This window comes from Mauremys mutica, chromosome 5 (genome assembly GCF_020497125.1).
Source record: "Mauremys mutica isolate MM-2020 ecotype Southern chromosome 5, ASM2049712v1, whole genome shotgun sequence".
NCBI lineage: Eukaryota > Metazoa > Chordata > Testudines > Geoemydidae > Mauremys > Mauremys mutica.
In genome coordinates, this window is record NC_059076.1 from 14,333,344 (window position 1) to 14,396,570 (window position 63,227).

At 46.2% G+C, this 63,227-nt stretch overlaps 2 protein-coding genes and 1 long non-coding RNA gene across 4 annotated transcripts; all 3 read right to left on the reverse strand.

Annotated features, from left to right (window-relative positions):
• Positions 1-4,219: 4,219 nt before the first annotated feature.
• Positions 4,220-14,120, reverse strand: AREG (amphiregulin). Its single transcript, XM_045017231.1, has 6 exons — positions 13,988-14,120; positions 13,136-13,321; positions 10,044-10,230; positions 9,420-9,578; positions 6,950-7,049; positions 4,220-5,344 (listed from the first exon to the last, which is right to left on the reverse strand). The coding sequence occupies exons 1-5, from the start codon at positions 14,028-14,030 to the stop codon at positions 6,962-6,964; spliced, it is 663 nt and encodes a 220-aa protein (XP_044873166.1). The 5' UTR covers positions 14,031-14,120; the 3' UTR covers positions 4,220-5,344; positions 6,950-6,961.
• A 15,924-nt stretch (positions 14,121-30,044) lies between these two features.
• LOC123371400 lies at positions 30,045-45,627 on the reverse strand. Of its 2 annotated transcripts, none has more exons than XR_006579789.1 (3): positions 45,148-45,627; positions 43,674-43,871; positions 30,045-30,103 (listed from the first exon to the last, which is right to left on the reverse strand). It is a non-coding gene; the product is annotated as an uncharacterized LOC123371400 (long non-coding RNA). The 2 variants fall into 2 exon arrangements; XR_006579788.1 differs by having other exon boundaries at positions 43,674-43,909.
• A 2,658-nt stretch (positions 45,628-48,285) lies between these two features.
• On the reverse strand, positions 48,286-60,421 carry EREG (epiregulin). The gene is made up of 5 exons (XM_045019648.1): positions 60,258-60,421; positions 52,082-52,168; positions 51,381-51,504; positions 50,396-50,542; positions 48,286-48,809 (listed from the first exon to the last, which is right to left on the reverse strand). The coding sequence occupies exons 1-5, from the start codon at positions 60,307-60,309 to the stop codon at positions 48,722-48,724; spliced, it is 498 nt and encodes a 165-aa protein (XP_044875583.1). The 5' UTR covers positions 60,310-60,421; the 3' UTR covers positions 48,286-48,721.
• Positions 60,422-63,227: the final 2,806 nt, after the last annotated feature.

A 63,227-nucleotide genomic window follows, 5' to 3' on the forward strand; every position in this document is an offset into this window, starting at 1 on the left:
CCATTTTATTTATTGAGTTGACGTTAAAGGACGTGTTTTGGCAAGTATGGAACACATTCCAAGGGTCTTCACCGAGGCCACCACTCCATGTAACCAGAAGAAATCAGTTTCACAGCACAGTAGGTGACGGAGCTGAGCAAGCGTAGATACTGATGCTGAGGCAACTGGTTCAGAGGCTATGAAATCTGGGGAGCAAAGCGCTCAGCTCCCATTTTAGGCCTCAAACTCAATCTGAGCTGTATTGAAAAGGTTACCACGAAGTGGCTCACGCTGAGGACTGCTGGGTGTTTAGTTCTATTTGAAAACCTATCCCTTAGTTATAGGGCCCTACCACATTCACAGCCATGAAAAAGACGTCCTAGACCACAAAATCTGGCCTTTTATGTGCTTTTACCCTACGCTATACTGATTTCACAGGGGAGACCCGCGTTTCTCAAACTGGGGGTCCTGAACCAAAAGGGAGTTGTAGGGAGATTGCAAGGTTATTTTGGGGAGGGGGGATTGCAGTGTTGCCACCCTTACTTCCGTGCTTCCTTCAGAGCTGGGTGTCTGGCCACTAACCTCCACTCTCCAGCCACTCAGCTCTGAAGGCAGCACCCTGCCAGCAGCAGCACAGAATTAAGGTTGGCAATCCCATACCAGGCCATCCTTACTTCTGCGCTGTTGCTGGCGGTGGCTCTGTCTTCAGAGCTGGGCTCCCAGCCAGCAGCCACCGCTCTCCAGCTGCCCAGCTCTACAGGCAGCATCGCCACCAGCAGCAGCACAGAAGTAAGGGTAGCAGTACCATGACCCCCTACGATAACCTTGCAACCTCCCCACAACTGCTTTTTGGGTCAGGACCCCTACAATTACACCACTGTGAAATTTCAGATTTAAATAGCTGAAATCATGAAATTTATCATTTTAAAAAATCCTATGACCAGGAAGTTGACCAAAGTAGACTGTGAATTTGGTAGGGCCGTACTTATTTATGGGCCAAAATGGAACCAGAGCTCCTTAGGAAACCTGGCCACCCCTGCTTACAGATATTCTGCTGGTCATGGCAATCTACAGCCAGCACTTGTGGATGTCCACATCAAGGCACCTTAAAAGGAAGCTGATTTTCTGGAAATGCTGTATATCCTCCTGGGAAAATCAGACTTCTTCACGGTGACTCAGACTGGGCCTCCAGCATCACTAGTCATTTTAGCAAGTCCTGGCCATATGCTTTTGGGAGCTATGTTCAAGTCACCCTACTTGTTCATGAACTAGGAAGGTACTAACTCCTGCCTGTGAGAAGGTATGATAAATGATTTGAGGAGGTATCTTGCATGAGTAATAGGTGCTGAACAAGTTCACATGGTGCAGGAATACCCTGTGATAGTCAGTTCTCAGGCAGCTTGATTACACAAATTTCCCTTGCACTGCCCTTCATTCTCAACACGGAGAGAAGGAAACCCTTACCACTGTGTTGAAAATTGTTTGACCACAGCCGTCATTAGAAAAATCAGTTCCAGCCTCTACTGAAAATTGAGCAAGTGGGCAAACACCCACCTTCCTTCTGCTTTCTCCCATGCTTGGAAGTCATTCCCCATAAACATCCACTTCAAGAGCTACCTTCCACCCTCTCTTCCGCTGCAATGTCTACAAAAAACCATGAGTTGCTGCACATGACCAGCCTACCTGTCATGCTAGGCTTTGTCTCATACTCCTCTGTCTACAGCCAACTGTTGACTTTTGTTTTACACTTACATGGTCCCTGCCTCAAGGGGCTTGCAATCTTTTTGTTGTGTTTGTACAGCCCCTAGCACATGGGGTCCTTGGTTGTGACTAGGGCTCCTAGGCTTACAGGAATAAAAATAATAACTGATGGGACTTATTCAGCAGGTAGGCAGTAGTCATATGAATGACAGTTTGTGAGGGGAAAGGGTCATGGCACTTTGAGTCTGAACTGCATATTGTTGCCACAACTATTGAAGCAAAATGGAGACGGCTCACATAAAGCCTGAGACAGGCCAGCCACCTTTTGTGCCAGCTTTAGTAGCAAGTAACAGCAGAAAATCCACTTGAGGGGGTAGAAAAAAAATGCTGTTTACACAGAGGCCGGTTCCATGCTGCAGTCTTAACCATAAAATGTTGCAATACATGTCAGGCAGAGGCTGTCTCCTTGATGCTCAATCCAATTTCACACTCAACTAGGACAGAAGGATTGAGGTACAGAGTGTTTCCTGGTAATAAGTTTCAGATAAGATAATTAGGGCCTCAAGATTATGTGAAGAAAATAGGAATTTGTTTTATGCTCATATGGTAAAGGCCACTCGGGCAATGCTAGGGCGTAACATCAAACAGCCCTCCCAAGGGACATACTAGACAATACTTACAGAATCGCTGTCCCAGCCCCCTAAAGCGATGTTGTTTGTAATGGAAGTGGTTAGTAACATCCAGCCATTAACTTAGAAAAGTCAAGAGATAAGGTTGTACTCGTCCATTCAGCATGACCTTTCCCAGAAAGGTCTCTTATCCCTGCCCTTGGTGTCACCCGACAAGCAACTACACTTCTGTTTGTCATCTCTGAAATCTTGTCAAAGCCGAAAGAAATAAGGCAGACGCAGGTAACCATATACGGTGAAAGAGGTGGAGGACACAGGCAGACTAGAACTGGCAAGATACATTTCCAAGTCAAAGGCTAGTTGTGGCTTTAAGGCAACATGCTGACAGACTAATAACCCTCAAACATTCTGTTTTTCCTGTTCTACCTACCATTTCAAGACTATGATGAGCCACAGTAGAGTGTGCCACTCAACTCATTAAAGAGCTGCAGGATATTAAAGACTAAATAGTATTCGTCTCTCTACTTTTATTATGCATAGCTTTCCTCCCATTCCCTACTGTCGGGCTGATTGTCTGTACAACGCAAGGTTAGACCTCCTTCTCCTACATAACAGGAGGCATTAGGTGCAACTCCACCATTCATTAATGCAAGGCTTGGAAGATTAGTTCCTTTTACAGTAGTTACTGAACAAAGTGTTCCTACTTTACCAAATCAGGGTCTTCCTTTTCCAGGTTTGATTAGAGCAGTGTGTGGGCGAGGCTACAAACCTTTGGAGATCTGTGCTTGTATAACTAGTTTACTCTTAAAGTTCTTTAGATCATTGGTTTGCAACCTTGCCCATAGAATCTAGAGATCCACAACAGAAAACTGAGAACTTACCCTTCTCATTAAGTCATTGTGAACAGGGAGAGGGACTGTAAACACACATTCTTCTCAACCCCTAGCCGAGGGATCAAGTTTCGGGTCACCACTTTTCTTTTATCTCAACACCTGGGATCAGAATAAACTAGACTATTTACGTAAAAAGAAGTTTAATTATAAAATAAATAAGTTTCCTTTATGTTGTGCACATACCTTAAATATTAAATACAGTAATAAATATTTACAATAGTATAAAACTCTGTACTTACATACTTACAGAAATTAAACTTAATTTAGCAGTTTTGCTTAACCATCAGAAAAGATTTTTTCTATTAAGCCTTTGAAATAAATTATAAACATACTTGACTCCTGAAAAGAATGCAATACTTCACGCACAAGATTTGGTTTGAATCTGTTAGGGAAATTTCTCAAATGAGATCATAAGGACACAAGTCAGCAAAAGGAGATTAAGACAAAGTACTTTAGAAGATTCTGTGCATTTCAAGGGGGAAAAAAAATCACAATAATGTTGATTGTTGATATTCAGCAAGCAGTAGCATCTGACTCTAGCTCTTCTCCAGAAGAGGGGTTCTCCATTACTGAGACTAGAAAACATTTTATATCTTTTATTACTTCAGGTTTAGTTGGAAGTGCCAAGATCTGGAAGCCCAGGGAGGAAGCTCTGGACAATGAGATCATAGACAGAAACGACTAATAAATTAACTGGCAGAGGTTCTGTAACAAGACCCAAGAAATGGGTTTGATTCCACATTTTTTGGAAGTTCAGAGTGCTCATGTTTTCTTTAATGAGTATCTTAGCTGGGGCAACAGGACCTAGTTCTTGATCTTATGAACTTAAATTAGAAAAGGTTTTCGTTGTCTCCAGGCTTTTCCTTCTAGTACATTGGACAATCTACAAGGAGTAATGGTCTGAAGTTGCAGTGGGGAAGTTTAGGTTGGATATTAGGAAAAAAATTTTCACTAGGAGGGTGGTGAAGCACTGGAATAGGTTACCTAGGGAGGTGGTGGAATCTCCTTCCTTAGAGGTTTTTAAGGTCAGGCTTAAAGCCCTGGCTGGGGTGATTTAGTAGGAGATTGGTCCTGCTTTGAGTAGGGGATTGGACTGGATGACCTCCTGAGGTCCCTTCCAACCCCAATATTCTATTATTCTAATTGAAACTCCAAAGCAATCACTCAGTCCAGCAAACGTGTGCATAAAACTTTACCCATATGAATAGTCCCATTAAAGTCAATGGAATTACTCATGCTTAAGTGTTCGCAGGATCAGGGCCCAGGTTTGTTACAAAAGGAATCTTCAGTGAGATATCATGAGTGGAGTTTGGGGAAGAACCTGTGGCAGGGCTTGTCTGCACTAGTATGTCATGTGCAAACTGGACTACGTGGACCCTGCTGGCACTACAAGTTTCCCTGTGCACATTGATGCTTTATACAGGATTATGTCAATCTGCACTAGGGAACCTGTAGCATACACCAGCAAGGTCACCACAGACCAGTTAGTCTAGTGCAGACTAGAACTCCACCCTCTCCGGTGCAGACAAGCCTTCAGATTCCTGGCCTGCTGCTAATAAAGCAGATACAGCACATAGGATCACAGGGGTGGGAGAAGAAAGCTCGCCCCCACACCTGTAGTGCACCTCCAGTCAGGAAGGTCTGGGGAACAAGCTTAATCAAATCTTGTCCCACTTCCTTTTGTGTAACGATGAGGCAGAGAGGGGCAACAAGCCCTCTGTTTTCCTTAAAGCCATGATCTCCCTTAAATGGAGACTTTCAACAACAAGCCTGACTGCAGGACATTTGCAGCAAACAGCAAGAGTCAAAAGGAATGTTATCCAGGTAGCAGCAGAAAGATGGCAGTCTTCCATCAACGACTGGATGGGGCCCACTGGCAGCAGTTCCCATGTAGCTCCTGACAGTGGTGCTTTTAACCCTGTAGTTGCAACATCCTCCACGTTGGGCAGCTGGGATGTGTTGGCAGCAGCCCAGCCCAGCCAGCTTCTCAGCATCAAATTGTTCTTCAGAGGCCTCCTTACAGGATCCAAGTTGATTGAGTGGGGCCTCTGGGTAACAGCTCCAACACTGGCCATCTCCTACATGTGTCTTCCTGAAGGAGTTCTTTGCCGAAGCTGCAGACTGTTGTTTCAGCTTCATGTTCTGCAAGAGACAGACTAAATCATACCATCTGAAGGGCAATGCAAGTTATGACCCAATTTGAAAGTCAAGCCACAGCAGACTGAACATTTAGCCTTTGCTGTCAGTCTACATGCTGAATTATTTTGGGTTTCTTACTGCCTTTCTATAAGCAGTTACCAAAGAAGCTTTAAGGCCTGAATACTTATTTTCTTCAAAAGGCAGTAAGCATCATCAACAGGTCCAGGCATGGATCTAAAGCTATGGGACCAGATCCTCAGCCAGTGTAAACTGCATATATCCACCAGCTACAGTTTATACTGTAACATACAACACAACAGTTCAAGATGGGGCCCCATGGCTTGTACTGAGATTGTTCTTTCCAGTTATTTCTTGGCTAACTGTAGAAGCCCCTTACAGTCAGGTAAGTACCTAGGTATGCCAGGTCTAAGATTAGACCTAGTCCTTTAGCCAAGAGGGCGGAAGCGATTGCTTTTTTTTAAAATGCAGTAAGCGATCTGGATTTTGCATAAGTAGGTGAGATAAAGCTAGATTTTAAAAGGGATTCTAGGGAAGGCCCGGAACACAAAGCAGAACTGGATGGCTCAGAGAACTGACAGGATACCAAGTCACGTCGAGGTCACTAGTTCATATCTAGATGCAGCTAGGACATGACAAGGCTTTAGCCAAGGTGTGACATGCGAGAGAATGTGTTTTACAGCACTCAGTTAGGCCATGGGCTGCCTTCTCTTCTTACCACCCCACCCCATGCAAATACATGCTAGTGGTTTCAGTTCTCCAACAGGACGGCAGAGCACATCACGGCAGGCTGGCACTGCTGCAGGCTCTCAAGTGGACAATGTCTGTATTGACTAACGAGACATTTCCTTTTGGCGTGTTTAAATACGGCTCCTGCAGTCTGAGGAGGGGACAAGATGCTAGGAAGCTTGTGCTGCTCTTGTACTGAGGAATTTTGGTCTCCAATGCCTGTTCTATGGAGTGAAGTGCTGACTTATTTAGATGCTACCCAGTCTCCCTCGGGAACAGAATGAATAGAAAAGCCCATGACAGGGAAAGAGTGCTTGGCACCCTCCCCCCAGGCAGTCCATGCACTGTTTCTTCTTCTGTCATGACTCAGTAGTAGTCTATGGCCTCAGAGGGAGCATGCACTTCAAAGTGCTAGAGAGCTCATGGGGAGGGAGGGAGGCTCTGTACTGCTCCCATATGGCCAATGGCTCCCTTTTGAGGCTTTGCCTCAGCTCGCGCCCCTCTTATGAGCCAGGGGAGGGCAGACACAGAAGGGAGCGTTGATGCTGTTAAAGCAGCAGGAATTTCTGCACCGCTCTACATTTGTCGAGGTTTGAAGGAGACAAGAGGCTACTAGGGCTTTCACCTGTGACCAGGCATTTCAAGGTCTTCCCATCCTGTGCCTCCACACAAGACAGGCAACAGGTTCTGCAAGTACCTACAAGGTTATTACCCACACCAGGAGTTTGGGATTGTGTTTCCAACAGCTGTGCACAGAGCAAGAGTCTAAACCTCCCAGTTATGCAGAATTAAGAAGCATGCGAGTGTTGTGGATGGTGCAAGCTTGGAATACCATCGAACGCACACAATGTCATTCTGTACCTGCGCTCTCCTTTACACGCCAACATGGCCATTTCCAGTCTCTTGTCTGAGCTTTTTTCTTTCCTCCTTTTCTTCACATCGAGGATACGTTTTCCTGACCCTGTGGAGTCACAAAGCATTAGGGTTTAGAGCTCATCCAGAGTGAGTATGTTCGTCCCCCATCCCTAAAGCGTATCCTCCAATAGTCAGTCTGGAGCGCCAAGCAACCAGCTTGTGGAAAGCAGGAGTGCTGCTTGTGTTTGCTAAGCATTCTCCAGCTCTGAGCATACACTGCGGTAACCCTTGCACAGCTCCAGGGATGGATCCAGCAAAAGGGAATTCCAGTTCTAGAACACTGGACATTTCCAGGGGACTTTTCATCCATGTGCTTAACCCCTTCTTGTAAAGCGTCACAAGAAAGGGTTAACACATGGATGAAAAAGTATCACAATCCTCATTTTGAGGAGTTTTACTATTGATTTCAATGGGAACAGGCCACAGCTGAGTGCTTTTGATAAATTCTATCCTAACGAACTTGTCCAAGCTCATACAACAGTTCTGGAATAGAAGCAAGAATTCACCCCCACCCCCAACCGCCTGCTTTAACTGTCTTATTACTGTTAAGACTTTGATGACTTCTTGCCCAAGCTGTAGGTCAGCAGGAGAATGTTTTAGAGTTTTTGCAAAACTGAGGCTTGTGCCTAAAGTTCAAGTTTGTGGAAGGTCCTAGTTGGATAAGAAATTTAATTCTATTTTATCAGACACTAATATATAATCCCCATTTTAATCAGACTGTGCTTCACAAATGTGAACTAGTTACTCTTCACAGTACCCCTGAGTATGAAAGTACCCCATCTGTAGTGTGGTGAATACTTACGGCCAGTTGTGTCTGCATCAGCATTTCTTAAAATGAGATTTAAGTATGAAGCAACAGCCAGACAAAAGTGCACACCTTTGTTTCCTGAATTGCAGGCCTGGGTACAGCATGTACCTGATTCAGTTATTATAGTGTAGTCTGTCTAGTCTAATTTTAGATCCTGTCTTTTGGGTTGGCTTTACATTATCCCAGGCTGCAGTGCAGTATGATTTATTGCGTAGCCAGCTTAAGTTCCACAGGGGCATTATACGCTAGTTCATGACACATCATATAGCCGCACGCCCCAACTGACCTGAACGTTTTAAGAAGTGGGACACAAGCACAAACCAGAGTGCCATCAATGCATGTCACATGTTACCCGCTACCACGCAGTGCTTGTAAGTGGCTAATTGTGCAGAGGGTGGTAAGAACAATTTTCAAGTGGTTTATTGCTGATCGAGGTCCAGATTTTGGCTACATTCAATGCCTTCAGCCTTTATCTGGGAATGGTGTTTCCCTACATTTTAGGGGAATAGAGGAAGGGACAGAGATCTGATTGGCACATGCCCACACGAGGAATGCTTCACTGAAGACTGGGCTCTAGTTCAGTGTAACAATGGAATTACTTCATTTGTGGTCACCCAGTCGCATGAGTAACATCACTGAGATAAGAATCAAGGCAATATACTAGAGCACAAGTTCACTGTGCTTTCTGGGCACCTAGCCTTGAACACATGAACTTGTGTACAAAGCATGGGGGAAGTCAACAGTTCCTATTTACTTTTTTCTTTGCATGTGCCTATGCAAGATAATAATTTATATCACCATCTGAACCAAGATGCTGGTAAAGTCAGCAAGATTTTGGGTTGGCAATTACTCCATGTCCCTCATGTTCAGTTTTCCAAGGGGCAGCTACTTATGCAACTTAGTTTTGACTCTTGATTAGAATGACCCTTGTTCTCTCCTGTTGTGTCCAATATATTGAGGTTTGGTCACATGCCAAGGTAGAGTTTTGCCTGAGTTACTTGCAAATCCACCTCTTGTCCACAGAGATGACACTAAGCATATATATTACTGTTTTTCTGTCCGGGATTAGGGACCTAGATGGCCTACTCCTATGAAGTTAAGAGTACGTTTAGAGGTCTATACATTCATACTCCACCCTCCACTTCCCACCTTCCCCACGGACATCAATGGGATCTCCGTGTTCTGGTAGAGGACATTATCTGCTTATAATGGACACTGTTCAACTAAACACGTTAGCACTAGCATTTCTCACCACTAGTTTCCATTTCCATGTCCTCCAATGCCATTTCTGCTCCCAGTTACAGCAAAGACTAGGAAAAGCTATACAACAGAACCAGACTCCCCGTGCTCAGTGCACACACCCCCCCCCCCCCCATCACCTTTTTGGTCACCTTACAAACGCATCTCCACTGATTGATCAGTTTACTCTTTTTTAAATCCACATTGGACTGTAAACTCCTCAAGGCAGGAACTAGTCTTATTTTATGCATGTGAAGGGCCAAGCACACGGAACTCGCTTTGCAGCAGTGTAACCCCAGACTATTTTTCTGTAGCGCAAGCTACTCTTTAATTAAGCTAGACAGACAGACTGGGAAGTGCTATACTTACTGCATTATAACAAGGATGACAATTGCAATGAAGCTGATGCTGGACAGCAGAACAGCTACCACCACCAATATCGTTGTGGAATAGTTGCCAATATCGTTTCTCTTTTGAGTCTTCATGAACTGTTCACCACAGCGTTCACCAAAATAATCCTGACGACATCTGAAAATAACCCACATTAATATCAGCATTAGCTCCAGGAGCACTGGGTGGCCTGTTTGAAGCCAAGCCAACGTGCACATTCAGGTGACATTTCAGTCAACTGACTGTGGGATCCAGGTGCTACTGTGAGAGAATCTGCAGGAAATGCAGTCATCGTTCTAGCCCAAGGTTTGCCAGCATTTAAACAAGTTGAGATCAGTTTGGATGTGCTGTTTCAGGAAGGCACACCTTTTCATTCCTCCGGCTTTCAATTTTATGACCAACTGATGAGTTCAGTGGCTCATTATGCAGCTTATGAATTCCACCATCGTTTAATTTACATGGCAGAAAGTTTCTCATGCGTGACAATCCAAGAGGTTGAACCAAGTTGATTTCCCTCTGACTAAGCCATTATTCGCAATGAGTATCTTGCCATAGATTCAGACACACTCTTATAATCTATACAACATCTGAGCATTAACTTACTTGCATGTTACTTCTTTGAGTTCTTCTAGGTATTTGCATTCACCATGAATGCAAAAATTTTTGTACTCTGCTTCACACGGTGTCCCTTTCTTCTTATTCTTCTTTCCTTTGTTTTTCTTTCTTTTTGTTTTGTCAGGATTCTTTTCCCGATCTGTTTTTGTTTGCTTGGGTTTAATCACAGGTTCAACTGGGAAAGAGAGATAAGTCATGTTCGGTTCAGAATTTGTAACAGCTAATTCCTTCCAACATGGAATTATACCTTAGGCCTTAACCCGACAGCAAAAAGGTGAGGAAGTGAGTCTTGGAAAAAAAAAAAGCAAGCATTTGTATGCAAATATTTATAGATAGGCATTCTGTGGCCAAGATTCTCTCTTGGCCTCAAACATGACCCCTATGGCAGGATGATGCATTGTTTCACGTAGTTTTTAATTCAGCTAACATTACGGTATACTCACAGAGTTATGTTTACAGGGGCACATTTAAGCCAAGATGTCCAATTGGGTCAATTCTTCTATTCACAATAATTGCAAGAGAAACAGGATGTGGCTCACTATGAGCAAAGTTCAGCAACCACTGACTTAGACCCACCCCATCGCCTCAGTGAGCGGAGGTAGCTCTTGTCAACCAGGTGCCAGCATGCACCTGTAAAGGCAGAATCTGGCCTCACCTTAGAGTGAAGATCTCTCTGCTGGCTATGTAGGGTGTACACTGATAGAAAATGTGTGTGCAATATGATAGCTTGTGTGTAACTACTCCTACATCAAAGCTCTTCTCATTTTATACTGGAAAGGAAATTCATACCAGAGTTGAATTCAGGTCTACTACTTCTGCTGTTACTGTCATCCCAGATTAGATACATTACATAATTGAGGCTGCAAGTGATTTTTTTTACTTAAACTGCTAGCCTAGGCAATTATACTGCCTTTCTTTACATTGCAAAAGACAGACGGTAGCATCCTTAAATACTGAGGACAGGCTACTTCTCTTTAGCTAGAAAATATAGTACTAGTAGCCTCTAGAGTTTAGATAATATACACATGAATGCACAGCAAGGAGAATCTATTTATAGATTTAGTCCTTTTCACAAAATATATGGTTAACTACAGTTAACCAAACTAAAGCCTTAGTTGCTTTACAGATGGTGCAGGCAGTAGATCACATATTCTAGGATAATATTTTACTCTCTCTCATGGTATGATGCAACTCACGCACCAATTTGATAAGCCATAGATTGTGAGTCATTTGCATCATGACCTTACAGTTCTCATAAAGGCTAATTCAACTCCCTGGTTATCATAAAACCAGAGTAGTCTAATTGACTGGGGAAAAGCCTCCAAAGGTAGCCTTGAGCATTTTAAGTTCTTAAGTACATTTGTCATATTTTGGTTACTCAAAGCAAGAGACCATCTTCAGCTAGTAGACGTTTGACTGTGAAGGGATATTAGTTATACCAGCAGGCAAACCAAAAAGTACTGGCCCTGTTGTCAGGTTTTTCCCTAGAAAAATAAAGCCATGAATCGTCACTATGGACAGGACAAGGGCATTAGCTGTTCAGTTAACTTTGGCAGATCAAGACAATCTACTTTGACAGCAGGTCCTTCTTTCATCCCTTACAGGACTCAACCTGTCAGTTGGGGTTTAAAAGGAAAAGGCTGTTGTCCTTGTGGTTTTATTAATACAAACAATAGTTTGCAAGTTGTATATCCTTAGAAAGCTGCCTAGGCATCTTAGGGCATGGGGTGGGAAGCAGTCTGCTGCTGAATTTAAATTTATGGGGCTTTAAATCAGTCCAGTGCAAAAAGTCCATGGCCCGTCAACAAAACAGCAGCCTCTTGTTAACAGCCCAGTTTCAAGTGCAACTATTTTATCTAGCCCATGAGCCCCTGAACCAATACATTTCAGGCCCAACTTATGTTGACAGATTCATTTTCTCATGGAAGCCTAGAGCATTCGACACAACAGATCAGATGGGCCCAGACCAAACCCACGTTGCACAAGGAGTAAGTTCTACTTAGAATGTTGTAGCTCAGGCCTGTCTAAGAGCCGGATCCTTTGAGCTATCACTGGAGTCACGGGCATCTTTCCACTGACTAATGGCAACCAGGTCATGCCCCATAGCACACTGGAGCTTGCAGACTATTGGATGTTAAATACAAGGACAACCTTACAGATCTGACCTCGAGTCCTGTAAGTAGCCCTCTGAGATTTTCCATTGCCATTCCCTATGAAACCTCCCTAACATAAGGACACAGGCCAAACAGGACTATTAGTCACCATTTAAGATACACTAGGGCTTTCCTGGATAGCCGGCATACAAGATAGTTATGTGCAACTTGGAAGCTTCAGCTAAGCAGAAAATAACTTAAAATTCACATTAGCAAACATTTTAAAAGCTTTGGTGTAGACAAGCTGTATTTAGGGTTCACCTCAACCAGCTAACATACAAGCTTGCCCCACCTATACTAAGGCTTTAAGAACATGTTGGTCAAGACAAGTAGGTACTATTTAAAACCCCACTTTTTATCCTAGTCTAGACATACTCCAATCATTGCACAATAAACTGGTGCTTGCTAGTCACCCCTACAGCTACTTCCCAGCAGAGAACCTACATTGATTTTATTGCAAGTCAAAAAATTCTAAGCCAGATTTTTGCAAGTACTCCACACCAATTAGCACCTAGTGAGAAAAGGAAGTGCAGGGCACATATGAAAAGTCCATCCACTTCATGGGTCTGACTTTAAAGTAACTACACTGGCAGAGGATACTGGCTACAAAGTTTTAAATTTTGGGGGAATGCTAAAATGCTTCAACATCCTGCATACCACTGGTTGCCAATATATTTAGCAAACCGAGCACTGTAATATTAGGATGCACGAATCAACGAAAGGCACGTTCAAGGGTCGTTAAAACAGTCATCTTTAGACCAAGAAGATTATTCTTGTATGTAGCCGTTGGTAGCCAAGCACTGGGCAAGCTCAACCAAAGAAATGGCTCCATCTTTTAAGTGACCTGTGCCCATGTGATACATTATCCTGGTCAAACATGATTGGGATCCTTGAAGTGATGCTTCTGCGTGTTTTCCCGCAACTCACCTTTAATCGAATCATCTACAATGTACATAGGCACTGCTGGGTCGTCCTCCTCCTCGTCGTCTTCAATATCTTCATAGTCAGTTCCTGAGGGCATGGTGCTCCCATCCACGCTGTGGTCCAGTGTCTGCGGCACATTTTCCTCCTGCTCTGTCGCATTTAGTCCCAATCCAGCAGCAGGGTGGCACCCTACAGAACAGAATGAAGATGTGTTAAAGTGAATCAGGTTCTCAAATCAAACCTGGCAAAAGTGTTTACCTTGGAGCACACATTAAGCAGCTACTGAACACAGCCCATCATTCACAGGTGAGTCACTAAAGAAGCAGCGCTGAGCGTTTCAAATGCAAGTTCACTTATGCCAGCCCAAGGATTTCAAAAACCAAAGACGGCATTTTAGTTTTTCTTCTTAGCTAGGACAGACCTAAAACCCAGGGAGACAGCAGGGGGCCATTCTACCCCACAAGACAGAGCAGGGGTGGATTTAAATCAGTTTCCCATAGAAGCCTCCAAATTGCTAAAGAATTTCTGCCTCCATCTGGCCACCAAGGGAGCCCTGGACAGCCCAACACAGGGGGCCACGGTAAGGGTTAGGAGAGGAGCAAAACCTACTCAGGGAGCTGGGCTGAAACAAACCGGGGTTTCTAAACCGGATTAGGGGCTCTTTTTCGGACGGGTCGCACACGGAAGGCCAGGGGTTAGGAGACCTGCCCGCGGCTCAGTCCTAGCGCCCTGCAGCGGGGAGCCACGAGCCTCCCTCCCCCGCGGGGCCGGCGGAACGCCCCGCGGCAGGACCGGACCGGCTCCGGGCTCCCCGCGCCGCGCCCCGGGAGCGCCCCCCGCGCCCCGCTCACTCACCAGAGAGCCAGGCCAGCGCCGAGAGCAGCAGCAGGGCTCGCATCGGAGACGGCGGCGTGCTGGCCTCCCGGCCGGCTTCACTGCGGGGCGGGGTCCCTGTGCGCGCTCAGCTCCCGGCCCCAGCTGCCCGCACTCCATGGGGAGCCGCCCGCGGCCGCCGCTTTATATAGGCGGCTGGGGGGAGCCGGCTGGGCAGGACCGCGGGCCTGCGTCAGCCGGGTGGAGCGGGGCGGGAGGCGGGGCGGGAGCCGCCCCTGGGTGCGCAGGGAGGAATGCGTGGCCCGGAGCAAAGGGGGACCCGCTGGCGGGGGCGAGCCCGGGCAAGCCAGTGAAAATCGGGCAGGACTTCCCCTGACACGTGCCCGGCCTGCAGCGCCTTGCACCCACCCCGGCCGGCGTGCAGGCGCAAGGCAGGCTGCCTGGCAGTGTTTGTCCCCCCAGGGGGGCTCCCGGGACAATAATCTGATCGCACAGGCCTGCCCCCCTTCTGCTGACTGGCCTGGGTTAGTAGGGTGAACAGACAGCAAGTGTGAAAAATCGGGACTGGGGTGGGGGGGTCATAGGAGCCTATATAAGACAAAGACCCCAAAATCGGGACTGTCCCTATAAAAAGGCTGGCCTCCTGCCAGTTATACCTGGTCCAAAAAAGGCAAATGTCAAAATCTTTGCTAAATGCTTCCCCCCCCCCCGCCCCCACACATCTCTTTTTCTCAAAAAGATCCAAAAAGTGTTTGCTGCTTTTCAGACAGCTTATGGGGAGAGCAACAGCTGGAGTGCCAATAAGATTTCCCTGCCTGTCTGCATCTGTTCTAACTGTAGTACAGCCTGACTGATTTCTGAGAACAGCCAGTGGGTGCGTAAGGAAAGTGGGTGTTACTAGCACCTGTTGCCTGGAAAGGCTGGCTTGCTGTAGCCCTCTGCTGGCTCGCCCCATATACCCAGAGACCAGCCTTACAAAACCTTATGCACAAACTTCACTTGGATGTCAGTGGCACTGCCTGGCTGTGTACAGTTAAGCTGGTGCGTAAGGGTTTGCAGGATCGGGACCTAAGATTGTAGGGGATTTAGTGCAGGGACGGGTTTTTCATTACATGCAGGCTTGGCAGGATTCGCATTCCCCAGTGCATGAGCGTTCCATTCTGCCTCTCTATCATTTACCCCGGGGGGCGCTATTTAGCAGTGTGCTGCCGGGTAGCACCAGGAGGCATTCTGCCTTGGGGGACCAATGCTTCTGGGGGCTCCAGGCGGTGCAGCCCTGATGACACCCCCACCCCGCCCCCTTGTGGCTGGCTGGCATGGATGGAGCCGTGATACCATCCCTTCCCTGCCCCCTTGGGGCTTCCTGAAGGTGTTTGGAGGAGAGGACAACCTAAACACCCCATTGCAGTTCTGCCTGACCCATGAGCCTGGCAAGACTCCTGCCACCTGGCTTTGTGATTAAGACAGCAATGCTACATCCCAGTCATTGACTAGAAACCAGACTGAAACCCATATCACACAGGCCCCGATTCAGCAAAGGACTTCACCACTTGCTTACTGTTAAGCCTGTGCTGACGTCCTGTTAACTTGAAGTGTGTGCTGAAAACCAGGGCTGTGTTATTACTATTGCCACAACATGCAGACAGTATAAGATGTTATAAAGTCCTCTGAAAACTTCTGTGTACAAGTGTCAGCCAGTCCCTCCCGACACCTGCCTCTCCTCCCCCCCCCACCCCCGCCCCCGGTTTCTGCCGTGACTCAATTACACAATAAAGTGAAAATATTGTGAAGCCGCAAAGAGTTGCCATAGGGACGAGTCATATGTCATACGCAGAGGAATGAGGAGTTTATTGCAGCGACAATCCCGGCAGGTTCCACTGCCCCCCACGTGGGTGGAAGCAGGCTAGATACGATAGTGAATATGATTTTTCACCAGCAAAAAGGAAACTAAAGGAACAGATGCTGAGCTCCTTACTCAGACAGTAAGTGTTTGCTTGAGTAAGGCATGAGTAACCACTGCATGGTGTCACTTAGGCGGGCTGGGGGGAGTGGGAGGGAGAGGGGTATTCACACTGGAAATGCGGAATACTCCCTAGAACTCCGGATGCACATATGCTGGGTGGCTGTTACTACACCTCTCTGCAGGGTGCAGCATGATACTGCATGGCCTCCCCGATGCTGGGCCATTGTGGAGGGGAGCTATAGGGCACTGGCTCCCCTCTAGCAGGGAGGGAGCTGACCCTGTGCTCCCAATGTCCACTGGAAAAAAGCACAGCTCCACTGACTCCATCAGGCAGGGGATCAGGTCTCTAGAGTGCACAGGGCGCACAAGGGGGCAAGGAAAGGCTCCTTGAGTCCTTCCACCCCACATGTGCACTTCCGGGTGAGGGGCAGGCACAAGCTGGCCCAGGGAATTTGACCCCAAGGTTCTTCACCATGAGAGGTGATGTCATCTCTTGGATTCCTTTTGATTAGCTTGCGAGGGAGAGAGATTTTTGGCCCCCTAAAGATTCAGGTCTCAAGCAAGGACATGCTTTCCTGGAAATGAATAAGGGGAACTGGAGGGCTGTGTACTATAGCAGATATTTTGCATTGGCTCTTTTCCTCTAGTCTGCATAGGTTGGTATTTTATTTATAGTTCAGCAAACGTATAGAATCCTCTGTTGAACTTGGTGGCGTTCCAAGTTATTCATTCCTTCATCCCACCTTCTTCCCTGTGTTACAAACTGCGAAGGGCGATATAGAGCTCTCAGAGAGGTGTCCAGCTCAGGTTAGCTCCATATTTAGATCCAGGTCAGTCTGTGACCCAGAGCCAATGGGCCAAATCGTCAGCCAGTGTCTGCTAATTGCTGTCACCCACAAAACACAAGCTTATTAAAAGAGGGAGATCTAAGGAGGGGGATTCCAGCCCAGCTGATGACCCAGGTGGGTGTTAATGATTATACAGGATGGAATTTTTTAACAACCAAGGAAATTCATGAAAAGAACACGAAGGTTGCAAAATCAAGCACTCAGATGTTTGGACATGCAAGAATTACGGTAGCCTGTGCAGCCGTAATGTGGTTCCCTTGTGTGTGTGCACTTGGATAAAGTCTTTACTTACATGATCACATACTATTTTTTCCACAGTCTCTGTACTCTCAGCTCCAGAGCCCTGCTCCACAGCAGCCAGTTGCAGAGGAAGTCCCGATCAGCCCGTCCAGCCCTTGGGTGGAACATGCTCAGTCTAGACAGAATCTTCAGAGAATTTAGTGGCCAAACTCCAACAAGTCTCTCCTGAGTGTGTGTGAACCGAAGTTTTCCAAAGGGTTATAACTTGGCCAAATGTGGATGTTTTCTCATGGGACAGCAAAGGCACATCCCTGACATACCATCAGCCCTCCCTTCCTCCGCCACCCGCTGCAAAATTTCAAGTCCCTGCTCCCAAGCATGGAGGTGTTCGATCTCAAAGAAAGGGCTGTAGGAGTTTTTTTCAGCACTGGCAAAGCACTATACTTTTTCCCTAGCCTTGTTCTCAGAAATGGCTGAAACTTTTTCAAAAAAGTTCTGCCTGAGACAGACACCTGCCGTGGGAAATTTCAACCCAGACGATGAAATGTAACAACGTTACAAGCAACTGGAAACAGGGCAACCATAGTTGGTAGCGCTGCCTAGAACTATTTGTAGAACAGTAGCGTCTAGAGACCCCAGCCAAAAACTGCTAGTTGCGAACACATACTAAGAGACAATGCTTCCCCAAAGAGCAAACTACTCTCATGGCCTAAATAGGCAAGGCAGACAACGGGTGGGAAGGGAAACAGAGGACAGATGTCTTCTCAAGGTCCTACAGCAGAATCAGGAATAAATCCCAGGACTCTTGACTCCCAGAGCAGTACTCTACACTCTCTCTCCTGCCAGCGGAGCTTCCCTGATCCACAGCAGCAGAGAATTTGGCCCAGTTCTTTCATTAAAGAAAAATGAACTTTTTGCAGGGCTTTGGTGTCTTTCGTGACATTGCTGAGGTTCAACTATGACAGTGAACTGTGCTACTTGCCTAATTCACACTCTTCAGAACGTGCCCGGTTTTAAAAATAAAAAGCAGAAATGCCACCGTTTACTCTGCCTCTGCTGGCAGCATCAAGCTTGCCTTACCTGTCTCTTTTGTTAGCTTCCAGGGACTTTTGAATCTGCATAATGCTCAATTAAGCTCAAATATTTTCCTATACTTGTTCCTTCTGCGTGTGCTTTCAGGGTCACATTCTGGTTGCCTTGCTTGTGGAAATAAGGCCATTGAAGGGCATGTGATTACCCTCATTGGAGGCCCTGGAAGAAGGATGCAAAAACTTTCTTCAGCCGTTTCTCTGGAAGATGATAGTCTGGCCAAATCTTGATTCATTCTCACAGTCTCCTGTCCCCAGTCAGTGGGAGTGCTGGTAGCATCATGAGAATTCCCGAACCCTTTTGGAAATGGAATAAACATGTGCCTTGCAAATTAATGCCCATTTCGATTAGTTTCTGTTACCAAGGACCCAACTCTGCCATCCTTACTCACCCCGAGCAGCATCGAAGGCTTAACTTTAAGCACATTATTAGTCCCATTGAAACCTAAGGCCCAGATACCCACCTGGGAAAAGTGGCACCACTCCACTGGAGCGACGGTGGTTTACCCCATCTGGCCTTGTGGACCTCCCCAGGGCCACAGTGTCAGCACTGTGCAGGATAGTGCATGGGACTACTCATGGGGTAAGGTGCTACTCAGTGAGTAAGGCAGGCAGAACCCAGCCCTGACTCAGTAATGTAGATACTAGGGGTTTCGTGCTTGGGGAAGAATGCAACTCATGCTTCTGAAATCTGAACCAGAGAACCCACTCCTGATCTCAATTGCTCCCCAGGGTTGCCATTCTTCAAAGGTATCTAATACAAGACAAGTAGGGTGGGATCTTCAGAAGTGCCCAGCACTGGCTTAATTCTGCTTCTGTTGAAGTCCCTGTTTTGGAGAATCCCACTCTTCAAATCTCTAGGGCCGAAGCCTGAAGTGCTCACCCTATTCTTACTGAGATTAAACTGCCACTGGAGCCACTGGGAGTTTTGCCTGAGTGAGGTTTGCAGGATTTGTCCCCTCTTTCATTCATGGCCTTTTGATTTTGGCCTGTGGTCCCTGATCTCAGATGCCCCAACTCACTGTGCTGTACGGAGACAGTCGGCCTGATTCGCTACAGTGTTTCTGCAGGATTGGAAGGTCCCTTCTCAATGGACTGGCATAGCAGCAGCAAGAGATCTTAATGGGACCCATTGCTACTGGGGAAACGACATGTATTCCTGAGTCCAGGGTCAGATAACCCCACAGCATGAGGTTCTACAATCAAGTCACCGTGAGGCTCAAGGGACTGGTGAGGTGGCTGTGACATCGACACACTTTCACTGCTGGGGTGCCAGTACAACTCCGCCTCGGGCCGGTAGTGAGCGAAAGTCATCATTGCCCGACGCCCTGTGTCAAACGGGCGCAGAATGTGGCATCATGAAAAACACCAGCACTTGTCAGTCCTTGGTCTCTTCTGGCCAGTCTCAGCGGAGAAGCCAAAGATGAAATGGTCTTAGAAACCAAGTTCTGCTCTCATGCCCAGATTGGCAGGGGCACTGGGAAATGTGCCCTGCCATTGCTCATCCCATAGCTGATTTATGTTTAAACAGAGGATGCCAGGACTGTCCATCCTGCGTCTTTCACCAGCAATCATTCCAAGATCTGAAATAAAATATGGGTTTTGGTAACTTTCTGAAAGATCTGTTGTTCTTCATTGTGGGTGATGGACGTAGACCTCGCCTGGAGGACAACGCCTGCAGCATTCCATGGGGAGACTGGTTCAGTGCTAACTCCGATGGAGGGAAAACTGCCACCTATTGAAACACCAGCATCGCTTCCTGCAGCACCTGGATTTTCCTGGCCGGGGAACCCACTAGCCTGCATAGCTCAGGATACCTGATGTGATCCCAGCCTCCATTGCTGTGGCTGCAAACCAGAAAGGTAACATTGGAGCACGCGTCTCAAATCAGTGTAACTGATCTTAGCGTTTGCTTCAAACCAGTTGCAAACCGTGGGCCACACTCTACTCACAGCAGCGACCCTTCAGGGGAACAGTACAGAGGAAGGCAAACAAGCAAGGCAGAGCGGTGGAAACAAAACATGCCAATCACATACTGTTATTATAGGACCTGACCAGCTCGAGCTTTAGCGCGTTTCTCTTCCCAGGACTCCGGCAAGGTAGGGGAGTGCTATCGTCTTCGTTTTACAGGTGGGGAGCTCATGCCATGTAAGACTGAAGCAACTTGCCCAACGTCACGCAGAGCAAGGAACTGAACCCAGGGCAGTGCTGTAACCACTGGACCAGCCTTCTTCTCTCATGGAGGGTGGAGGGGGAGGGTTTGGTGTCTCCGAAGCATGCTCCTTATTTTGATCAGGTGGGAATATCCTGCATCAACACCTTGTGATTGGTTGATGCATTATTCTGTGATTGGTTGATGCATTGTTCTGCATCAACACCTTGTGATTTGCTGTACATGGGTGGGAGGCTGGCAGGAGAAAGGGGTGGAGCCAGCCAGTAACTTGTCTATACTGTATGCTCCCCTGGGACAGGGACTAAAATGCCACAGCCAGCTGCCACAGATGTTAATTCTGTTGAGGCCGGCCTTCGCCTGCCCCATGCCATTAACCCTCCTTGGAGGGAGTAGCCGGTGCCATTATGACATATCAACCAGCTGTGCTGCCAGGTGGGAAGCCAGGAGCTGGAGGCAGAGTAGAGGCTCTTCTGACATGTGGCTCTAGTCAGGGATATGTGGGGTCCATCCTGTGCTGGTTTACAGATCCCAGCCCTTCCCTTCCTCATCCCCTGAGCTAGGGGATGACATGCTCGAGGAACGGCTGCTGCCGTTTTCCCTACAGAAATGAATGGCCTAGGACTATGCAGCTAATACTAATACTTTTATTGTGGGGCTTTGTTAAACCCAGGGCATGTGAAACTTTGACAACACATTGACTCGCTGAAGCAGCCCTCAGTGTATAAAGTATCTGTTACTGACTCCCACTGATGGATTTTATCCTTGTGCTGTTTTCGTGAAATGCAGCACAGGTGATGACGTTCCGATTCAGTAGACCATGTTCAGAGGGGAGTCTAAGTGAATCTTTCTCTCTGCCAAATCGCACTTATCCCAGGCTCATCACCATATAATAGCTGAGCATCTAACGAAACGATTGCATTTCAGAATAAATAAAAAGGCTGACGTGTTGTCTAGTCCTGAAACCGTAAGGAAACACTGGCATAAGCTGGCGTAACAGAGTGAAGAATCAGGCTTTGATCTGCAGGGATTTCCTGGCTACATGGTGAATTCCACTGACTATCATTGAGTTCATGTCAATAGGACCCTCTCTTGCTACACGACAGGTGGAATTTTAAGGCTCCTGGATTTAGGCCATATCCTGTATTAACTTACACCTGGCATTACCCCAGGCTCAAAGAACCACTGTCCCAGTATCCATTTATAATTGATGCGCATCTTTCAAATATACTATGTGAGGCAGTGGCTGTATTTACAGACAAGGACCCTGGGGTCAGAGTACCGGCAATCCAGCTCCTTCAGTGCTTGGCTCCAAAATCTGAGCAGATTGCTCCATTTTTAACTTTGGTAAGTGCCCACCTCTCCAGTGCCACGACTCACATCAGTGAAGGAATTCAGGAGGATTCTTTAAAGGTCTTGGACATCTTGTTGGAAGAGTACCCCATCCTCCTTACTCATCACTGTAGTCTATTGCTGAAGAATTTTGTAGAGCTTATTTCTCACCAGCAGTTGTAAAAAAACCTGAAAAGTAGAGGTTACTTTTTTCCTGATACACATTCTCTTTGGGCCTTGCCAGATAATTACACCAGCTAAGACTCTCTTAAATGGAGTTAGCAAAACTCCAGAGGTAACGTGCAAGGGGCGTGTGATGTTATACATTGTTAGAGCTTCATTATGCCCCATGATGGCCCCCCAGTCAGCCAAAGGATTGGGGAGGTTAGAACCCCCTTTTCTCCCATCCCGCTCCTCAGCTCTGAGTGTATCTCAGCCACAGCCGAAGATCAAGCCTGGGTGTCCCTGGAGTTGTCCCGGTTTAGTTTATTGCATAGTTTTGCTCCCCTGAGCAATGCAGAGCTCAGATCCAGGAGCCACAAGCTAGTCTGCTCTGTTTCACACACCAAGAATGCCAGTGAGTGGTGTGAATGTGAGCTCTGCACCAGACTGACTTAGCCTGACAACAGTCTGACATGATGCAAAGGGCTTGGGCCTCCATCCTCAGTGCCAGTACATGTGCCAACTAAGATCTCTCGTTATTCATCCGATTTACTTTCACTAATGTGCCACCGAAATGCATGAATCTAAAGGAAGTGGATCAAGTGTATACACATCAATTGCTCCAGCAGAATAAAATGTATATTTTCTAAGGGTGTGGCGTGACTGACCTGGGTATTAGAGCATGAGTTATCCTTTCTCACCATTCCAGTATATGACTTACTGCATGGGAACCTGCTAAGATCAATGACTCAAACAGAATTGATATTTGTCTGGGTGGCTCACTGGACTTTCTCTCAGCTTTTGATTGGCAAATGTCACTATCTTCTGGTATCAGTACTGCCCTCATCTGGTGGGTAAAAGTGCTGCAATCGGGTTTGTGACCTGCCTTCCCAATCCTCAGCCCAGGCCCAGTGAAGCCGATGGAGTGACGTCATTTCACACCAGCTGAGGATCTGGCCGTATGTCTAGTGCAAGTGAAGGCCTGAGCGTAGCCATTTTTCTGGTCAGTGCAAATTCTCACAGCCTCCAAGATCTGCGGAGCCACATGACTCTGCATTTGAGCCCACAGCCTCCAAATAGGGCTGTGATCTGGCCCCCAGAGAGATGCACTTTCCAAAGGGTTGCAATTCTTTCTATGCTCCTGTCTTTTCCCCAAAAGATCTGGACTGGAGTATGACTGTGTAACTGAAAACTGGGTGGGGATGGAATAATTGTCACCTTTGAGCATCATCAGCTGGTTAGCCAATCGGAAGCCGTCTGGCTGCATGCACTTTTAGTGTCTTAACAATCAACCCCCTCCCCCCAAAAAGTGAATTTTTTGGCATTTTTTGGCATTTCCAAGAAATACAATTGAAGCTCTGAACCCAGGGGGCTACATGACAACAGGGCTAGCTTCCCCCCACCCTTAAAATCATGGGTTAGATCCTCAGCTGGTGTAAACTGAAATAGCACCAATGATTTCAGTGGAGTAATGCTGATTTACACCATCTGGCGATCTGGCCCAGCGGAATTACACTGACGTCAAACTAGGGTAAGTCAGCCGAGAATCTGGCCCATAATTAAATAGAGCAGCAATTCATTCAGACAGGAAAAATACAGCTGTGCTAAAGTAATTGGGCCAGTCGGCCTGATTCTCCACAGCCCTGCCCCCCTGCAAAGTGGTGTAAAATGCTACCCACTCAGAATGGCAGGATTTTTGACATCTACTTTGTACGGGTGTAAACGGCCACATGAGGGGCAGGGCACTGGGGGATGGTGCCTAATATCTGCACAGGTTGGGGCACATCCTGGTCCCTCGTGCTGTCCATTTGCTTTCTCTGGGTGCAGCTGAGAGGGAGGGTTAGCACAATCTAGGGGCTGCTCTAAACTACGCCAGCTGGCTAGGGCCCCCAAATGGCTGTCTGCCAACACTCCAGCCACACCCCGTCCTCTTGGCTCCCAACCCACGCTGCCAAGGCTGCAGGCATGGGGACGTGGTGGAGGATCCAGGTACATTGGCTCTATGCCTGCCGGGGGCTCTCCGTGCCAAGGGAATCCCTGGCTGCTTTCCACTCCCTTGTGCTGAAGGCGCAGTGCAAAGGGAGCAGCCAGGCTCTTTGAAGTGCAATCCAGCCAGCCATACAATCCAAACCTCCACGTGGTCGAGCAAAGCTCTTTGGTGGCTCAGATGCTGCCCTCATGGTTATGCTTACCGGAGCTCTGCGGGCGCGACAGAGTGAAGGCAGAAACTGGCGGAGTTCCTGAGATGTAGTGAACTCAAGACCCGCTGGAAGGCTCACCTACTCTCCAAGGAACGAGGCCAGGACAGAGACCTTGCTGGAGGGCAAGAAAGGTTTTACAGAAGCTCTGTGGTGTTGGAGCTAAGTTCTGGAGCATTATTGCTGTATTTTTGCTGCATGCGTTTATGCTATGCACGGTGCATAGAGCATCGTCTCGTGTAAAATATAACTAAATACATTCATCAGTGTATTTAACCGGCTCTGTGCAGGGACAGTTTGCAGACACTCAGGGACAGAGTCTGACTTCATTTATAGCAGTGCAAATTGAGAGGAACTCCACTGAGTGATTTTTGGTGAAGTTACTCTGGATTTATGCTGGTATATCACTAAGATCAGACCACAGCTGACTTGCGGCAGCCTACTATATGAACCAGCCTATTGGCGTGCTTGAAAGCAATATAAATTGTGTCCTTTCTTCCAGTCGCTACCGGATATAGGCGCGGGGAAACTTTCTGCCAAATCCTCTGGGAGCAACTCACTGCTCAGCCCTACCCACGGGACTGAGTCCTCAGGTTCCCTGCCAACCCTAGATCTCCATGGTAATACAGAATGCTACAGCCTTAGTGACGGTGCTGGTTTGGCACTTTGGAACTAAAAGAAATAATCAGTCCCGTGTCATTCTTACAGGTCTTATGATAATTTGGGGCCAGATCCTCACCTGGTGTGACTCTGTGATTCACTGCAGCTTCACTGACTTACTGAATCATAGAATATCAGGGTTGGAAGGGACCTCAGGAGGTCATCTAGTCCAACACCCTGCTCAAAGCAGGACCAATCCCCAACTAAATCATCCCAGCCAGGGCTTTGTCAAGCCTGACCTTAAAAACCTCTAAGGAAGGAGATTCCACCACCTCCCTAGGTAACCCATTCCAGAGCATCTGGCTCTTTTTCCATCATGCCATGGGTGTTGCTGCTTTGAAAATAAAACAGTGACTGCTAGCCTGGGTATTAATAGAACTATTTAGTGGCTAGAGACTGACAATTTCTGTAAAAAATTTCTGTGCAGTAGTCAGCATTGGCTGAAGTCCAGCCTGCAACTCATATAGTACAATATCCCCTTAGTCAGTTTCCAAACTGTGATGTGGCATTTTCTAAGTGCTCCTCTATTTAAATATGGTGCTACGCTGGACATTTCAAAGGCCCCGTCTTCTTTATTGCAATTTAATAGGTCTCTAAGTTCTCGCAGCATGGTGACAGCTACTGTACAGAACACAGTAGTTTTATAGACCTGCTGCAATTACAGTGTATGCTCAGTACAGTTGTTGGACAATGATGACGATACTTCAATACAATAAGCATTTCTTCAGTCTCCCAGGGGTTTGATAGCCAATGCCTGAGCACGGAGCTGAACATTTAAAGAGAAATTGTCAACATGTCAAAGCAGCCAATGCTTTTTAAGGGCTTGAGTCTGGCTACTACTTCATTCCTAGGAGGTTAGTCAGGCATCTTCTATTCCACTCATCTCCCACTACTTCCTGACGATCATGTTACCTGTCCCTGTGATAAAAGACTTTCTGTCAGTGCATGGGCTTGGTACTACTGCCGTTAATACTCTTTAGACACCACAGGCCAACCTTCGCCTTAGTCCATAGAATGCATGTTTGCTAAATCCTGCCATCAGAAATAGCATTTAAACGAGGTATTATCGTGGTCACATTTATGCAATGCATAAATCATGAAGATCTGCCCAGAAGAGGTCTAGGTTGGAGCTGCGCCAATTCCGTGTTGAGCAAAAGGATTCCCAGGAAGGGATGTTTTGAGTGCAAAGCACAGTCCAAAATATGAAGGTTGCGTAGGCAGAATAACTGATTCTGTAAAACAGGGTTAATTATACTTCTGTGTGTGTGGCTTAGATACGAAGCCACTAGGAAGAGGCATGTGAAAAAGCGTATCAGCTAATGTAAAAGTCCCCATGCAAACCACTGCATGCGAGCAAGCGCTAGGGCATTTGTGCACTTTGGGGATTGGAGTCTTAGGCAATTGTTGGCAGCCTGCGACAGAGCCATCATATTTTTTCTCTCTCCTATGTTTTGTGCTATTTAACAAGAAAATGGCCCCTTTTCCTGCCGATAAACATGGTGGAATTTCCAAAGAAACACCTTTCTCAGCATGTAGAAATGCAAAACCATGATTAAATATTATTTATGTATTGATTTATTATGATGATGGTCGTGCCTAGATGCTCCAGCTCTATTGTGCATATACAAACATATGAGGTGAAATCCTGACCCCACCCCCCACCTGCTTGAATTCAATGGCAAAACTCTCGGTGACATCAGTGCGGCTGGCAGTAAAATCTGAGAAATCATTTGGAATCATCTTTTGACACTGCAGATAGTTTGATCTTTGCAGTTGGTAAATAGCCTGTTTGCAATTCTCTTCTTGGGTCTTAGTTTTAAACATGGCCTTATTGTCCCATCAGTTTCCGTGAGACTCAAGCATGGGATTAAAAATAAGCACCTGCTTAAGTGCTGTGCGAAATCAGGGGCCAAAGTGCTCCTACTCCCTCTGCGAGCCCATTGTCTACAATGGAGGGGCAATGGCTGATCATCCCACCTAGGGTGACCAGACAGCAAATGTGAAAAATCGGGACGGGGGTTGGGGGTAATAGGAACCTATATAAGAAAAAGACCCCGAAATCGGGACTGTCCCTATAAAATTGGGACATCTGGTCACCCTAATCCTATACCAGCTGAACCAGGAGTACTCTAGCTTTGCTGAACTCAATGGCGTAACACTGGGGTGATCAGAAGCAGGCCCAAAGGGTACAAATCAGTTTAGAATTGTGCATCAAGTTCCTATTTTCCCCTCATCTGGGCCAGTTTTACATTTACATGGGCCTGATCCTCATCTCCACTGAGAGCCCTGAGAGTGGGCATAAGGTACATTTATACTCACTTTAAAGTCCCTGCCCACTGCCAGAGCAGCAGAAAGGAGCGTTAATGTAACTGTATCCCCGCTGACTTGAATAGATTTCCTCCTGATTTACACCCCTTTCAGGGAGGGCAGGATCAGAGCCAGCATCTCACTGTCATTACTCTGAACGGATGATACATGCATCCCCTGCATTTAGTTTTTCCCGACAAGTACTGAATGTCCGATTTACTTTACCTGCTAAAGGAATTTTACATGTTTAGAAACAATGAATCATACAGCAAAGACTGAAGCAATTAAGAATTCCTTTCCTCTACATCTTTGCCAAAACTAGATTTTTCTAGCTGTGTTACAAAAGTAGAAACTTCACCAGAACAAAGCCCAGGCAAGCCTTTCTACGTACATAATGATTACGCAGACCTCACTGGATTCTGTTGTTCCACAAACTGTGAATAAGCAAAGAGACCCGAGAGCATTAAATTTTACAGGCACGTTTGTTTTGCTTCCTTGGAAATCCTATTGTTTGCTGGTAGTACCTGCATATGCCTACATAGGAGTCACTCTTGTGACGTCGGTGGCTTTTAATTAATTATGCCGTGGCCTCAATGAATGTGCTCTAAAGGGAAAAGGTATCATTGGAATAAGTCGACCACGGCAATATATGGCCATTGATTTTGACATGCTGAAATAGCACCGAGGAGTCACTGCTTTGCAAGGCTCCTTCCAACTGCCCGCTCCCAACATATTGCAACCTCTGCACACAATGTGATCCATTCCACTTCTTAGGGTACGTCTACACTACGGGACTATTCCGAATTTGCATAAACTGGTTTTGTAAAACAGATTTTATAAAATCGAGTGTGCACGGCCACACTAAACACATTAAATCGGTGGTGTGCGTCCATGGTCCGAGGCTAGCGTCGATTTCTGGAGCGTTGCACTGTGGGTAGCTATCCCGTAGCTATCCCATAGTTCCCGCAGCCTCCCCCGCCCCTTGGCATTTCCGGGTTGAGATCCCAGTGCCTGATGGGGCAAAAATCATTGTCGTGGGTGGTTCTGGGTACAGCCTCACCCCTCCCTCCCTGAGCAGCAGACAACCGTTTCGCGCCTTTTTTTGCTTGGTGAACTGTGCAGACGCCATAGCACAGCAAGCATGGACCCTGCTCAGCTCCATACCGCAATCGTGAATGTTTTAAACACCTCGCGCACTCTCGTGCAGTCTATGGTGAACCAGGACCTTCAATCCGAGGCGAGGAGGAGGCGGATACGGCAGCGCGGCGATGACAGTGATGAGGACGTAGACACAGAATTCTCTCAAACCGCGGGCCCCTGCGCTTTGGAGATCCTGATGGTAATGGGGCAGATTCTATCCATTGAACGCCGATTTTGGGCCCGGGAAACAAGCACTGACTGTTTCAGTGTTGCAGGTGTGGGACGATTCCCAGTGGCTGCGAAACTTTCGCATGCGTAAGGGCACTTTCATGGAACTTTGTGACTTGCTTGCCCCTGCCCTGAAACGCCATAATACCAAGATGAGAGCAGCCCTCACAGTAGAGAAGCGAGTGGCGATAGCCCTGTGGAAGCTTGCAACGCCAGACAGCTACCGGTCAGTCGGGAATCAATTTGGAGTTGGAAAATCTACTGTGGGGGCTGCTGTGATGCAAGTAGCCAAAGCAATCACTAAGCTGCTGCTACGAAAGGTTGTGACTCTGGGAAACGTGCAGGCCATAGTGGATGGCTTTGCTGCACTGGGATTCCCTAACTGTGGGGGGGCGATAGATGGAACCCATATCCCTATCTTGGCACCGCAGCGCCAGGGCACCCAGTACGTAAACCGCAAGGGGTACTTTTCAATGGTGCTGCAAGCACTGGTAGATCACAAGGGACGTTTCACAAACATCCACGTGGGATGGCCAGGGAGGGTTCATGACGCTCGCGTCTTCAGAAGCACTACTCTGTTTAAACGGCTGCAGCAAGGGAATTACTTCCCAGACCAGAAAATAACAGTTGGGGATGTTGAAATGCCTGTCGTTATCCTGGGGGACCCAGCCTACCCCTTGATGCCATGGCTCATGAAGCCATACACAGGCAGCCTGGACAGTGGTCAGGATTTGTTCAATTACAGGCTGAGCAAGTGCAGAATGGTGGTGGAATGTGCATTTGGCCGTTTAAAGGCGCGCTGGCGGACATTACTGACTCGCTCAGACCTTAGTCAAACCAATGTCCCCTATGTTATTGCTGCTTGCTGTATTCTCCACAATCTCTGTGAGAGTAAGGGGGAGACCTTTATGGCGGGGTGGAAGGCTGAGGCAAATCACCTGGCCGCTGATTACGCGCAGCCAGACACCAGGGAGATTAGAAGAGCACACCAGGAAGCGGTGCGCATCAGAGAAGCTTTGAAAACGAGCTTCATCAATGGCCAGGGTACAGTGTGACTGCTGTGTTTGTTGATGAACACCCAACCCCCTTGATTGACTCAGTCCCTGTAAGCAACTCCCCCTCCCCCTTCGAGTACAGCTTACTTATGCAAATAAAGTCACTCTCATTTAAAAAGCATGAATTCTTTATTGATTCATTATAAAAAGAGGGAGAGAAGTAAGGGTGTGGTTTGGGAGGAGGATAGGAGGGATGGAGAAGGCCATTAAAAAAAAAATTCACAGTAACGACATCCTTCTGGTTGGGCTGTCCACGGGGGTGGAGTGGGCGGGTGCACGGAGCCTCCCCCCACGCGTTCTTACACGTCTGGGTGAGGAGGATGTGGAACATGGTGAGGGTTGAGGGTGGTTATACAGGGGCTGCAGCGGCACTCTGTGATCCTGCTGCCGTTCCTGAAGCTCCACAAGACGCCGGAGCATGTCAGTTTGATCACGCAGCAGCCCCAGAGTTGCATCCCGCCACCGCTGATCTTCCTGCTGCCACTGCTGATTTTCCTGCCGGTCTTCCTGCCGCCACCTCTCATCTCGGTTGTCCCTCCTGTCCTCACGTTCATCCCTCCTGTCCTCACGTTCACTGGCCTCTTTCCTGTAATTTGAAACCACGTCCTTCCACTCATTCAGATGAGCTCTTTCATTGCGTGTAACTTCCATAATATCCGAGAACATCTCATCTTGCGTCTTCTTTTTCCTCCGCCTTATCTGTGCTAGCCTTTGGGATGGAGGAGGGATGGTTGAAAAATTTGCAGCTGCATGAAGGAGATAAATATTTAGAAAGATACATTTTACAGAACAATGGTTATACTCTTTCACAGTGAACAGCACTATTCACCTAGCACATGTGATTTCCCTACAAGGTCGCATTTTTCATCTTAATAGTGAGTGCTTGCAGCTCTGGAGTTACAGATCTCACAGACACAGGTCCAGGCATCAGAATTCAGCTTTCATGCGGCCATGGTAAGCCACTGTCTTTCGGCTTCTGTAGTGATTTACCCCTCCCCCCCAACGCATGGCTAATACCACGCTAGCTCCCTGCTAATCAACAACCTTCCCACCCCCCCCACCCACTGCTTGTCTGGTAGCTTGGGGAAGATCGCCAGTGACCAAACACAGAAAAGATCATCGGCATTTCACTCCTCCCCTCCCCCCGCTTCGCTACGTGCAGGAAAGTTTTTTTTTAAAGCTGATGCAGTCCACGAACCCAGTAGAAAAATGGCCACCCCCCTTACTTAAATTCCTGATTTTTAACCAGGTTATCCTGAACGATATCACTTTGCTGAGGATAACAGAACAAGATAAAGAGCGGATACTTCTTGAATGCCAGCAGTCACCGGGACCATACGCTGCTATGCTTTGCCACGCAATGATACCTGATTACTTGCTACATGCATGGCGTGGTAAAGTGTCCTACCATGGTGGGCGGAACAAGGCTGCCTTGCCCAGAAACCTTCTGCAAAGGCTTCTGGAGTACCTACAGGAGCGCTTCATCGAGATGTCCCTGGAGGATTTCCTCTCAATCCCCGGACATGTTAACAAACTTTTCTAAGTAACTATACTGTCTGCGAATGCATCCCAAGTCCTCAGGGCAAATCAATCATTAAAAAAGGCTTGCTTAAAAAACAATGTTTGCTATTTGCAAAGGTACACTCACCAGAGCTCCCTTCCATGGCGTCATTGTCTGGGATAGTGGCTTGTGAGGGCTGGGAGGACGGTAATTCCGTCAGGGTGATAAAAAGCTCCTGGCTGCTGGGGCTCACGGAGTGCTGTGTGCTCTCTGCTAGGTCTTCCTCCTCTTCTTCATCTTCATCTTCCCCGTCTGCATAATCCTCAGCCATGGCAGAGATTACAACCCCCACCTCGGAATCCACGATCAGGGGTGGGGTACTTGTGGCGCAGCCCCCTAAAATTGCATGCAGCTCAGCATAGAAGCGGCATGTTTTTCGACCTGCCCCGGACCTTCCGTTTGCTTCTTTGGTTTTCTGGTAGGCTTGTCTGAGCTCCTTAACTTTCACTCTGCACTGCACTGAGTCCCTGCTGTGGCCTTTATCCATCATAGCCTTAGAAATTCTTTCAAATACTTTTTCATTTCGTCTTTTGGAACGCAGTTCTGTTAGCACTGAATCCTCTCCCCATACAGCGATCAGATCCAGTACCTCCCGTGCAGTCCATGCTGGGGCTCTTTTACGATTCTCAGGAGACTGCATTGTTAACTGTGCTGATGAGCTGTGTGTGGTCACCTGTGCTGATGAGATCTCCATGCTGGGGAAGCAGGAAATGAATTTCAAAAGTTCGCGGGGCTTTTCCTGTCTACCTGGCCAGTGCATCCGAGTTCAGAATGCTGTCCAGAGTGGTCACTGGTGCACTGTGGGATACCGCCCGGAGGCCAATACCGTCGATCAGCGGCCACACTAACCCATAGTACCGATATGGTAATACCGATACTAGCGTTACTCCTCTCGTTAGGGAGGAGTACAGAAACCGGTTTAAAGAGCCATTAAAATCGATATAAGGTGCCTCCTAGTGTGGACGGTTGTGGCGTTAAATCGGTTTTACGCTCCTAAAACCGATTTAAACGCCTAGTGTAGACCAGGCTTTAGAGCGGCTCATATGCACATGGAGCAGGGCTGGACTGTGGATCACTTACTCACCTTCGGGAGCACCACTGGGGGCTATCTCATAGACTCATAGACTTTAAGGTCAGAAGGGACCATTATGATCATCTAGTCCAACCTCTTACACAACGTAGGCCACAGAATCTCATCCACCCACTCCTGTAACAAACCCCTGACCTATGTCTGAGTTACTGAAGTCCTCAAATCGTGGTTTAAAGACCTCAAGGTGCAGAGAATCCTCCAGCAAGTGACCCGTGCCCTACCCTGCAGAGGAAGACGAAAAACCTCCAGGGCCTCTGCCAATCTGCCCTGGAGGAAAATGCCTTCCCGACCGCAAATATGGTGATCAGCTAAACCCTGAGCATGTGGGCAAGACTCATCAGCCAAACACCCAGGAAAGAATTCTCTGTAGTAACTCAGATCCCAACCCATCTAACATCCCATCACAGACCACTGGGCATATTTACCTGCTAATAAATCAAAGATGAATCAATTGCCAGAATTAGGCTATCCCATCATACCATCCCCTCTATAAACTTATCAAGCTTAGTCTTGAAGCCAGATATGTCTTTTGCCCCCACTGCTCCCCTTGGAAGGCTGTTCCAGAACTTCACTCCTCTAATGGTTAGAAACCTTTGTCTAATTTCATGTCTAAACTTCCCAGTGTCCAGTTTATATCCGTTTGTTCTTGAGTCCACATTGGCACTAAGCTTAAATAATTCCTCTCTCTCCCTAATATTTATCCCTCTGATATATTTATAAAGAGCAATCATATCTCCCCTCAGCCTTCTTTTGGTTAGGCTAAACAAGCCAAGCTCTTTGAATCTCCTTTCATAAGACAGGTTTTCCATTCCTCGGAACATCCTAGTAGCCCTTCTCTGTACCTGTTCCAGTTTGAATTCATCCTTCTTAAACATGGGAGACCAGAACTGTACACAATATTCCAGATGAAGTCTCACCAGTGTCTTGTATAACGGTACTAACATCTCCTTATCTTTACTGGAAATACCTCGCCTGATGCATCCCAAGACCGCATTAGCTTTTTAAACGGCCATATCACACTGGCAGCTCATAGTCATCCTGTGATCAACCAATACTCCAAGGTCCTTCTCCTCCTCTGTTACTTCCAACTGATGTGCCCCCAATTTATAACCAAAATTCTTGTTATTAATCCCTAAATGCATGACCTTGCACTTTTCACTATTAAATTTCATCCTATTACTATTACTCCAGTTTACAAGGTCATCTAGATCTTCCTGTAGGATATCCCGGTCCTTCTCTGTGTTAGCAATACCTCCCAGCTTTGTGTCATCCGCAAACTTTATTAGCACATTCCCACTTTTTGTGGGAAGGTCAGTAATAAAAAGATTAATTAAGATTGGTCCCAAAACCGATCCCTGAGGAACTCAACTAGTAACCTCTCTCCAGCCTGACAGTTCACCTTTCAGTATGACCCATTGCAGTCTCCCCTTTAACCAGTTCCTTATCCACCTTTCAATGTTCATATTGATCCCCATCTTTTCCAATTTAGCTAATAATTCCCCATGTGGAACCATATCAAATGCCTTACTGAAATCAAGGTAAATTAGATCCACTGCATTTCCTTTGTCTAAAAAATCTGTTACCTTCTCAAAGAAGGAGATCAGGTTGGTTTGGCACGATCCACCTTTTGTAAAACCATGTTGTATTTTGTCCCAATTACCATTGACCTCAATGTCCTTAACTACTTTCGCCTTCAACATTTTTTCCTTGCATACTACAGATGTCAAACTAACAGGCCTATAGTTACTCGGATCACTTTTTTCCCCCCCTTTCTTAAAAATAGGAACTATGTTAGCAATTCTCCAGTTGTACAGTACAACCCCTGAGTTTACCGATTCATTAAAAATTCTTGCTAATGGGCTTGCAATTTCATGTACCAGTTCCTTTAATATTCTTGGATGAAGATTATCTGGGCCCCCTGATTTAGTCCCATTAAGCTGTTCGAGTTTGGCTTCTACCTCGGATGTGGTAATATCTACCTCCATATCCTCATTCCCATTTGTCATCCTACCATTATCCCTAAGCTCCTCATTAGCCTTATTAAAGACTTAGGCAAAGTATTTGTTTAGATATTGGTCCATGCCTAGATTATCCTTAACCTCCACTTGTTTTCTTCTTATTTATATGTGTAACAGAGTTGGGACTCACCACCTGGCTCCTCCTGCTGGTTGTCTCTGGGAATTAGCTCTGTCCAGTGGAGTGCCCCCTGCTGGTGGTTTTCCATCCATCATCTCGCCCTCGGTTGGCGTGTGGACCCGCGTTGCTCCCAACTCGTGGCGTCCTCTTCCGGACCACTGCCCTCCGGCAGTGCCCCTCAGTCCATCCACACCCCCTTCTGGGGGGGTGTGTTGATGAGCAGTCCTACACTCCAGCTACCATGTCCAACCAGACCCTCTGAGTCTAATCCCTCTTGTCTGGGGATCTGGCGTAGTCTATAATGGGCCACTCCCTTTGGCCAATGGCTGGGTGTACTGCAAGGGGGGAAAAGGGGGACCCAGGCCCGCCCTCTACTCTGGGTCCCGGCCCAGGAACCCTCTGGCGGAAGCCTTGCTGTCCTCCTTCTCTCCCCTCCTCTGTCTGCTTCCCTGGGCTGCTTCCCCTATGGCCCCTTGCACCCGCTAGGCCCTTCCCTTCAGGGCTGGCAGCCTGGCAGGCTCCGGGCTAGAGTCCCTTTTGCTCCCCAAGCCTGGCCAGCACTGCGCTGTCCGCAGTGCTAGTCTCCCACCTTTGGAGACTGACCTTCCCCTCTCGAAGGCCTGGGACAGACTGACTGCTCCCTTCCTGGGCAGCCTTCTTATAGGGCTGAGCCTGGCCCTGATTGGCTGTCCCCAATCGGGGCCCCGATTGGCTCACAATAAGCCCGTCTCTAACTGGCTCCCTGTCTGCGCAGGCACCCTGGCCTGCCGCAGCCCACACTCTCAGGGAGTGGGGCAGTCCGCCCCACTACAATATGGCTATAGAACCTTTTACTATTGGTTATAATTCCCTTTGCAAGGTCCAACTCTACATGGCTTTTGGCCTTTCTCACTTTATCCCTACATGTTCTGACCTCAATAAGGTAGCTTTCTTTGCTAATCCATCCCATCTTCCACTCCTTGTAGGCTTTCTGCTTTTTCTTAAATCACCTTTTTGAGATGCTTGCTCATCCAGCTTGGTCTACAATTCCTGCCTATGAATTTTTTCCCCTTTCTTGAGATGCAGGCTTCTGATAGTTTCTGCAACTTTGACTTGAAGGAATTCCAGGCCTCCTCTGCCTTTAGATCCACAAGTTCTTCAGTCCAATCCACTTCCCTAACTAATTTCCTTAATTCTTTAAAGTTAGCCCTTTTGAAATAAAAAACCCTAGTCCCAGATCTATTTTTGTTTATCCTTCCATCTAGTTTGAACTGAATTAGCTCATGATCACTCGAACCAAGGTTGTCCCCTACAACCATTTCTTCTGTGAGGTACTCACTACTCACCAAAACCAAATCTAAAATGGCATCCCCTCTTGTTGGTTCTTCAACTACTTGGTGAAGGAATCTCTCAGCTATTGCATCCAGAAAAATCTGAGCCCTATTATTATTACTAGCACTTGTCCTCCAGTCTATATCTGGGAAGTTAAAGTCTCCCATGATCACACAATTCCCATTAGTGTTTACTTCATTAAAAACATTAAAGAGGTCTCTATCCATATCCGAATCAGATCCTGGCGATCTATAGCACACCCCAAGCACCATCTCAGGGGAGGCTCTAGTAGCTTTCTTCCCCAATGTGATTTTTGCCCAGACAGACTCTGTCTTATCCATTCCATCACTTCTTATTTCTTTACAGTCTACCTCATCATTGATATACAATGCTACTCCACCACCTTTGCCTTTATTTCTGTCTTTCCTAAACAGCACATAGCCTTCAATACCTGTATTCCAGTCATGACTACTATTCCACCATGTTTCTGTTACCCCTATAATATGCGGTTTCACTTCTTGCACCAGTAGCTCTAGTTCCTCCATTTTGTTACCTAGGCTTCTCGCATTAGTGTACAGACATCTTAATTTTTGCCATTTGGCTTCACTGATATTCTTTACCCGATTAGGCACAGGCATTCTACCACCAGTATCACCTATTAGACTGGTATCTACACTCCCTTCCTCCTTATGTCCATTCTCATATCCACGGCTGTATCCTCTCTTACTTTGTTTTCTTCCCTCTCAATGTTAAATTCTGGCATGGAGATTACCTGGACATCTCCCAACCATCTCCCCCAAATTCCTAGTTTAAAGCTCTCTTAATCAGTTGTGCCAGCCTCCATCCTAGAAGTCTATTTCCTTCCTTACTCAGGTGAAGTCCATCCCAAGAGAGCAGTTCTCTGTCCATGAATGCTTCCCAGTGGCCACACATCCCAAAGCCCTCCTTATAGCACCACTGCCTGAGCCATCTGTTGATCGCCATAATCTTGTCACACCTTTGTTGCCCTTCTTTAGGAACAGGCAGAATCCCCCTGAAGATCACCTGAGCCTCGATTTCCTTAAGCATCTTCCCCCACCTGGCATAGTCTCCCTTGATACGTTCCAGCGAGAATCTAGCCGTAGCATTTGTTCCCACATGAAGGACAATCAGCGGATTCTTTCCCGTTCCCGTTAGGATCCTTTTCAGTCTCAGGTCCACATCCTGTATCTTAGCACCCGGCAGACAGCACACCCTTCTGTTCTCCGGATCAGCTCTAGCTACAGGCCTGTCTATTCTTCTCAGTAAGGAGTCCCCAATCACGTAGACCTGCCTTTTCCTGGTGACGGTGCGATTCTCCGGTCTATCCCCTGTTCCCTCTGGCTGCAAGTCCTCTCGATTCCTATTCACCCTTGCAATCCTCTGCAAACAGGATCGGGATCTAGCCTGGAGACGGATAGAGAGCTCTTTAATGTTTTTAAGGAGGTAAACACTAATAGGAACTGCTTGATCATGGGGGATTTTAACTTCCCGGATATAAATTGGGAAGCAAATGCTAGTAATAATAATAGGGCTCAGCTTTTCCTAGACGTGATAACTGATGAATTCCTTCATCAAGTGGTTGCTGAACCGACGAGGGGGGATGCCATTTTAGATCTGGTTTTGGTGAGTAACGAGGACCTTGTTGAGGAAATAGTTGTAGGGGACAACCTTGGCTCGAGTGATCATGAGCTAATTCATTTCAAAATAAATGAGAGGATAATCAATATTGCATCTGAGACTAGGGTTTACGATTTCAAAAGGGCTAACTTTACTAAACTAAGGCGACTAGTTAGGGAAGTGGACTGGACTAACATATTTAGGGATCTAAAGGCAGATGACGCCTGGGGTTACTTCAGGTTGAAGTTGCAGGACATGTCAGAGGCATGTATCCCGAGAAAGGGAAAACGGCTCGTAGGTAGCAGTTTTAGACCGAGCTGGATAAGCAAGCGTCTCAGAGGGGTCATTAAGAAAAAACAGAAAGCGTACCAGGAGTGGAAAATGGGAGGGATCAGCAAAGAAACCTACCTTATTGAGGTCAGAGGGTGTAGGGAAGCAGTGAGAAAGGCAAAGTGACGGGTGGAGATGGACCTAGCGAAGGGGATTAAAACCAATAGCAAAAGGTTTTTTAGCCATATAAATAGGAAGAAAACCAAGAAAGAAGAAGTGGGACCGCTTAAAACTTTGAACGGAGTGGAGATTAGGGATAATCTTGGAATGGCACAATATCTGAATGAATATTTTGCCTCGGTCTTTAATGAGGCTAATGAAGGGCTAAGGAATAGTGATAGAGGGACCGATGGGAATGAGGATATGGGGGTAGACATTACGGTATCGGAGGTGGAAGCCAAACTTGAACAGTTTAATGGAAGTAAATCGGGGGGCCCGGATAATCTTCATCCTAGAATATTAAGGGAATTAGCGAGTGATATTGCTAGCCCGTTAGCGATGATTTTTAAGAAATCTCTAAATTCGGGGATTGTACCGTTTGACTGGAGATTAGCTAATGTAGTTCCTATATTCAAGAAGGGGAAAAAATGTGACCCGGGTAACTACAGGCCTGTTAGTTTAACATCTGTAGTATGCAAAGTCATGGAAAAATTTTTAAAAGAGAGAGTGGTTACGGAGCAGGAGGCCGATGGCAACTGGGATAGTTTACAGCATGGATTTACGAAAGGTAGATCGTGCCAAACCAACCTGATCTCCTTCTTTGAGAAAGTAACAGTTTTTTTAGACAAGGGAAATGCGGTGGATCTAATATATCTGGATTTCAGTAAGGCGTTTGATACGGTACCGCATGAGGAATTACTGGTTAAATTGGAAAAGATGGGGATTGAAATGAAAATCCAGAGGTGGATAAGGAGCTGGTTAAAGGGGAGACTGCAGAGGGTAGTATTGAAGGGGGAACTGTCGGGTTGGAGGGGGGTTACCAGTGGAGTTCCTCAAGGTTCGGTTTTGGGTCCGATTTTATTCAATCTATTTATTGCTGACCTGGGAACCAAGAGTAGGAGTGGGCTGATAAAGTTTGCGGACGACACCAAGTTGGGAGGTATTGCCAATTCAGAAAAGGATCGGGATATCCTCCAGGGAGATTTGGATGACCTTGTAAACTGGAGTATTAGTAACAGGATGAAATTCAATAGTGAGAAGTGTAAGGTTATGCATTTAGGGATGACTAACAAGAATTTTAGTTATAAGCTAGGGACGCACCAGTTGCAAGTAACGGAGGAGGAGAAGGACCTAGGAGTCCTGGTTGATCGTAGGATGACTATGAGCAGGCAATGTGATGTGGCCGTTAAAAAAGCTAATGCGGTCTTGGGATGCATTAGGCGAGGTATTTCTAGTAGGGATAAGGAGGTGCTAGTCCCGTTATATAAGGCGTTGGTGAGACCTCATCTGGAGTATTGTGTGCAGTTCTGGTCTCCCATGTTTAAGAAGGATGAATTCAAACTGGAACAGGTACAAAGAAGGGCCACTAGAATGATCCGAGGAATGGAAGGCCTGTCGTATGAAAGGAGACTTGAGGAGCTCGGTTTGTTTTCCCTAACCAAAAGAAGGATAAGAGGAGATATGATTGCACTCTTTAAATATATCAGAGGGATAAATACCAGGGAAGGAGAGGAATTATTTCAGCTCAGTGCTAATGTGGACACGAGGACAAACGGATATAAATTGTCAGTCAGGAAATTTAGGCTTGAAATTAGACGAAGGTTTCTAACTATCAGGGGAGTGCAATACTGGAACAGCCTACCGAGGGAAACAGTGGGGGCAAAGGACCTCCATGACTTTAAGATTAAGCTAGATAAGTTTATGGAGGAGATGGTATGATAGGATACCGGGCTTAGTCAATAGGTTAATTAAGTGCCACACTGGTAAATAGTACAATGGGTCAATGATATGATATTCTTAACCTTTTTCCAGAGGGTATGGCTGGAGAGTCTTGCCCGCATGCTCGGGGTTCAGCTGACCGCCATATTTGGGGTCGGGAAGCAATTTTCCTCCAGGGTAGATTGGCTGTGGCCCTGGAGGTTTTTCGCCTTGCTCCGAAGCATGGGGCAGGGGTCACTTGCTAAAGGAGTGGGGGGATCAGCTTATGTGGCCTGCATCTTGCAGGAGGTCAGACTAGATGATCATAATGGTCCCTTCTGATCTTGAATTCTATGATTCTATGATTCAAACCATCCTGTATCCTCCTGGGGCTCATATTTGGTGTTGTCTCCATTGACTCTTCCCCTCTTCCTATAGGACTAGCTGCTCTTCTCTTCTTCCTTGCCCTCTCACCTTCAGCGACCACCTGCTGTGCTCCTTCTTCATTTTCCAACTCTGCAAACCTGTTCCTGAGCTCTATTTCTCCTTCACTGGCCTGTCTTTTCCTCTGCCTGGTTCTCTTAGTCACATGCTTCCACCGTCCACTTTCCTCAACCAACTGTCTCCCCTCAGAGTTCTTTGGTCCTGCTTCCATCTGTAAGTCTGAGCTTTTCTCTTCAGCCTCCTCATGGCTTTACTCCATCATCTGCTTGAACCCTCTTCTAAACTCAACCAGAGTTTCCACCTGCATCTCCAATCCTTGGATCTTTTCGTCCATCAGCTCTATCAGGCGGCACTTCATGCAGACGAAACTCTTTTCAGGTACCCCCTCCAGGATCATGTACATGCCGCAGCTTCCACATCCAGTCATCCTCACTGTGTCTTCCACTGCTGCCTCTGTATCGGTCATAGCCTCCCCTCCTAAATCCTGTCAGTCCAGGAAACACAAACCAAAGCAAACCACCACCACCTACAGCAAAACAAACCCCCAACAGGCACCAGGAAATGGAATAATTTGTTTGAGATCCAGGACATAGAGAGCAAGTTCATTCCTGGAGCACAGGCCAAAAGGCCAAGGATCTTCTTTCTAAACCATAGAGGAACAAACAATTCAGAGGGATCAGCTGGATGATTTATCAAAAAGTAAAATGTTTACCCAGAATTACCCCACAGAGGTAGATGACGGCTGGACTGCCCTATGGCTGGACTGCCCTTGCTGCGACAGGGGGAAGACTCCAAGAGGACATTCGCCTTCACGAGGATTCCTCCACATCCTTCCACCAGGGGCTCAGGTTTGCTCGCCACATGGCAGAGCAATGGGACCCACCTCCAGTGCCTGGGCCAACGGCATGCAGGCCCAATGGCTCGCTGCAGCTTTGTTCTCCTGGCAGGTCTTCCCAGCCCAGCAGTGTGGCTCAGAGGGAACCATGCCACTGGCCTGCCCTGGGCTTCAAGGCCATACCTTAGAAGGGGATCCTGGCTCCCAGCGGGCGCCACGGAAAACATAGTACAGCCCTAAGGGTATTCTCTCTCCTGAGTAAGGCTGACTGGGCTGGAGAGGGCCAACATGTGACTCCCGCCCCAGTCCTGGCCAAGCCTTCCCACTGCTCTCCTCCTCCTGCTGTGCATTCACCTCCCATCGACAGAGGGGCTAGCACAGGGCTCAGGGATAGGGCTGAGGACTCGGCTGAGCCACCCTTCCACATGGGAATGGGGAGATCTACGTTCGGAGGGTTCCTTCTGGGCACAGCTCTCCGTTACCCCCCGCCCACTCAGAACGGGATACAACGGTGGCCTTTCCGTTTCCAAAGGGTGACTGTTTTCTTAATCTGTGTGAGGGGCTGCAAGGTGGCCAAGGGGTTTCACATGCACCAGACATTTGCTCTGCTCATAAAGCTTAAAAAGTGCATCAGGATCCACCCAAGCTACCCTCCGAGACATGCCAGCCTGCCCCTCCCCTGGCACAGACCATTCTTGATGCTATTCTGAACATCAGCTCATACACAGCAATGCAAAGAAAGGGAGAAAAATGATTTCCCTTCAGGTGCTACCAACTGCACATGTATCCCTTTGCAACCCTCCCACCCAGCCAGTGAGGTCCCAATATTCCTATAGTAGCACTCGCTGTTTTATAGTTCTGGGTAAGTGCTGGTGGACTGGGATGCTAAATGTCTCCCAGCTGATGTTGTGCCAAGTGTCCAGGAGCACACAGACAGCGACTGTTACATTCTCAGATGAGCTCTAGCAGATCATTTCGAAATTGGTGAGATTGCAGGAAGCTCGCTCTGAAAATCAATTATGTCATTTGACACAGTTTCCAGGCTCTATTCAAGAGAGGCCGGGATTTGGGGTAGCAGTGGTCTTGGGGGTCAATTCTTAGAAGCAGTCAGTTTGGTTGCACAGCTTAGCCAACTGCTATTAGTTCTTCTGTATTGTGGCCAATGAAGTTACAGAGAGCCAGAGAGACAGAAAGCTCTATTAGTAAAATGTGGAGGCGCTTGGTCTTGCTTAAACAGTTGTAATTAAATTGAGGTCATGATACATAATGCATGATGAGATCATTACAGAAATATTGTACACTTCAAAGTAGAGCTGAGCAAAATTCAGAATTTCCATCCTTGGGAAATTCCCACATTCCAACTTTTGTTTTTCTTCTGGAGTGGAACAAAAAGTTGAAATTTCAAAATATCCTGCGGAACAGAAATTCCAAAAAAAATTCTGTTTGGAAATGTTGCAACATTTCATTTCAGAATTCAAAAACAGAACCATTTCAGTTTGTTTAAATGATTTGGAAGCATTCCTTTCAAGTCATTGCAACATTAAACTGCGTTGTTGGCGAGGCAATGCATTAGGAGAATAGTAGTTCCAGCCCCCATGCTCTCCTATGGCTGGACTACTTCTTCCATAATACATCCAGAATCACATGACTCCCAGAATGCACCACACAGGAAAATCCACATTGCAATATGGCAGATGTAATCCTCCAAGGAGAATGGGGGCCAGGACTAAAAATCCCATAAGACAATATGCAATAGGGGAATGCGATTTAATTATTTTTTTAACTGATTTGGAGCAAAATGTTTTGGGTCAGTTAAAAAAACTGAAATATTCCGATTCAAGCCAAACCAGCCCAAAATAAACATACTTCATTTGATTTTCCTGACAAAGCCAGACATTTGTGGAAGCTGCATTTTCCTTCAGAAAATTCCCAACCAGTTCTATTGCAAATGCAAAGTGCCGCATCCTTGGCTATGGAGCTACTGGTTTGACTCGTTTCAGGATGAAGTGCATCGCAGGGTGCACGCGGAGATGAATCTGCCGAGGCAGCAGCAGAGCTGGAATTCAGTGAGTCAGCACAAGGTGATGAGATGGGAAATCATGGCCTTGGCAGAGCGAGTGCAGCACCCCAGGGAAGCAGAGAAGAAGGGAGATGTCTGGTATTGGTGACAAGGAGTCTGGTGCCCTAGATACCAGCATTCCTCCAGTGACTGCATACAGCTCAGCATTTCCCTGACTGCTAAGCAAACAAGGAGAAGCAACTGCGGATCGGGTCAGGATTTAAAATCCATTACATATTCTCCTGCTGTTTCAAAAATTGATGCAAAGGGGTTATTATTCGAGACTGACGACATTCAGATCAGGATAGAAACTGTCCGGAAGTTTAGGAGTGATGAGAGCCAAGGTGCTGGTTGAGGATCATCGCTAATTATTACAGCTTCCACTAACAGCAAAAGCTATCAAAGTGGTTGCAAAAGTGATTGTTTAAATTAACCCCTTCCCTGAGCCAGATCTCCAGCTGGTGTAAATCGATGCATGCCAACTGAGAATTTGACCTCACGTGTTTAAATACTTCCAGCCTGGTGACTACAGCATTGGAGCAGAACTCGGGAGACCTGGGTCTATTCCTGGCTTTGCCACTGGCCGGCTGGGTGGCCCTGGGCAAGTCACTTCATCTCTGTGCCTTGGACTCCCCATTTGTAAAGTGAGGATAATGATACTGGCCTCCTTTGTGAAGTGCTTTGAGATCTACTGATGGGAGGCGCTAGGTAAGAACTGGGTAGGAGTATTAACTTGCTGAAAAGTTTCCTTTGGGACTTAAGCTTTCCATATTTGGTCTCATCGTTTCAGACCAAAGAGCACTGTTTTTGGAGCGCAGGGCAAAGGGGAGGAGGAATGGAGAAAAGAAAACCAACTGTTTGGAGTTCAGCGAGGGTGTTGTGAGATGTTCACTGCCCTCAATTCCTAATCTCGCGGTCTCCTTCTCTCTCTTGTCATTTAATCCCTCTCCCATCTGCTCTGTACCTCAGTTGTGTCCAGCTCCCTTATACACGCTTCCCCTGCTTGGTCCAATTCTTCTCCACCATACACTGCCCTGCCAGTTTCTCAGTCTCACCTGCAAATTAGGTTCTCTTCTTCTGTGGATACACTGTCTTCTCCACTGTCTTGGTGGACATCTCCCATTGGCCCCACTGGCTGACAGCTCCAATCCCTGAGGTTCAGTTCCTCTTTCCTCTTCCAGTGATGTAGCAGCAGCCTCTGGTGGAGGCAGCTAAGCTGGTTTCTTTTCCTTCTTTCCTGTCCAGGCTTTTCTCTGTAAGGAAGTACCTGACAATGGGGCCACAGAAGCAGCTGGAGGAGGGCGAAAAAAAAGCCAGCATCATGTGACCTGCCACCTTTCTGTGATCCACTAGCAAATGCTTCGTAGACCACAGTCAGAGAACCACTGCCCCATATCATAATTAAATCTGGACTATAAAAGGCTTGGTAGCATTTTGGACAATGCTTGGTAGCATTTGGACAGGTGATGCCCTCAGACTGATGGTTGAGAAGGATTGGACTGGTGTCATTCCAGGCAGCGTATAGAGATTTCCCAATGTTTTTGAGCTGTCCTAAGAATTTGCACCACCACTGTGTTTTGATCTCTGGGTTTACTGAGAAAGCTTTAATCATACAGAACGGAATTATGTAATGGGAGTGCTTGGCTAATTTAGGTTTGGCGCCAGCTCCATTACATTAATTATGGCTATTTGTGCAAGGCCAAATTCTTCTATAGTTACTGATGGAGTTCTTTCTTTATTGATTTCAACCATTTCTTTTGAACTAAACTTCAATAAAAGAGCAACTGCTCCAGGTTTAATGGAATGGAGTGGAGGTTTGGCATTCTTTGCACCATCTCAACTTTTTTTATTCAACTATATCTCGACCCAGGGTCCACATGTCTTCAGATTCATCTATTTTCTCTCTACAGCAATAAGTTCTCCTTTCTTTGGCTGCTAACTCAGCCAGGTTCAAACACCGTGGCTCTATTCTGCGCATAAGCGGATGCTTCCATTTTTGTAAAATCCTGTGCTTGGTGACCAGTGCAGCCCTCAAGAACCAGTCTTTGTTAATAAACAGACCCACCCATTACTGCCATTCAAACCAATTAACCTAGCAACGAGCCCAGCACTGCTCAGTGGGGCTATATCAGTTTACACCAGCTGAGGCTCTGGGACCAAATGCCCATATACGCCAATATAGGGACAAGTATCAAGGAAAGTTCACACACAAAAGCCAATTCAGTCTCGCCTGAAGGCCGGCACAAGACTCCATGCACCACTTAACTCCTCCTGTATAAGTGATGTATATATGGTCCTATTTGTGCTGGTGAACTGTGTTGGCACCAGGGGGCTACTACCCCTGAATGGATCTTAAATGGCTCCCAGTGGAGCAGATTACTGTCTTAGCAGTGAAAAAGGTCCACAGTAATAATCTTGCATACACTGCACTTTATTTGAGAAGGAATCAGGCCAGCACTAAAAGGTTACATTAAACACATAATTCCTATGTTAGACATTAAGAACTATACGTTAAGAGTGATACGTTACCTTCCCCTTAGCGAGTCTCTCTTTCACAAACAGAGGTGGTGGTTACCAATTCTACGGACGACTTCTTCCCTTCAGGTCCGGTCTCTGCAGCCCTCTGGTCTGTCTCAGATTCTCTTGAGGTAAGGCCTTGGCTGCCTGGAAACCCCTCTGGTCACACACCTAGTTGAGCCCATGGAGCAGAGTTTTGGCTACTCTGTCTAGCAGCATTGCTTCTTTAAGCGTTAATTAAGGAATTCCCCCCAACAGTCATTTAATTTGCTTTATTTTTATACTTTTTCCTCAAAGGGATCACCTCTTAAAAGCATGCCCAGTGGGCGTGTGGCTACTAATTTTTACCTGGTTAGTACTTTCGGAGGAGACTGCAGAGTGGTGCCAACTGAACATTACCCCCACATTCCCTCCCTTATCAATCATTCACTTCAGCCCCCTGCATGATGTCCTCAAACAGGCTTCAGCCCGTGCTCCACTCAGGATGTTCTTCACGTGTTGTTTGCTTTCAAGTGCACATATTTGCTGACCCAAAGATCAGTATTGATCATACACGCAGCATGGAGCCAGTCAGTTTCACCTCTGGCATCTGCCTCATGCTAAGAGAAAGATTCTGCTCCCAGAATCCTCTTTCGCAGTTCAGTCATGTCAAGCCACGTTCTCGCACCAGTCAGTCAGTACAGCCACACCAATTTGGCACTATCCCAACAAATTGCACTCTCAGTCTCTGTTAAGGATTTCAAGCTACCTGAAACTACTGGTTACTAATGTAAAAGTCTGGCAAATTTTGGCCTAAACGGTTTGCAAAAGTGTCACTAGTAGTCACCATTAATTATGCATTAAAATTATTTTTGCTCTGCTAACTCCAGTTGTGTCCTGTGCCTGTACTGAGCTTTGTGAAAAAGAAAAATTCAGTTTGCTAGCACCCCCCTCCCCTTTTTTGGTTTTTAATTCCACTCCTGCCTTGTTCCAGAGAAGAACAGAAGTTTGGCAGTGAGGTCCAGTCATGGTAGGCAGTCCAGTGCAGTCATTGTCACCCCTGCTTTGAATCCACCTGCCAGAGGAACACATGGGCAGCAACGCCAACATACAATGGGACTGAGTTTGTTCCCCGTAAGATTTTGCTCCCACAAAGATGTCATTGGGTTTAGGAAGCTACAGCTGAGCTTAAAGATGACTTTTGGGCCATTTGCTGCATCACACAGCAGAGGGAAACAGAGGAGAGCAACATGAACAGCCATTTTGAGTGGTCAGTGGGACCCTGTCAAGACTGAATCCCCACTCTGTCACTCCAAGTGCAGAAGGTGGGGGCCCGCAAGGATTTTAAAAATTAATACTGGCCACTCCAGGCTTGTATTAAACTGCCAAGGTTACAGCTTTTCTCTGACTTGGCTTGGTAAATGCTGTCACCACCCAAATGCAAAAAACCTCTTTAGCCCCAGGAAGGATCACTTGGGAATTCCTCCCTATGGGGTACCCTCAAGCCCCTTCGGCTCTCCCCAACCCCCCTTCAGGGAAGAGCAGAGAAAGAAAACAGAGGAAATTAGCTGTGGCTACCAGCTAATCAAACATGCACAAACCTTTTAGGACACCAAAAATCCAATCCTGTTCTTAAAAGAGGTAAATTTTATTAAAAACAAAAAGGAAAAAATTACATCGGGAATTCTTTGCTAGATTTTAAAAGAGCAATTCCAAAAATCAAGCACCCAAAATAGCTTTCTTGGTAGTTCAGCTTAAAGGTTACAAGCAAACAAATGCATCAGGGGTTAGCACAGAGGAGATCCACAAGCCAAAATAAAAAAGGTAATAATTAGAGATATACCAATCTCCTAGAACTGGAAGGGACCTTTAAAGGTCATGGAATTCAGCCCTCTGCCTTCACTAGCAGGACCAATTTTTGCCCCCAATCCCTAAGTGGCCTCCTCAAGGATTGAACTCACAACCTGGGGTTTAACAGGCCAATGCTCAAACCACTGAGCTATCCCTCCCCCCTTAAAATAAATCTATTTGTGTCCAACTAAACATTCCCTATCCAAAAAATTTCCTTTAGAGATGGAAGGTGAATGTTCATACCTGGTTCAAGCCTTACACAGCATTCCTGCTCCATCCCCGCAGCCCAGAGACCAAAGGGAAAGTTTATTTCCCTGTTTTATCTATCTTCCCATTGGCTCTTTTGGTCAGGTGCCCACTCCTTCTCTTTTACTTGTGGGCTTGTTAATCCTTTACAGGTAAAGCAAGCAGAGAACAGACCAAGAGGGATTTTACAGCTAACTGGTTGGCTGGATGTCCATCAAAGGGAGCTACCCCCATGTATCATAGACCCAGTAGCAACACACCATGCTTCACCAATGGCCATTCAGCCACCAGCTGTGCCTTATCTGTACTGGTGGGGGCAGGGGGGAGTGGGGAGGCATGTCTGGTCACAGGAAGAGAAGAGCCGGTGATAGAGGGCAGGGACTGGACACATACAGGGACAAATGGCCTTGCTACAGCCACCTCTCCACACCTTTAACCCGTGTGGCTCAGACTTTCCAGTGCTCAGCTGGAAGTTTTGGCTATGCCTGCTAACCCTTTCCTGTGTGGACAAGGCCTATCCGGCAGCAGGTATGAGGCTAGCAGAACAGTTGCCTATTGGTCCCAAAATACAAATGGAGTTGTTGTAAGAGATCATTTCTGAGTCAGGGAACGTGTGACTTGAATGTTCCGAATAAGATGACAGTCCTCACTGGGTAAATAAATGATTGTGGTACTGGTTGGTTAATTTACAATCTCCCCTAATTAAGGGGCAGCAAATAGCCTGCCTAGAAAAGTAAAAGAACGTCTTACACCTCCTTACTTTCCCACATGGGTGTCAAAAATTGTGCCAATTGCAAGGCCTTCGCTGAAAGCTGAATATTAGACCTCAGGTTAGTTTTTGTGAAACCCCCCCTGCATAGGTATGCAACAGGATACAAATAAATGACAATACACCCCCACCTACAAACTAGCAATCAACATCTGTCTGATTAGAGGCACAGCTTTTCCCAGGGCCAGAGGTACTTTCCATGCGTTCATGTCTGATTATCTGAAACGTCCCTGAAGGCTAGTGCATGGATCAGGTAAACTGCCTGCCGTTGCTACACATCAGTATACAACAGGAGATACACAGCATTCATTCAACCCCATTTAGAAGATTTAATTTTAAGAAGCAGAAGTACATTCATTATGTTCACATGAACAAATACAAAATTGTATTTTATTTTTTTTAACAAAGTATTTTGGTAGACCAGCTATTACTGGCAAAAAGCTTACATTTCTTATAAAAATATATATCTGTATATAATCCTACTTAGAGGTAGAGTATATTTTTTCTCCACATTGCATAGTATTAAATATTCAACAATAAAATTAAAAAAAATAAAAATAAAAAAAAGACATTCAAATATTTATACTAAAAAAATCCATTTTTGACCTGTATATTGATTCTGAGCAATACAAATTTAAATTGTTTTGTTTAGAATGTATAAATATTAATAAAATAAGGTGTAATATTAAATAGCTGCGAGCTGACAAATCCTTGGTCTGTGTGTGTCTCTCTCCCCCTTCACTAGGGAAGCAGCGCTGGGTTCTTCTCATGGACATCAACCTCCTTGTATTTTTGGTTGTTGGCTTGCCTCTCCTTCTTGTTTTGGTACCTGGAAATATGAAGATCAGAGAGGTTGTTAAACCATTGCCTCCAGAGAAAAAACAATGAAACACATAACTGTGCCTGAAAGAAAAGACTACTTAGCAGATCTTGCACTTATTCCACTTCTCCATAGACTCTTCCATCCTACAAGGTTGCTGAGCAAAAAACTTCCCTGTTCAACAAAGTACATAAGCACTTCCTTAAATCCCATGAAGAGCTGGACTTCTGCTGGCTGGCTAGAGCTTATGTTCAAGAACTGAACCAAGAAAATCACCAGCTAACCATAGACCTGAATTTTAACCCACAGCAGATACAACAAGCCTCCTGCAGAAGTATTGACCTTTAGCGGGGTTGTTTTCTTTTTCTAAGTTTGGTTAGTAAAGGGATGCCTCCATCTTAGTATTCTTGCCCTTGGAATTTTTTGGAACTCCAGCATGTTGCTAGTAATGAGGGGGTGTGCACACAAAGAACCCACAGAATTTAACTGCAAATAGCACCCAGAGGCTAGGTAAGACACCGACAGGAGCCCAAGGTTAAACAATCCTGCTATTTGAAAGATCACATATTACACATTCGAAGTTGTGTATTTAATGCTGAGAAATCATGTTATCTTCCCCTATGCTATTCTTTTGAATTTTAAAGCACAACAAATTAGGTCGTCTTGAGTTATATTGGAACATTTCATATAACCCTAGGGAAAGAGGAAAAGACTTGCTGTCACTTAACCACCCATAGTTTGGGGAGGCTGCCTGAACCGGCATCAGAGCTGTGGTCTTCAACCCGGGAGTGATGTGAACCTCCCTCTCTCAGCCATTCTGCAGTATATATAAAAATACCAATTGGCCTGGAGATGGAGAACCTTGACTGCTAAACAAACATCCCATGCTCCCAGCTTATTAGATAGCTTATTAAAGAACAATTGGTTTAATGGGTATGGTTGGACCAACCTAGTAATTAGATGAAGGTGGTTATTTGATGTTAACCCCCTTTTATTTTATTTTTTGCTTAGTTATTTAGATTAATAATCTAAAGTGGAAACCTGACTGGTCTGGATGTTTCATCACCAGGAGTCAGACCCGGAGACTGAGCCAAGTCTGTGACCCATCTAGTGGTGATTCCGTAGAACTGCCCCTAGAGTCCTCACAAAGAAGGGTGAGCCCACACTTCCTGCTGTCTGGATTGTGGGCATGACCCCAGATGCTTTTCATTCTAGTTTCTCTCTCTATTCAGTGGATAGAGCTGTGCCCGAGGAATATTAGTGCATTGTTTGAACGAGTGCTAGTCATGATGCCAACAATGTATCATACATTTTAGCAAAAAACACAAAGTTTCATTTACGATCGTGTAGCCAAAGCAGACATAATTAATCCGCCCTTTTCAAAAGTAGTTAAGTAAATAAGTGCAGCGTAGTAAGCATGCATGGTATCCAAAATACTTAATGTAATCAACCAGAAAAATATATACATAAATCTCAATGTGACTTCTTTGTGAACTCCTCATCTGACATCTTCGTTAAAACCAAAGCTTCTCACCCTAGCTGGAGAAGCTGAGTCATATTTTAAGAGCATACTGTAAAATATGAGAGCACCTTACCATTTGTAGAAGTAGTATGTTGCAACCAAGATTGCAATGAGGAAAAATAGGACTAAAATAATGATCAGTGCCAAATATTCTTTGCTCAGGTGCTGCGTGAGCAGTTCCGAATGCACACATCGGACCCCGGAGAAGCCTACATCACACCTGAAAAAACAAAGGAAGTCATTGTTACAGAAAAAGATACTCTGCTGGTTTGAAACCCAATGTCAGTATGGATGATTATGGATGGGGAAGCTCCGGAAAATTTCCTGCAGAGAACAATCATGCAATGGCACATGCAAGACCAGATGATCTAACAGCCCTTTTCCATTTCTAATTTCTAGGATTGAATTGATTTCTCAATAAACCCCACTGCTCTAGCATCTCTGGGAAGAGGGTAACGCCTTCATAAGATATCCAGGATCTTATCCTGCAGAGCCATGCGGAGGCAAAGCTCAAAGAAACAGTGGGCTGTTTTGCCCAAACCAGGCTTGGGAAGTCAGATGCTCTATGTAGAAGTTGTCGGGCAGATTTTCCTCTCTCTTGCACTGGCGTAAATCCAGAGAGTTACTCCTCATTTACACCAGCATAAGTGACCTACACATTGCCCCAATGATTGACCAATGACTAGTTTAAGATCTATAATAATGGGCCATCCTATGTGCACTTGCCATTATTTTGGTTTTTCCCTCTCAGGTCCCAATTCAGCAAGATATTTAAGCATGTGCCTAAGTTTATGCACACGCATAGTCCAATCGACTGCAGTCAGTTCATGAATTCAAGTCCCATTGAAGCCAAGGGGATTACTTATGTGCTTAAAGTTAGGCATGTGCTTAAAAACCTGCTGCATCAGGGCCCTAAATTGCTTTTGATTTTCATGTGACAGAGTCTGAAAGCAAGTGAAAGGAGAGATCAAAGCCAGTTTATGCAACTGCGTGTAATTCATGTATCCACTCGAACTCAGGAAGAAATGCAAAATGGCATTCTACAAATTTCCTCTTACCTACAGTGATGTTGATTTAAATCCACAATGTATATGCAGTCCCCGTGGAAGCAGTAGTCTTGCATTTCAGCCTTGCATTCGGTTATTGCGACTTGAGCCACCCGCGGGCTATTCTCCGTCTGAACTGGAAGTAGATTTGGTTAATGTTTCGTTAGTCTTTTTTCCAATCATTGTGCCTGCATTTCTTAACACTGCTCAGGGTTTCTCTGTATCATTTACATTTATTCTTACGAAACCTAGGCTAGGGCTGAAATTTTCAAAGCCAATTCCCGTTAAAATAAACAGGGATTAGGCAGCCAAACCCTTGAGATGGGCTTTGAAAGTCCCACCCTGATTGTTTTTTCTATTGGGAATTCTGGACACAAGACACAAGAGTAGCTATATCAGTGGATACTGTACCACAATGAATTGTTTTCTGAGGCCTAATTATTTAACACGTTCGGTTTCATAAAAGGCAGTAGAGACTCAGGGTTGGATCCTGCCAGATGCTTAGTACCTTTCGGAACTCTTCTGAGCCCCAACCCCTTGCAGGCCCTAAAATATTAACTCACTTTGTTTTTAAAATGTGCCTTCTAATTTATGGGCCATTTTTTCAAAAGCGCTCTGCTCCCCCTGAGAAAAAATGGGAATTGCCAGACGGTGAAGACTTTTGCTGAACGGGCCACGTTTTTAAAGAGGCAGCATTAAAATGTTGTACTTACTCAGCGCTGTTGTACAGTTTTCCATTTCATTTGGTTCACATAACGGGATCACTGTTGTGCCAAAGACAGCTTGCAATAGATAAAAGCCTATGGGACAGACAAATAACAAACATTCCTATTAATGGCGCAAAGAAAGAAAAGCGGCATTGAAGGAATCTCTTCTAGGATTTGGAGTACTTGAGAGAGTTTCTAGAGTTTAATCGCAATCTCAACGTAAGCCTACTAATATAGCCAGAGAATAGGTCCAGGTATGGTCCTTAGGATCAACCAATCCAAACACAAATACTAAAATGCAATAATCAATAATAAAACCACCATGTTAAAGGTGTATGGCCCCAATTCAGCAAAGTACATAGTGATAAAAATGGGGATTAATTTAAGCCCATGTTTAACTGCTAGGGATGAATTTAAGTATGTGCTTAAATGCTTTGTTGAATTGCGGTTCTGTGAATGAGAAGGGCAGCTGGATTTGACCCATGCTCTGACTGCAGTCTTAGTGGTATGAACCTCATGGACATGGGACCGCACTATGGAAAAACACTTAAGCACATGTTTACCTTTAAGCACATGCTGAAATCCCATGGACTTCAATGGGACTTAAGCACGTGCTTAGACATTTTGCCGAACTGGGGCTATGGATCTCACACTGATCAAACTAAGTACCAAATGCCACACTGGGATGTACATACTCCATTGAAGCAACAGGAACGCGTCACACAAGATTTGCACCCAAAATATGAGAAAGTTCTCGTCTTCACTGCCATTTACCGTTTCAAGCTTCGGCTGATCTCCTAAATACATTTGTTTTTAAATGCTAGGCTTCCGTTCCCGGGGCTTGACCAACTGAAGTTAACGGGAGACTAATCTTGTTAGAGCTCGTAAACCAAGCAAGATCAAGGTTGGTCAATAACTGAAGTTTTAAAAGGAAACCCCAGATGCTGCAGGAAGTGTTGGGGATTCAGCAGATTCTTTCTGCTGACTCAGAATTGACCCAACACCCTGCTCTGGGCTTAGGGGACACCATCTGCTCAGATGATGCCTGGGTGAAAGCTGGTCACTAAGGGTTTAATTTTGTATACCACACATGGTTATCATGCCTGAGCCCACAAATAGGGTATTTGCTCATTCGAGTGGCTAGTTAGATACTTACCTGGCCATCTATGCACATAAATATCCCATTTGTGCATGCAATCACATGTAGGTGGGGATTATCAGTGTTGCCTAAGGAAGTCAGGCACTCAGCCACCACTGAACATGAATGGGTGTTAGGCGCCTAACTCCCTTCAGTGCCTTGGAAAATTCCAGCTGTATTTGCATGTGTATTGGTTTGTGAACCATAAAGTGTCACTCGTCTCTGGCTCTGTAGTTTAAACTGGGTATGTTTCCCTTCAGTTCACCTCCAGAAATCCACATAGCGCAGTACTGCTGACACGGAATGGCTGTTGCATTTACATAGCAGAGGTGGCCACATTATAGCAGTGAGGGGAAATCCTAGAGACAGTTTGTAAAGCCCTCTGGCATCCTTCGAGTTATAAGGTGCTGCCCACGCACAGGTATTCTATGGAATGTGCATCCCCGCACACTATACTAATCCTTCCAAATATTCGGAAGTCCCGTGATGAATAACCAATCTTTGCCCCAACTGGTCATGAAATCCGCTTTGCTAACACTTTTGCTGTGGTCACAAGCTAACCCGCTCATGAACTGTTTAACTGTCAGCCCCATTCCATTGCAGTCTGTAATTTCTGTCTTTGCCTTTGGGCTGCTAGCATCTTTCGACTTGTCAGGTCATGCGTGCCTAATGAAGGGAGCGTGCCCTTGTAACTTTTCGATCCTCCTTTTTATTAAACTTCCAGTTATTAGAAAGTTTTGTTATGTTTCAGCCATGTCAGTTCCAGAACGATTATGGACTTCCTGCTGCCACTCCATTTTATACTATTGCTAATACGCTTCCCTCTTCTACTTCATGTCAGTTAACAGGGCTTTTCTAAGTGCTATGTATTTAACATTAACCGTGGAGTCGTATCAATTCTGTCCCTCTTAAAATATATATTTGTCACTTTCTATTCTGAAACACAATATTTTAATGAAAAAAATTAGACTATTCCTCCACTTACATCTTCAGCTAGTATAACTAGTGTCATGGGAAAAGTGGGCATAGATACCTATTTTCCCAGAGTGGGGGAAAAGCCATTAGAACAGTGTTATGTCACAGGAAAACAAAGAGTTGTTTGTTTTTTGTTTTTTTTAAACATTAAAAATATTCCAAATCAATTAAAAGTAAATCCTGCCAGCATTATTCAGCCAAAACGCCCGTTGAGTGACATGGGAGCAGGGAAGGGCTCCAGGTGGGTTTTTCAAAGGCAGTGTGTGTTGGCCATTGACTTCAATGGGACCATTTGACTGAGTGGAGCAGAATTAGCCACAGCACTTTTGGGGGAAAAAACCCCCCTCAAAACCTGACCTTCCAAATGAATTCCCATTTAGGAACAAAGAGCCAGATCATCAGGTGGCGTCAATCAATGTTGCTGCGTTTATTACAGTATAGCTATGTTTATTTACACCAGCTGAAGACCTGGGCCAAAATACAGACCAAATCCTGAGCTCCTTCCCCAAGTAAATATCTCCTTGAATGGGAGGTTTACCTGTACGAGATCCTTGACTCACAATGCTTGCCCCATTGCTGCTGAGATTTTCAAGAGTGCTCAACATTGGCCTAACTCTGCTGCCATTGAAATCCAAGGTAGCGAGTGGGGTGTTCATAAGCACCCCACTCACACTACTGCACCACAGGGTAATGTTGAATGTATACGTTTTGAAGAAGGCATCACTCCACTACACAATACCCCAACTCTCATCTCACTTACACCCACAAACATTCTGTGAATGTAAGAGACCAGCTTCACCTGTTCCACAGAGTCTCAAGAGAATAGCACAAGCCAAATTCTGCCTTATAGGTTCACACAGACAATCCCACTGAAGCCAACGGGGGTTGTGCATATGTACCGGAAAGCAGAATTTAACCCAAGAGGCTCTAGGTCCTTTGTAGACATTAGACTCTGTTTGCTGAAAAGGAAAAACAATAGGTATGATTCTGATCTCATTCTCACTACTGTAAATCCAGAATGACTCTGCTAAAATTGAGCTTTCTGATAGAGTTACACCAGTGTAAATGAGATAAAAACCTGAGCTAACTAAAAACTCTAACTAAAGAGTGGGAAATCCCTATATGTGCAAAAGCTGCAACTTCCTTTAGTCCTGAATGATGTACCAAGTGTCTCCTAGAAACACTTCCCTTCAATGTGGCCCAGTACTGTACATCCTGAGACAGTGAACACATGCATATTTAAGCAACAGAAAGACAAAATAAGCCACCAATGTCAGATCCCAAACTAAAACTTGTCACATTCTGCCTATGCAGAATAGCTGAGGAGCTCCTTTGTTAGGTGACTGCAGATAGGCGGGGGAAATAAGTTCATTACAAAAGCACAACATGGCAAGTACATTTTCAGATACACCTTTGTATCTTCTGGCATTCGGACAAAATTCTCCTCCCCAATCTGCACCGGGGATCTTTGTTGCACATTCTGGCCTTTTTCCATGCACGCAATTCCCAATGACGTCAATGGGAGTGCAAAGGAGATCCAGGGTGTGGATAAGGGATCTGCATTGTAGATCGAAACAGAGAGCCTTTCCTAGAATGATTACCTGCTGGCAGCTGTTAATTTCACAACACGCGTGTCTATTGCTGCTATGGTGAGCGTTGAATGAGGAATCTGGGAAAGGTGGGGTCCTGTTTGTATTAATACCTTGATCAGTAAGCAAATACTGTTATCTTGTACTGCAGAGGGTAGTGGGATGCTGGGTATTTATTACTGGTTCACTGGAATGTTACTTTTACACTTATTGCTGCCTGGCTGGAATGTAAATGGAATGCTTTTTCCTGCTTTACGAAAGGTTAGCATTGTCATACTTGCAGGCTGCCTTACGGGAATCTTACTGCTGTTGACCAAGTGTGGGGTGAAGAGAATCATATCAAGGGTGGAATACCAGGGATTTTCCATAATACCCGTGCAATACGCAACAGCTACCGAGAGTGGTCAGTATGGTCTTAGGTAAACGTAATTCTAATATGTTCCAATTACAATGGACCTGATTCTCAGTTATTTATGTCGCATCCTTCCAGCAAATTTAAACTCATTTTAAGGCAATATAGGCCAATCTTTTTATTTTTGAAATCGTTTCTCAGATGTCATTTTGTCACCTTCCGGTTTTACTAGTCATTAGTAATATACTTATTGAACATGGAGGAACATTCCTGACCATGGTTAGCCAGGTCACATCCCCACATTTCAGTACAGTACAAGAGAGAGAAAGCTACGCACACAGAAATCACTGTGTGCCCCTGACTCAGCTGTGCAAGTTCCAAACGTACATGTGTAAATCAGGTAGTTGTGTAGGCACAGCTAGTATTTGGGGGCATAAGTTAGGCAGGCACAAATGAGTGTGTTTTACTACTAAGATCTGGGCCATGCTGTGTAGCAGTTTGTTCACAGAAGGCATAATTCAACTAATCGCTTTATTTCACTTGCGACTTGATCTTACACCCATTGAAATCAATGGCAAAACTGACTTTGACGTCAAAAGAGGGCAGGATTGGGCCCATTAAAAGTAACTATTTTATAATGTCCACACTTAGGATGTGCTGTCCGAATTCCTCCCTGTGCACCTCTGGGAAAGTGTCTTTGGGAAAAGTTTCCACTGTCATCAGTGGAACATGTTAATTTATATGTTAATTAGCACATTTGCATATCATTACATTTGGATGTAGATTAGAGGTGATGAGCTAATATTTTAATTCAGTGCAATTTGGTGCATCTTTAAGTGGGGATTATGGGCAATCAAATTGACGGCATTATCACCGTGACGCTGGCAGATCAAGTGCCAGCTCATGCCAACGCCACTTGGCCTCACTGAATGCTGACAAACGCATAGTTGCCTGGGTCATCTCGGTGTTAGTATTGTTAACATAGATATTAGAGTTATAAGAATGTGCTTAACCTTTATGGAATGCTTGTGGGATGCTGCATGTTATAGCTGTATCCCATGTTATAAGGTAATGTTTAAGAGTTTGTTCTGTAACTATGAACACGTTTGCCAAGACTGAAAAGCCACACAGTCAGGACAGACGCATTACCAAATGTGAAATAACCCCTCTTGTGGTTATCTCCTCCTCAACAAAAAAAGGCCTGTAGACACTATAGACTGTGGAGCATCAGTAGACAAGGGACTTTGTTGATTGCTTCCCCACTTCTCTGAAGAGGGTAGTGCACAAGCCCTCATCCCATCCCAGCATGAATGCTGGGGAAGGGGAAAAAATCCCCATCAAGAAGGAATTATTATCCTGATGCTGCTTGAAGGCTGAGAGGTGAAGATTTCTAAGCATAAGCAAGGGGTCCCCAGCTGTTTAGCTTGGGTTAGCCCTAAAGGACATAGAAAGCTTGCATATTATCGCAGCTCCTATCATCTCTCAGAACCCAAGTCTATCTCATTTGTGTGCATGTTTACCTGCTTTAACCTTGTAAATAACGTTTCTTTTTCCTAGTTAATACATCTTTAGTTAGTTTTTTACAGGACTGGCTACAAGTGTTGTAGGTAAAAATAAGCCTTTATGGCAGGGCTGCCCAGTCAATGCTAATGATTCCTTTCCCAGTTTACCTTCTGGAACACAATTTCACCTTTACATTAGTGCTCTAAATCAGCTGAGGAATCGTTCAAGAGGTTTAAAGATTCTGGACTAAAACTCCTTAAATCACAAAGGGCCAGACTATCAGACCCATATGCTCATCAAGCAGCACCTTACTTCTACAAGCAGCATCAAGGACTGACTGGGACAATCTCATAGACCTTAAGGTCAGAAGGGACCATTATGATCATCTAGTCTGACCTACTGCACAAAGCAGGCCACAGAACCTCACCCACCCACTTCAATAACTCAGACATAGGTTAGGGGTTTGTTACAGAAGTCTTCAAATTGTGGTTTGAAGACCTCAAGCTGCAGAGAATCCTCCAGCAAGTGACCCGTGCCCCACGCTGCAGAGGAAGGTGAAAAACCTCCAGGGCCTCTGCCAATCTGGGGGTAAGGAACTATTCAGCATGAACAAGAGGATCACCATGTGGCCCACAGTAATTTCTCTAAATAGTTTATAAGATTCTGCCATGAAATAGACTAGGGCTTAAGAATGGCTACAGGAAAGACACATCCCCTCCAAAACTAGAGTATATTTCCGGGGGCACATTTTTCTTTCATAGGCCTGAGTGAAATACTCTGACTCGTAGCGAGTAGCACCTTACTTCCACTGAAGTCAATGGATCCATTTGTAGAGTAACGCACTATTCAACTCAGTTTAACGTGGCATATCACACTCTGGCCCTCTGCGAGTAAGGGTGGTCAAATCTAGCCTTTTACGCGTGCCAAAAGAGACATAGGTTCACAGATATTTGCACAACACATTCCAATGTCATCCTTGTGCTCGAAACAGTCGATGCCCAGATTACAAAGGCCATGGCTTTATTTGTAATGTGTTGGCAAATAAAATGGTTGTATAATAGCTGGAATGCAAAGTGGCATGGAAGTAAATGTGGAAAACCGAAACTGATGAGCTCATGCTGAAATAGGCTTGGCAGATGATGAAACACCTGCACTGTAATTAAGTGCTGCAATGAAGTGGTTAAGCACCTTTGCAAAGGCTAAAAAGCACTAGACATATGGTAACAATGGAATTCTGTTATTTAATGTCTCAGTTAACAACCCATTGTAGACATTAAAAGTAGACTTTGGCCATTTCAAACACTTTGGGCTCAATTCTGCCCTCAGATACCTGGGCACAACTCCCACCGGGCCTGATTGTGATCTTCCTTGCACCAAAGCCAAGTCATGCTCTTAGTTGGTCAGTTTGCAGCAATAATCCTGGGTCGCCACTACCATCGCCCAGCAAAGGTGCAGTACAAGCATTTGTTATTGCTCCATCAACATGGAACCCGGCTCTACACATGCACAGTTTAGGCTCCCAAGGCTTTGCCAAACTTTCAGACATACACTGAATTTATTACTGAAATGCACCGCACCGAAAGGGTGAAGAATCTAGACACCAGGGGAAACAGTAGAAGGCAGGGCTTTACCCTTCAGTCTGTCCTGGGAAAACCCGCCCATTGAGGTCACTGCGAGTTAAAGACTGCAGGATCTTCTCGGAATGGGATGATGATTACACCATATTTAGAGGGTGGGATATCACAGTCCTTAAAGATGCAAAGCTCTCATTGAGGTCAATGGGAGTTTTGAGACTGCAAGGATGGCCCTGAGATTTTAAAAGCCCAGCTTGCTGCTCAGATCCCACGAAATAGAGAGATGAGGTGGGTGGAGAAACATCTTTTAGTGGACCAAGGTCTGTTGATGGGAGAGAGAAGCTTTGGAGTCCAAGTTGATCCAATAGAAGATCTTTCTTTAAGGGAGGGATAGCTCAGTGGTTTGAGCATTGGCCTGCTAAACCCAGGGTTGTGAGTTCAATCCTTGAGGGGGCCACTTAGGGATCTGGGGCTAAATCAGTACTTGGTCCTGCTGGTGAAGGCAGGGGGCTGGCCTCCACTTGACTTGATGACCTTCCAGCTCTATGAGATAGGTCTAGCTCCACCTATTAAACCTCCTCTCTCTAATAACCTGGGACCAACAGGGCTAGAGCTACCCTGCATAGAGGAAATAACAGAACTGTTCCCCTCCCCCCAAAGGGATTAATAGTTTCTAAAACCATTAGGTGCTTGAAAACAAGGGAGAACTTGTGGACAACTACCAGGCCCAGCTCGGACACCCTCCCCTGGCACCTTACTGCCCAAGCAACGCCGCTGCTTTCCATGGGGCCAGTCTCGGGGCTCTACACCTGCTAAAGCCTTGCCCGAAAGCAGCGAGGGCTGCGAGCCCGAACCTGCCCCCTGCGGTTTCCTCCGCGGGCTGCGCTCCCGGCCTCCCGAGTCACTCCCCGGCCGCCTGGCACGCGACGGAAAGGCAGCGCCGAGCAGGTGCCCGCTGGAAGGACACGCAGAGGCTTGTCACGTCCCTTCCTTCCTGCCCGCCGGGTGCCGCCCGGGCCCCGCTCCCAGCCCCGGGGAGCGCCCCGCTTACCCAGGCAAAGCAGCGCGCTCCGCAGCCTCGGGGGGCAGCCGCCGGCGTCCATCCCGCTCCGGATCCCGGGCTGGCGCTGCACGGGGCAGCCGCTGAGCTAGGCGGGGTGCGGGCAGCAGCGGCCGGCTCCGGCGGCAGCGACAGGCTGGGTGCAGCCCCGGCCGCCGCCGCCTCGCCCTTTATACCCTGCGACTGGGCGGCGGTAGCTGCGGGCTTGGACCCAGGTGACGAAATCCCGGTCCCGGCGACCCGGGGAGGATTGCGCCAGAGAGCCAGCCCCGGCCGGGGAATCCCTCCGCCCCCGGCTTCCTTCCCTCCCGCCCGAGCCGGAGCGCCCGGGGCCGGATCCCCAGCGGCGGGACAGAGAGATTCCCGGCCCCGCTCCAACGCGACAGCCCCCTGCTGCTGCTGCTGCCGCCGCGAACCAGGCACCTGCCGCTGGGGTGGCGAGAACCAGCCCCCTGCTGCCGCTGCCCAAGGGAGGAACTGCTGGCGGGAGGGCAGGAAGGAAACAAAAGCTTCCAAGGGTTGGAAATCAGCGGGCCAAATTCTGCTCTCAGTTACCCTGGGGTAGATCTGGAGTAACCCCCCCCCCCGCGCTCCCCAGGCAATGGATTTATTCCGGATTTACACCGTGGGAAATGAGAGCGGCCCCCTCCCCAGGTGGGTGGCTGCAATTCTGCTCCAAGGCCCCTGTCCTTCTGGAGACACTCCAGGGGCTTCCATGAAGTTGCTCTCACTTTACACCGGTATCGCTCCGGGTAGGAATGGACTCGGGATGTCCTTGGTCTCTGCAGGAATCAACCCAGTCAGTGCTTAATTCGTGCCACAGCTGAGCTTGGCAGTTCATAGCCCTGGCAGCTCTGGGGCTGCATCTGTTATGAAATGCAAAAATATTGCTTGAGCCCCAGCACCTCTTTCATTATAAAGTAGAGCACGAAATATTGGATCTGCCATTGTTTATTCTACTCCAGCAGGTCACTTCAGCAGTGACCTATACCTGGTGCTGGAGAGAGGAGCCCAAACTTCCCACCATGCACCTCACCCATTGCACAGCACTGTACTTGGGTGGTGGACAAGGAATTCCTTCCTGACCCTTGTCATCAGAGGCCCTGAAGCATGTGGGTTGATTGTATTTATTTTTAGCAAGCATTATTTTAAATATTGTTATTGGTGCTAATATTAGCCAGCCAGTTAAAGAACTCCAGCCCAAGCACTTGACTGCCACTTCCTGCAGCAGTAAATTCCAGTGGCTGACTGAATGCTGTCAGGAGGGTTTCCTTTTATTTGTTCTAAATTTACCTGCCACAAACTTAGTGGGCTCAGACCTCATTCTAGCAGGAAGGACCAATGGCTGATCATTATCTGTATCTGCCATGTGTAGGAGGAGCTGTTTGGCTGTTCTCTTGCCAAGAGCACTCCTGGAATGGCTTTGAAAAGAATGAGTGCTCCTTGCTGGATTGGCAGCTGTTTTATCTAATCTCTGGTCTATCTACATTTCTCATGTTCCCACCAGGGCAGTACAGCAGCCAGCTGCCATGGAATCTCAGCTCAGGAGTCTGAAACGCTCCATTAAATTACCGCACAGGCAATGGGAATGCCAGGTACCCCACCCTTGTGCCTAACCTTGACCTGAAGGGTTCATCTCTCAAGGTCTGAGGGTTGTTCAGCCTCCATGCCCCCTCCTCTCCCCAGCCCTGCCAGCAAGGGTGACCATTAGTGTCAATACTGGTTGTGGGTTTTGTGGTGGGAACACCAGTCCATTAAGTACCACTGAGACCTCCAGTTCATTTCATGTATACCACTGAAGAGCCATCAGATGATAGCAATTCATGATCACTACTGAACTGGGCTAGATTTGACCAGTAACTTAGTAAAAGGCTGTGTATTCTGTTACCATTTTTTTAAACTATCCAAATCAGCGTAGGCTTCATTCTCCTCTCACACTGGTGCAAAGTTTTTGACTGTTTAAAGTAGCAGAACCATTTTGCTTTGTGGTTTTCACCTTAAGAACACAGGAGGAGACACTATTCTCTTATTCCAGAACATCTGATGTCCCTCCCTCAATGTGTAAAAGAGTTTGAGCAGTGAATTACAGGCTTGGATGCAGTGAAATTTAATAGCAGATTGATTCAAAAATCTGTGGATAGATTTCTCCATTTTTGAAGGGCTTGTTTACATAGAGAAATTGACCAGTATAGCTATTTTGGGATAAGCTATTCTGTGATAACTATTCAGGAATGACTCCCTATTTGGACACTTACTCCAGAATAAGAGCATCCACACAAAGAGTTATTCTAGAATAGCTATCACACTTGAAATGAACTCCCAGCTTTACTCCAGAATAACTCCCCCGTGGACATTTGGGAAAAGCAGTAGGTTACTATGTGCTTTGATACCACAGACTGCTTATCAAAGTTAGAATCATAGACTATCAGGGTTGGAAGGGACTCAGGTCATCTAGTCCAACCCCCTGCTCAAAAGTTGTGCAAGGGTTAGGGAAAGCAGTATGATAAAGTAAGTCTTCTGACTGGACAGAGCGCTGACAGACAGCTGCTTTGCATACCAACAGGACATTCTACAGAATGATGATGTCTCCATGTGATTCCCCCCTCATCACCCAGCATTAGGGTAATCACTTATCCCAACAAGATCAAACTTCTGCATTGCTGTCAATAGGTGGCAGCTTTTCAGATCCCACAGCATTGTTTCCTCTTTACAAGGGTTGATCCCCTTTAATAAGTGTTTTTAGTGCATGCTTCTACAAGCATCACCGTGATTAAAAGAAAGAGCCTGAACGATTTCTATACCATTTGTTCATATGGGGATTTCTGAAGCTGCTTGAGAAGCAGTATCACCACAACACTTCTACTGACTTATGACCTTATAATTAATTTCTCTCTTACACTCTCATATGATTTCTGATTGCTAGGAGAGCATTTAATTACAGGCTTGGATTGGTACCCTGAT

Coding starts and splice junctions, on each gene's coding strand:
- AREG (XM_045017231.1), bottom strand. CDS start 14,030: ATGCGAGCCCTGCTGCTGCTCTCGGCGCTGGCCTGGCTCTCTG. Junction 13,322..13,987: donor GGCGCTGGCCTGGCTCTCTG/GTGAGTGAGCGG, acceptor TCTGTTCTGTAG/GGTGCCACCCTGCTGCTGGA. Junction 7,050..9,419: donor GTCATCCTTGTTATAATGCA/GTAAGTATAGCA, acceptor GTGACTCCACAG/GGTCAGGAAAACGTATCCTC.
- EREG (XM_045019648.1), bottom strand. CDS start 60,309: ATGGACGCCGGCGGCTGCCCCCCGAGGCTGCGGAGCGCGCTGCTTTGC. Junction 52,169..60,257: donor GAGCGCGCTGCTTTGCCTGG/GTAAGCGGGGCG, acceptor TCTGTCCCATAG/GCTTTTATCTATTGCAAGCT. Junction 50,543..51,380: donor TTAAATCAACATCACTGTAG/GTAAGAGGAAAT, acceptor TTGTTTTTTCAG/GTGTGATGTAGGCTTCTCCG.